At 41.3% G+C, this 71,003-nt stretch overlaps 4 protein-coding genes and 1 long non-coding RNA gene across 12 annotated transcripts in view; 2 read left to right on the forward strand and 3 right to left on the reverse strand.

The window, feature by feature from the left end:
- The first annotated feature begins 29,128 nt into the window (after positions 1-29,128).
- LOC109199774 (uncharacterized) lies at positions 29,129-33,074 on the forward strand. Its single transcript, XM_019355109.2, has 5 exons — positions 29,129-29,184; positions 29,507-29,646; positions 31,362-31,517; positions 31,785-32,100; positions 32,288-33,074. Exons 2-5 carry the CDS (start codon positions 29,602-29,604, stop codon positions 32,371-32,373), a joined length of 603 nt encoding a protein of 200 aa, XP_019210654.1. The 5' UTR covers positions 29,129-29,184; positions 29,507-29,601; the 3' UTR covers positions 32,374-33,074.
- A 2,583-nt stretch (positions 33,075-35,657) lies between these two features.
- On the reverse strand, positions 35,658-44,595 carry LOC102076318 (uncharacterized). Of its 2 annotated transcripts, XM_025904441.1 has the most exons (21): positions 44,025-44,595; positions 41,268-42,560; positions 41,006-41,145; positions 40,666-40,870; positions 40,487-40,588; positions 40,211-40,401; positions 40,014-40,127; positions 39,254-39,902; positions 39,077-39,154; positions 38,695-38,858; positions 38,482-38,601; positions 38,360-38,407; positions 38,196-38,279; positions 38,021-38,086; positions 37,773-37,864; positions 37,211-37,271; positions 37,063-37,113; positions 36,930-36,974; positions 36,781-36,845; positions 36,596-36,704; positions 36,087-36,477 (listed from the first exon to the last, which is right to left on the reverse strand). In XM_025904441.1, exons 1-8 carry the CDS (start codon positions 44,059-44,061, stop codon positions 39,888-39,890), a joined length of 2,097 nt encoding a protein of 698 aa, XP_025760226.1. In that variant the 5' UTR covers positions 44,062-44,595; the 3' UTR covers positions 36,087-36,477; positions 36,596-36,704; positions 36,781-36,845; positions 36,930-36,974; positions 37,063-37,113; positions 37,211-37,271; positions 37,773-37,864; positions 38,021-38,086; positions 38,196-38,279; positions 38,360-38,407; positions 38,482-38,601; positions 38,695-38,858; positions 39,077-39,154; positions 39,254-39,887. The 2 variants fall into 2 exon arrangements, 1 of the variants encoding a protein (XP_025760226.1); XR_003217593.1 differs by lacking the exons at positions 37,773-37,864; positions 40,014-40,127; positions 40,211-40,401; ... (3 more) ...; positions 41,268-42,560; positions 44,025-44,595 and adding an exon at positions 39,987-39,997 and having other exon boundaries at positions 35,658-36,477.
- Positions 44,596-52,462: 7,867 nt separating this feature from the next.
- On the reverse strand, positions 52,463-58,370 carry LOC109199775 (G2/M phase-specific E3 ubiquitin-protein ligase). Of its 7 annotated transcripts, none has more exons than XR_002060073.2 (7): positions 57,691-58,370; positions 56,446-56,546; positions 55,963-56,319; positions 54,299-54,549; positions 53,310-53,438; positions 53,087-53,227; positions 52,463-52,591 (listed from the first exon to the last, which is right to left on the reverse strand). XR_002060073.2 is itself a non-coding variant. In XM_019355110.2 (6 exons), exons 1-5 carry the CDS (start codon positions 57,711-57,713, stop codon positions 53,216-53,218), a joined length of 516 nt encoding a protein of 171 aa, XP_019210655.1. In that variant the 5' UTR covers positions 57,714-58,370; the 3' UTR covers positions 52,463-52,591; positions 53,087-53,215. The 7 variants fall into 7 exon arrangements, 3 of the variants coding, with proteins under 3 accessions (XP_019210655.1, XP_025760227.1, XP_019210656.1); XR_002060071.2 differs by having other exon boundaries at positions 55,963-55,997; positions 56,184-56,546; XR_002060072.2 differs by having other exon boundaries at positions 56,184-56,546.
- A 6,595-nt stretch (positions 58,371-64,965) lies between these two features.
- On the reverse strand, positions 64,966-67,705 carry LOC109199776 (uncharacterized). The gene is made up of 2 exons (XR_002060075.2): positions 66,367-67,705; positions 64,966-66,304 (listed from the first exon to the last, which is right to left on the reverse strand). It is a non-coding gene; the product is annotated as an uncharacterized LOC109199776 (long non-coding RNA).
- Positions 67,706-69,532: 1,827 nt separating this feature from the next.
- The window catches only part of LOC109199768 (uncharacterized), a 3,144-nt gene continuing 1,673 nt past the window's right edge, over positions 69,533-71,003 (forward strand). Inside the window, exon 1 of the mRNA XM_019355097.2 lies at positions 69,533-69,708. Coding sequence (XP_019210642.1) covers positions 69,670-69,708 — 39 coding nt within the window. The 5' untranslated portion in view covers positions 69,533-69,669. The remainder of the gene's footprint in view (positions 69,709-71,003) is intronic.

Raw genomic sequence — 71,003 nt, forward strand, 5'->3', positions numbered from 1 at the left:
GGGTTCTGCGGTTGATTCGTCCGTCCCCACCAATGCAAAAACAAAATCTACGCCCTTGGAATGTATTTTGATTCAAATTCAAATTCAAATTGTATTTGCCACATACACAGTCATACACAGTCATCTGCCCTTTGGTTTCACCTGCACAAGTGCCAAGGTATGTCTCCCCTGCATAATTGGTTTTCCCTTTGTTGGGAGCAGCGCTGGGCTGTTCAAATCACGGACAAACAGTATCCCACATTCATGATTTTTAGTTCACAAACACTTGTAATGACTAACTGCTCCTGACATTTTGGAGATGTTAGCTTGTAAAAAACCATCGTTTTCGGAGATTCGAAACGCTGTTTACATGTGGATGAAACAGCTGCGTTTTCAAAAATACCTGTGTAGGTGCAGAGGTAGTGTAAAAGAGAAGTTACTTTCTTACTACCTGTCATTTATTGTAGATTACCTGTATTTGCTTAATTGTTTACTAAATGTTTGAGATGTGAAATAAACCGCAATGGAGCAAAATATGGGTGTGTGTGGTTGGAGGATGTGTTTGCACATGTGCACACGCGGGAGGGGGGGAGGGGGCAGGCACAACATAGCTATTAATCATAAAATATTATTTGAAAATTCTGAGGACAAAGAACACACAAGCACACAGTGCCTCAGTGATTCACAGAAGTATATCACAGATCACAGAACTACATCAGGGTGTCTCATGCAGCACTTTCAGTGGGGTTGCATAGTTTATTTGACTCCTGATACCTGGCATCTTTTAGCTTTCACCAGCTCATCAATATCAGGCTTCACATCCTGAGCGGCAGCTAACTTCAGGAAGTGATTCAAGTGCCTGTGCGTGAGCCTTGAGCACAGTTTTGTTTTATTTATGCTCATTACAGAGAAAACTTGCTCACAAAGATACATGGTTCCAGTTTTGCAGCGAGGGCTGTCAAGTTGGGGTAACCTGGCAAGAGATTCTGATAGAATGTGTTCAAGCCAGCTGCGGCAAGTTTGCCCTTCAAATCCGAGTCACACTGCAAGTCTATTATTTCAAGTTGGAACCTGACGGGCAGATCAGAGGGATTCACGGTGAACGGTGAGCAAAAAACTTGGAAGTCTTTCTCCCGTCACCAAAAATCTGAAATCGTTGCTCAAACTCTATAACAGTCCCGTTATTTTATCTTTGAACCGCTTCATATCTGCCACACTTTGGATCGTGCACACATTTTTCAGACAGGGGAAGTGAGCTGCATCACCACCAGCGAGCTGCGTCTCCCACAATAACAGCTTCAACTTGAAAGAACGTATGCTGTCATAATACTGCGTGACAACTTTGTTGCGTCCTTGCAGCTGTTTGTTCAGGTTATTCAGGCGCTCTGTAACATCCACCATATATGCAAGGTCCTGTATCCCTTCTGCGGAATGAAATTCTAACACTGGTTTGCCCTTTTCTTCCATAAACTGTTCAATTTCTTCTCGTAAATCAAAGAAACGTCTCAGCACAGCACCTCGGCTCAACCATCTTACCTCAGTGTGGTATGGCAGGCCATAGATGTGGTCTTTCTGAGAAGACTGTCAAACTGACGGTGATTGAGGCTTCTGGATCGGATGAAATTAACAGTTTGGATGACCACCTTCATGACATTATCCATTTTCAGTGACTTACAACACAAAGCCTCCTGGTGCAAAATACAGTGAAAAGTCCTCCATTTGCAGATTGCACTTTATCTCTGAACTTTTTTACAACGCCTGCTTTCTTCCCGATCATTGAGGGCGCACCACCTGCAGCCAGGCTGACAGCACGGGACCAGTCCACTCTGACCCTGTCCAGCGCGCCGATGAGTGTGGTGAAAATATCAGCTGCGGTCGTTGTATCTGTCATCGGTACCAACTCCACAAACTCCTTGGTGACGGTCAATGTGTCATCAACTCCGTGGATGAAAATTGCCAGTTGTGCAACATCTGTAATGTCCGTGCCTTCATCAGTTGCAACTGGAAACGCAATAAATGACTTTACTTTTTGCTTCAACTGGCTGTCCAAATCCGCTGAAAGATCAGAAATCCTGTCGGCAACTGTGTTTCTTGTCAGGCTGATATTTGCAAAGGCCTGGTACTTTTCAGGGCACACAATCTCCGATGCCTTCATCATACATGTTTTTACAAATTCACCCTCACTAAATGGTTTTGATGCTAGTGCAATTTCGTTAGCAATAAGGTAGCTAGCTTTCACTGCAGCGTCACTGATGTCTCGGCTGTGAGTAAACACACTGCTGTTTCTTCAGACCCGCCAACAGTTCATTCACCTTCTCTCTTCTCCGCTGTCCTTGAAAGTTGTCATATTTGTCGGAATGAAGACGGAGGTTATATTCTTTCAGCACTGCAACATGCTGGGAACACACCAAACATACAGCTTTCCATTTCACTTTTGTGAATAATTAGGAGGATGACCATTTTTCTTGGAACACTCTGCACTCTGCATCCACTTTTTTCTTTTTTGACAGAGACATATTGGGGCAATGAGGGTGCCAAAGCACATCAGGTTTAAATTCCGCGGGCAAAACAAATTAGCTCACAATTGCTATTGCGCCATCCAATGGACACAATTGGAACAGCAGTTTCTTTATTGAAAAATTGCTGCTCATTTTTATACTTTACAAAATCATCTCAAGGGCCGGATTAAACCCGATTGCGGGCCTGATCCGTTTTGACACCCCTGTGATAGAGTGACACCCCTGTGATAGAGTGATTTGATTTGATGACCACACAGTGTAGTTGTGCAGTAAACAAATGTCCAGAATGTCCAGTGTGTGTGTAAAAACCATATGTGTGGGTCAGCACTATGTGGTGGTGTGATTGAGAGACCGTATCACCTCCACCACATAGTACTAACCCACACATATGGTTTTTACACACACACACTGTCTCTTAGTGACGCTGAAAAACTAGTTCATGCATTTATTACTTCCAGGCTGGACTACTGTAATTCTTTATTATCAGGATGTACTAAAAACTCACTGAAAAGCCTTCAGTTAATCCAAAATGCTGCAGCAAGAGTACTGACAGGGACTAGAAAGAGAGAGCATATTCTCCTGTTTTGGCTTCCCTTCATTGGCTTCCTGTTAAATCCAAAATTCAAAATCCTGCTCCTCACATACAAGGTCTTAAATAACCAGGCCCCATCTTATCTTAATGACCTTGTGGTACCATATCACCCTATTAGAGCACTTCGCTCTCGCTCTGCAGGCCTACTTGTTGTTCCTAGAGAATTTAAAAATAGAATGGGAGGGAGAGCCTTCAGTTTTCAGGCCCCTGTTCTGTGGAACCAGCTTCCAGTTTGGATTTGGGAGACAGACAGTAGAGCTGGGCGATATATCGAGTTTTTTTAAAATATCGATACATTTTTATACGAGATAATAGATGTGACAATACCCTTTATATCGATATAGTCTATGTTACGTAATAATTATACTTGCGGAGCCACATGTTTGCCTCTCTTTTGTCCACTTTTGTCTCTACGCAACGTTACTCGGCCTCGCCTCTCTCCTTCACTGAACACAACTCCATAGAGCGAGCGAATAGAGACAAGATGGACACGGCAAATCTCCGTTAACGAGTTACTGTGCATCGCCCCGTGTGTGGGGCTTCACGGCGTCAACGTGTTAACAAGCTAACCACGCTAACGAGCTAACCACACTAACTCCATGCAGCCAAGAGGGGCTGCACAGTCTAAAATCCTTTCATTTTCTCAAAAGTTGACAGCGCGCTTTATGTATGAATTCTGGTTGTGCTTGATGGCCGCGAACCGATTTTATGTGGTACATGGCGCTCAGCAATCTGTCAAAAAATGTTTTAGTACGACTTTGCTAAGCTACGGAGCTGCACTGCTTGATGGATTGTCCGAGCATTACGGCTACCAAGGAGCATCGCGGAGTGATACGTACTGTGCTTTAACGTAATATTACCGTACTGTGTGTGTATAAGGACCATAAATGGCACCTGTTAAGAGACGTGGTTACAAAGAGGATTTCAAACTCCAGGCTGTCAGTCAAGCAGTAGAAGTTGGGAACAGAGCAGCTGGGAAATCTGTCTCTGTAATTATGCTCAATGTCTTTAAGTTTACATTTTGACTGCACAATTGTGAGCTTTTTGTTATGCACAAAAACAACATTGTTTTCTTTTATTTATGGAGCATGATTATTTAATAATTATAATAATTATATTATAATTATTTTTAATAAATGCTCATAATTTATTTTTGAGTAATTTTTTCATGTACATCTATTCTGTATGTTAATAAAAGTGCCTGTGTGACATCTGGGACACAGCTTTGACTAAGGACTCTCTTTTTGTTCGTACTTTATGGCTTAAAAAAAATATCGAGATATATATCTTATATCGCCATCCAGGTAAAAAATATCGAGATATGAATTTTGGGTCATATCGCCCAGCCCTAACATACACTATCTCTACTTTCAAGATTAGGCTTAAAACTTTCCTCTTTGCTAAAGTAAATAGTTAGGGCTGGACCAGGTGACCCTGAATCCTCTCTTAGTTGTGCTGCAATAGACGTAGGCTGCCGGGGATTCCCATGATGCATTGAGTTTTTCCTTTCCAGTCACCTTTCTCGATCAGTATGTGTTAATAGGTCTCTCTGCATTGAATCATATCTGTTATTAACCTCTGTCTCTCTTCCACAGCATGTCTTTATCCTTTTTTCCTTCTCTCATCCCAACCGGTCGCAGCAGATGGCCACCCCTCCCTGAGCCTGGTTCTGCCGGAGGTTTCTTCCTGTTAAAAGGGAGTTTTTCCTTCCCACTGTCGCCAAAGTGCTTGCTCACAGTGGGTCATATGATTGTTGGGATTGTCTCTGTACCTATGAAGTGCCTAGAGGCGACTTTTGTTGTGATTTGGTGCTTTATACATAAAATTGAATTAAATTGAAGTCTACACTTCTGCACTAGGTTGAGTTTATCAGTGAGGTCTGGGTTGTTTTCTTTCTCTAAGAGAGAGAGAGATGGTTTTATGCTTGGACATGTCTGCAACGGGCCCTAGTACGTGTTATTTTAATCAGTATTTTATTGGTTGCACTTGTGTTTGCTTTTGTTACAGTGCACTGAGATAAGAAAATCTGAGAGGTGTGATCCACCGACGGTGATATTTTGTGAGTTCATGATTTAAGAATCAGCTCTTTAAACCAGGCCTGAGAGATTGAAATTTAAAGTGCTATGAAATATTCTTACTGGAAACAGTTGCAAAGTGTGTTTCTCCATGATTATAATGGGTTTTGGAGAAATTCACTTATATGGGACACTGATCACATGACATGGTCCTGAGTCTAAAACGATTGCAGCGAGTCAATCCAGTCCAAAATAACAGGGAAGTGTTTTCCTTTAAAATGATGACGTCATCTTGCTGTTAATGGATACTGGAATAGGTTGTGCGTGAGACTCCATTATCAGTAATACCTGGGGCCTGTTCTTCGTACCTCGCTTACTACATCCAAGATCAAATGACACATCCAAGATCAAATCATCCCGCTAACTTTGAGCTCGCTAATCCGGTTCTCCGAACGCACCTGTTGTTGACGATTAGTATAGCTGGATGAAGTAATCTGAGATCACTGGGTGGCTTAAAAGGGGCTACGCATCGATAGTAGAAACATTGATCGGCAACCCTGTGATTGGTCGGCGAAGATGTCGAAGGAGTGCGCTCAGTATTTTACGGCAGCAGACCAAGAACTCTTGATTGAGGGATATCAGGAGTTTCAGAGTTTAATTAAAACGCAGGGGAACACTGCAAAGGCTGCAAAAGCAAGGAGAGAGGGCTGGCAGAAAGTTGCTGACAAATTAAACTCGTAAGTGATCCATGAAATTACATTATATCATGTGATATTAGTTTATTCCACATTATATTATATTACATCATATCCTCTTTCACATTAGAGCCACAACAGGACCCACTAGAACATGGGAAAAAGTAAAAGTGAAATATAAGAATATTCCACAGAATGGTAATATTTATCACTTATATTGCTTTTAGTCTATGACAAGAGACCCTGAAATAATCTGTTTGTTTGTTTATAACAGCAACCAAGAAAAGGGCAGAGCAAATAAAGACAGGTGGTGGTCCTGCACCCCCTCGTCACACCCCTTTTTGTACTGTGACATTTATTGACATTGTGGGTTTTTTGTGTGTAGTTTGACATAACACTCCATCACTTTTACCTGTTCCCATGCAAGGGGTGACTGAAGCATGCACAGTAAGTCGGGAGTAAGTATATACAGTACAGTAAGTATATATATATATATATATGTATACATATATATATATATATATATATATAGAGAGAGAGAGAGAGAGAGAGAGAGAGAGAAAGTAAATAATACCCTCACGGGAGAATCGATATCTCTCTATGAGCACACCGTCGCGCCGAGCTAAAGGATCCCGTCTATCCCGCAATATACGCTAAATTCTGTAAACTCTCCTTATCAATCTTGCACCTTCCTTGCTCGCGTACAAACGGACAGGACATGGCTGCGACAGACTTCCCAAATCCACCTTCGCTTTTTTAGCCGTGGTCTGTCATCTTGATTGCACGTAGTAATTTACTATTACTACTCTAAAATATGAATTACATCTGACATGATCTACTACATGTAATAGAATGATTAATAGTACATTTCCCTTTTTTTCGGGAATGACCTGTATGTATCTGTATGAAATCAATAAAAGAATCAAATACATTATCTTTAGTTACATTGCTAATATTTATTTATGGTAAAACAGTGGCGAAATATCGCTCTTGCTTTCATATAACTGCAGCGGACATACCTGAGAGGCCGCGATCTAATCCTGTTTACATGAAGTAAACCTGCTCCCGAGCAGAAATCGTCAACATTCAAATCCGGCTAACTTACTTAGCGAGGTACGAAGAACAGGCCCCTGGTATGGATGTGTGTGATTGAATGCATGCGACTGGACAATGATGGACTGACGATGTAGACTAAAAGTTTTGACTGACTTGATACTGAGACAAAAACTGCACCGACCTTAGGATTAGTAAATGTCGACAAACAATTCACCCAGCCGGTAAGAAAAGGGTGGATGCATTGTTTTGATTTGTTTTTGCAGGAGCAGGAGGACAAGAGAGACCGGAGGGGGAGACTGTAGCTTCCCATGAGAGTGTGGAACTGCAGACTGAACCCTTTGGCTGCTAATTTTAAGTTACTGATGGTTGCATTAAGAAAATTGTATTTTATTGGCTGTGTTTTGATTAAGGTATCAGATTATATTGTTGGGAATACCAAATGCTACAGTGGAGAAAACGTTTGATATCACTCATGACTGGAATATGTTACTATTAACCATAGCAGGCCACTGTAAAAGTTGATTACATTTTATAGAGGAAAATTACTCTCGCAAAGATAAATAAAAATACACATCTCTTCATAACAAAATGGAGCCCCAAAGAAAAAGGAAAGTTTCTGCTGTGTGGGATCATTTTGATCTTTTAACTGCAAATAGTTTGTCTGTCTTGGTTTCAGTGTTTCAATCTATCAGAATGGGAAAAACAGCAATGTGACTTGCAGTGTAAATTATTTATTTCATGTTCTGCATTTTTATTTTTTTCCTTTGTTGTTATTATTTATTTTATTTTATTTTCAGTTGTTACAGACGGGACAGACATGACGAGGGATAGGAAAGGGAGAAAGAAAGATGAAGGAAAAGAAAAACAGAAGGGAAGAGGGACAGTGAGAAAGGGCTCTTAAAAAGAGAAAGAAGAGAAAAAAAAATCTCCTGGATCACCTGTTTAGAAACAGGTCACCTGAGAAAACAAGCAAAAAAAACAGAGCAACATACTAAAGACAACACCATCACGTTAATCTAGCTAAGTGTAAACAGTAGTAAATACTAAATATTGAATGTTGTTGTGTAGCAAGCAGGACTGACAGCGCACAATGTGCTTGGCAATAGCAGCCAAGAAAGGTGTAGTTTATGTCTATGAACAGTGAACACCCGTGTGCACACCTGTGTGGATCAGTGCGCTTGTATTCAAAAGGTTTCCCCATGTAATGGTCTGCTAAAGGATGTAGAGAGCCATAGCCCCGTCCCCCAGGGCATCAAGCAGGCATGGAGGAGATCCAGGCACCAGACATCCAGAGGCCCCAGAGTACGAGAGCCCAAGGAGGACCACCGGAGGGGCATCGTGCCACCCTCGTGGGAAGAGCTGAGGAGAGCCCCAGATGAGGGGTCACCCAGTAGCCACGGAGCAGAAGCCAGAGGGGGCTGCAGTGGCGTGCAGCCAGCTGTGCCAGAGTGAACCGAGCCGCAGGCCCAGAGGCTGGAGGCCCGAGGGCCCCCTTTGCCCCGGAAGAGGCCTGACCGAGCAACAGGCGCCAGACCCCGCCAAGTAGCCACCGGGAGTGAGCTGGTACATACCTGGGCACCCAGCCCCGGACACTAAGAGTCACCATCGTGCCGACCCCTGAGGGCATCAGTTACCGGCAGGGAGTGTAGTGAGGGGAGATAGGCCTTTGGAGGGCCTGGGAGTTCCCAGAGAGGTGGAGTGTAAGACCCGACCTGACATATAAACACAGACACAAACATGCATTCCCACCCTCATGCACACATATACAAATACTCAGCACTCATCCAACGTAGGGATAGACATACATGGACACTGTACACACAATCACACTCCCCAAACAAACTATACCCCAGGTCCAGGTACCCTCGCCTCTGAAGAGGAAACGGCACCTACACCCAGGAGATGTTACCCTTTCCCCCGGGGTGGAGGCAAGCAGACCACCCCAGGCTCCGCAGCAGCAGGGAGGCCCCGCATCCCAGATCCCAATCGGACGGCCAACACCTCCTCCCAGCCAACCCGCCCCGATGGCCAGCAGAGAACAGGGGTGTGTGAAGACCCCAAACCTCTGCATTTGTTACAATATGTACCTAATCACCAGCAGCTGCCGTTGCTCTCTTGGACCTGTCCCCTTGCTTATCCCTCTCCCCTGGCCAAGGCCCTCACGCCCCATATACCAAGCCTTAAATCAAGTACTAACGTGAACGTCATTTTGGTGTTAGTCAATAAACCTTTGTTAAACCCTTTACTCTGCCTCTGCCTTGGGTTTCCTGCACGTGGGTTTGATTTTTGGTTCTCGGCCTCTGGCCGTTTTGTGACAATAATAATTAAGACCAGGTAAGTACATTTTTTTCCAGATGTATTTTTAACACTATTACACTAGGATGTAGCACTGCAAAGAAGAAGAGTAAAACAATGAAGAAAAAACCATTGTGTTTAGCTTTGATAAATTAAAATGTACTGTTACACTCAGAGGATCAATATGAAATCAAAATATATGCAAATTTTGCATGAAGCACATGACTGATAGTTGTTCTGTCCTGAGCTTTTGTTTCCTATAGCACCCACTTGGTAATTGCAAATGTTCGACGGAGGAATATCACCAAAAGTGGGAAAGGTAAGCCCCAATGGGGGTAATAACACCATAAATGTCACTTATGGTCAAATTCCTAAAATTTGAGACTAAGTATAAAATTCTCAAAAATTTAGAGACTGAGAGGAGTTCTAGATAAACATAATTTGTCAAACCCCACAGGGGTGGAGGGTTTGAATCTATAATACTTTGAAATAACACCCAATAAAATGTTGACCATGTTGATTATGTTTATTCTAGTGTGCAGAGATTTGCTAATCTGACCAGGGAATGTAATAAACAGGAATGTCAGAACAGTAAGCGTTAAAGTCAACTTTGACAGTCCAGACTAGGATGACGTTGGACATCCTCAGGATGGGAAAAAGGGTTGGTGTGACCAAGGTGTGGTTCGGCTTGTTGTATGTATATTTCAAATTGATACAGCTCTGGATGGGTCAGTTACCAGGGCATGGAAGGATGACAGACTATTAAATGAGGAAAAGGAATTTTCTGGGATCTTCATCCTCTGCGTGAGTGGTTGACTAAAGCATGCATTAAAATGAACACTTGATAATTGGCCATATTTACAGCTGTATTGACTTGTTGTGGACGCGGTCTATCTCATGTTTAAGGACTCTAAGTAAAAGATTGAAAACAGTGACTGTTAAGGGAAAATCCCAAACAGAAGTCTGCCAAGGTAAACAGAAACACAGTGAGACAAAATACTTGATCACATGTACATGGGTGAAGTCTCAAGTGAGAGTCACACAGTGTACTTCTTTATTCGTGCATTTATAGTCACTGGTGCCCATACAACAGTGAATACGTCTATTCATAGGAAGAGGAATGTTAGTGCGTAGGGAGTGAAGATAAGAGTGGTTGAGGTGTATGTGGGTGTGTTGTGGGATACAGAAGGATGTGGCCCCTCTTCTTGTTAGGGAGCGTCAGATAAGAGTGTCCAGCTCTCCTCTTCCTGGCAGGAGTGAAATAATAACAGCTTGTTCAGCTGTAAGAACAACAACAACAACAACAAACTTTATTTATATAGCACATTTAAAAACCAGTGGTGTTCCAAAGTGCTTAACATTCAAAAGGGTGAGATGAAATAACAGGGAGAATGAGGACTATTGTAAGGTACCAAAACGAGCTGGCAGGTTGAATGGCATTAAAACACACAAGGCAAAAGAATTGCATATAAAAGCATAAAAGAAAGCAAAACAAAATGTGAAGGATAAAACAGTCAAAATTAAAAATGAATTTAAAATAATTAAGAATAAGCCGAAGATAAGAAAAGCGTTAGGCTGACTATCAAGCAAGGACTAACTGGTAGAAAAGGCGAGGCTAAATAGGTGGGTTTTTAACCGCGATTTAAAGGAATGGATGGAATCAGACTCGCGTATAGCGATGGGGAGGTTATTCCATAAAATGGGTGCAGCCAAGGCAAACGCGCGGTCACCTCTAGTCTTCAACCGGGATCTCGGGAGTACCAAGAGTGACTGGGAAGATGATCTTAACGCTCTAGTAGGGGTGTATGATCTAAGTAGCTCGGTAAGGTAGCTTGGTGCTATATTGTTGGCAATTCGGTAAGTAAGCAGCAAGATTTTGAATTGAATGCGGTACTTAACGGGAAGCCAATGCAGATCAGCAAGGACAGGGGTAATAGAGACACGCCGCCCACTACTAGTAAGGAGACGAGCAGCTGCGTTCTGAACAATTTGAAGTCTATGGAGGAGAGTAGAGTTAAGACCGAAGTAAAGTGAATTGCAATAATCCAACCTAGATGTCACAAAGGCATGGATAAGCTTTCCAAGGTCACTATGTGGAATATAATGTCTGGCCTTGCTAATAAGACGCAATTGATGGAAACAAGATTTAACAACAGAAGACACTTGTTTATTGAACTTAAACGAGCTATCCAAAAATACACCCAGGTCACTAACAGTGTCTGTGAGGAAACTGTTAAAGGAACCGAGGGCGTCACAAAGTTGGCCACGGGGGACTCTACTGTCAAACACAATAATTTCCGTTTTCCTGTCGTTTAGAATAAGAGAGTTACCTGCGAGCCAATTTTTGACCTCACGCATGCACTCGAAGAAGCCATGGAGAGACATAGAGGGATCATCAGTTAGCTCGAAATATATCTGTATATCGTCGGCATAACAGTGATGTGCGATGTTATACTTCTCAAAGATTGTGCCTAAGGGCAGCATATACAATGAGGAGAGCAGGGGGCCAAGGACAGGTCCTTGAGGCACGCCACAGCAGACAGGTGCAGCAGAGGAGAAATAAGGGCCAAAATTAATCGAGAAGGACCTATTAGAGAGGTATGACTTAAACCAATCTAAGGCGGCACCTCCAATGCCAACTGTGTGCTCAAGCCTCGCTAATAGGATGTTATGATCTACCATATCAAAGGCCGAGGATAGATCTAGTAGGACCAAGACTGAAGAGCGTCCGGAGTCGGCAATCAGAAGGAGATCATTGAGGACTCTGAGCAAGGCCGTTTCAGTGCTATACCAGGGTTTGTAAGCAGACTGAAATTTATCATAGATGGCATTCGTATCCAAATATGGCTGGAGTTGTGAAAGAACGATCCTCTCCAGTATTTTAGACAGGAATGGAAGCTTAGAAATCGGCCTATAATTCCCAAGATCGTTATGATCAAGGTTCCTTTTTTTAAGAACGGGCTGGACAACAGCGTGTTTGAAGGCTAAAGGAACAGAGCCCGCAAGTAGTGAAATATTCATTAGAGATAGGATGCTGGGTCCAATTACACTGAAGCAATCCTTAGCTAAACGAGATGGAAGGATATCATAGGCAGGAGAGGTGTTCTTTGATTGGTCAATAAATCGCTTGAGAGTATGGAGAAAGAATTTATAAAACAGTCTTGTAGTGGACAACAGTCTAAGTCATCAAAAGGTCAACATACAGTATTCTATCATATGCAAACTTATATCATTAAAAGCTTATACTGACTACTAAGTACAATTTTCCATTGACAGTGACACTAAGAGAAGAATACGCAGTGCCACACTATCAGATGCCAGTGAAGGTTGGGGCTCAGTGATGAATCAGGTGAGCTGGATTCATGGCTGAATCAAGACATAAATTCTCCTGCTGTGGTCAGTGAGGGGAAAACAGAGTTGCAAATGTGAACTTCATATTAACACACAGGGTTTGTTTCTAGGCAGGTCTGCAGATGCAGGCTCTGGGTGGAGTCAGGAGTTCAACAGATCTAACATGATAATTAAACTGATTTCATTCCCTAACATAGGGCAGCAGGGCTAGATCAACAATACTCGAGAGGAGAATTTCTGATGTTTTCTGAGATATGATGTCACTAACCTTTTCCTTTAATTTCTAGCTCCGCTGAATTGACACATGGCAGTGTGTCAAAAAGGGGGAAGTCGAGTTTTAACATGAAACAATGGTTTCAATGACTTTATTTGTGTGTTTAATAATTTAGGTAGGGTAAAACTTAAGATTATGACCCAGAGGTTCCCAGACTTTTTCGTGAGAACCAGTGAGAAGCATAAATCATCATTTTCACGTTTAAGCATTAATGATTGAAATGAACTGAATAGCGTTTAAAATGCCAGTGTTCATGAGAAGCTGAGTATCACACTGGAGAGGAAACCGTGGGACGGCAGGCTGAATGAAACATGCTTTTGTGAAAAGGAGGGAAAATGTTAGAATTGAAAATGGTTAATTTGTTTTTGATTGCTTTTACTTAAATAAGCGGTTATAATCATTTTCATACACACATTGCAAATAAGAGTTGACACTCAGTCTTCTGAAGGTCATAAGCAGAGGGGTAAATGCACACATGCTTACACATGTAGATATGATTATAATAAATCCCTGGATCAGAGAGTCCTGAACATGATATTCTAAACCAAATTTGAATCACTGGAAGAACAACGGATAACAACATTAGATTATTAAGGCTAGGCAGAGAGGTGTTTTGGTTTTCTACCTTACAGAAGAAGGAACAGACACCAGACGAGGTCACTGAGATACAAGGACCCTTCGCAGCAGAGACAGACACAGAGACTGCCAAGACAGCAACTGGGGTCAAGTGTCATGCCGTTTGGGCTCCGTCCAGTCACCTCAAGAGGATGGATCCCATAAGCACACTAATAACCACGAAGGGGTTGGCGGAAATCCAGGAAAACCAGATCAAGGAGGTTCGAAAAAGAGCAGAAAATCACCCGACTGGAAGAAATTGGTAGCTGCAGCAATAAAATAAAGGTTAAAAGCTCCTTGGACAGAGGTTCTAGTCTGAGTACGTGGGAAAGGTACAAGGTAGCACCAAGATGAGGTTGGGGAAAACTGTAGCACCAAAATAAAACTGTGGGAGAACTGGAGAGTGATGGGAGTGTCATCTGTAACTACTGTTGTTGTTGTAAATATAGTCTTTCTTGGATTTGAATTGCCCAAACACAGAGGTCATCTCACATAAGGTCCATCCGTTAAAGGGGACAAAGGGCCTTAGGGGTGTGAAGAAATGGACCTCGCAAAACTGGATTATAAAGTGTAAGTGATCTCTTTAAAAAGAGATCAAAGGGGGAATTGTGAGATTATTATACGATCTCATGCCACGTTAAACCCCTAATTAAAGACTGTGAAATTATTATGTAGTTTTAGTTTGCATTGTTCTCCTGTCATGTTTTTAGTTTAGAATCTGATGAGCAATATTTTAATTTATTTTTTGATTTGTTGCTTTTCTGTTTTCTACCTGAGGGATTGCCACCTTAACGTGGTTAGGGGGTTTGCGTGCCTTAGTGACCATAAAAGCTAGACCAGCAGAAGCTTAGTTTTCAGGTGGGACACCCAAGTTGGTCAGGTCATAAGGTGGAGGCCTGATAAAGTGCAGTCCACTTACATGACAAAAACAGTTCTCCAGAGTAGGGGTGCCACGATTAGTTGACTAGTCACTATTACGTCGACTATCAAAGTCGTCAATGACTAATTCAATAGTCGGCACGTGATTTGAAGCTTTGTAAGATCTTTAAAGATGCAGGAATAAGTAGTAGGATTTAAGAGTGTAATATCGGACTGAACGGAAAATAGTTACTCATATTTTGTATTTTAAATACGTAACGCCGGTACATGTATTCCATTACTCCCCAACACTGCCCCTAATCCAGAGCACCCCACCCAACCCCCACACTGTTCTTGCTTCCGTTGCCACCAGGTGCCCCCTTTACATTTCTGTCTGCCCCCTCATATATGCCTGTCTACAACCGGCCCAGGTACTGTCACTGGGTTCATATTAAAGGAGTGTTCACAAGAAATCATCAGCATCAAACTGTGACAACAAAAAATGTTCATTAAAGCAACCAAGAACTGCATAAGTTTGATGTGAATCTTTAGTAATGGATGGGGGAAGCTCTGTGACAATTTTATCAACAAATAAGGATTTCATCGTCTTCTGGATGCGATACCTTGGCCTCCAGTAACACTATGAGGAATCTTACAGTCATTTTGACCAGGACTTGTCTTTCAATGGAAATATTAAGCAAATGTTTAAGCCTGCTTTCTTCCATTTCTGCAATATATTTAAAATTAGAAATATCCTGTCTGGGAAGGATGCAATGGCTGTTTTTTGTTTTTTTTTATCCATGTGTGGATGCACCTGCCCACCTCCCAAATTGTACCCAATAGGATTTCCGGCTCTTTTTAGAGAACCGACTCTTTCGGCTCCAAACCGGCTCTTCAGGTTGTTTTGTTGCTTTAATTCATTTATTACTAACAACACTATAAAATTATGCACAAAAGGAATTACTAATGTAAAAAAAGTGGTTTTATTTATATATGTTTATATATAAATATATGCGGTGGCCCATAGAGACAAAGTACGTACAAACTCCAAAACACATTTCTAGCGTTAACTGAAATTCCAAAACAGAGCTACCTAGATCACTTAAATTACACAATTGAAAGTATATGTGTATTGTTTGTGTATTTATACACAAGCACTCATATATATTCAAATAATTTTAAAAAAATGTTCATTTACCTGTTACTACCACACACCAAATCCAGTCGTTGGTACTTGCTGGCTTGTGTAGCCACTAGGTAACAAAAGCTCAACACTGCGCCCTAGCATCCTGGAGCACTTCTGTTGTCTTTTGTTCGTGTTTTAGAGTTTTTACGTGCTTCAGAGTTCATAACTGTTTTGAAGTTTGTATGTGTTTTGTCTCTAGGGGCCACTGTAAATATACTTTTATTTATTCACTCCACATAAAATGTAATAAATAAATAAATACAAAAACCAACTATTCACATTTCAATTTTTAACTATTTAAATTTTCATCTTTTTCCTTTTAAACAAATTTAAAGTGAAACAACACAAAACACTGCAAACCACAACACAATTAAATATAAATTTAAATATGAAAACAAAAAGAAGATGCACATTCTCTGTCATATGGGCCTGCATGAATAAACTTTCTTAATCCTTTATCATCTGCAACTGAAAATAGTTGTGGATGATAACTATACCTTTCTAATGTGATGTTGTTGTCCCTGGCTCTCTTTCTCTCTCTCTCCCTCCCGCTCTGTTCCTGTGCTACTGTGAGTGTAACTACCGCCCCTCCCCCCTCTTCCCAGTGCAAAGCACAAGGCTTGCATGCGGAGTGAAGCGGAAAAAAAGTGCGAGAGAGAGGGTGAGAGGAAAAAAAACAAAAAGCAAAAAACCCCCCACGGCTCGTGATAAGGAGCCGGCGCGCGTCGTTCACGTCAAAGATCAGGCTCTAAGAGCCATTTCGTTCGTGACCGACACATCACGAGTACCCAAACTCTGTACCTCCCTCCATCCAACCACACACTTCTTTGGGTTTGCCATCAGCCCTGCCTGCCTCATGGACTCCGGGACTGTGACCAACCACTGCACATGATCCACCGAGGTATCACTATGAATGACAACACCATCCAGGTAAGGAACAGCATATGCAGTGTGAGGACGCAGCTAGCGCTCCACGAGGTGCTGGAAAATGGTCGGGCTTCAACCAAGGCAAACAGAAGTGTGAGGAATTGATACGAACCATACAGAGTAGAGAAGGACGTTTTTGTCTGTGGACTCTGCACACAAGGGAATCTGCCAGTGGGCGTTGGTTAAATGTAGCATAATAAAAAAAACAAGCAGTGCTTATACAGTCCGGGTCAACACGGGGCATGGGATAAGCATCAAACCATGAGACCTTGTTCACTTTGTGACAATCACCACAGAACCGTATAAAACCCTGCGCTCACTTCTTAATTACCTGGAAGCACTTTAAAGACAACCGGCCCCTCTCAACAGCCAGACAGGCTGCATTTCAAAGTGGTGCTCCGTGAGAGTCGTGCAGACGAGCAGGGGGGAGAACACATCTTCAAACCACTGCTGCAATGCAGGAACATCACCACCACCACAGCACATTTTTGAGAAAAATCGAATATTTTTGTCCTTGAAGATCATTTCAGAGTTTTTAATGAGCTGCAGGAACCCTGTTCAGTGTGAGTGGAGAACAGCCAAGTCTCCTCCTCTGATAAACCTCCACATGTACCACTGAAAACTGTTAAATTACTTTGAATCTGAAATCATGGCTCAAACTACTTGTTGTGAGACCATTTCTTTATTTTTCACACCAAACTGTTTAATAAGACAAACTTTACACAGAGTTCATGAAATATAACTAACACTTTAACATTATCAGGATTTTCATAATGCAAACTTCAAATTAACAAGAAAACAGCTCCAGAACATGTGGATCAAAATAAATTCATTAAAAAACAACATGTGGACTTCAAGAATACAGTAAATACACTAAAGTAAAAGGAGGAGCCAAAAATAGAGGTTTAATAGAATTTGAAACAACTAAAAGTAGTCACCTGTGATCTTTAAAATGGTCTTGATGTGTGCTGCTGTTTTTAACTTTTAACACTTCTTTAAAATGAATACTTGTCATTGTGGTTCTTAAATTTGAGAGTCTTAGTTCAATCTATAGGATCAAGACATTCCTTTGTCTCTGACCACCTCTCCAGCTACTCTGTGCTGGGGGAGGTTTTATTGTAGACACATCTGTTGTGAAGATTCTGTTTGTTGTTTGGTAAGCTTCCTGCCCTTTGTATGGCTTCACTGTGTTGTGCATGGTGAACCAATACAGGAATTGAACCATATATTGGGTTTGGGGGAGATTACCATTTTATGACTAAGGATGTTGTTAGAAACAGTTGGAAGTCACACACAAAGAGAGACACACATTCTCACACACTCACTCAGACACACACACATTCTCACATGCATACACACACACACACACACACACACGTTCTTGCACATGCATATGGGTGCTTACACATACACACTAATAGTGCCTTGTCTTAGAACCATTGGGGGGTTTTACGGTGGGAGGTGCTTGTGTTGTGTTGTATTGTGTAAACTGTAACTGTCATGTCCATAAAAAGGCTATGAGGACAGCTGCTCTTTGAAGGATTTAGGCTTCAAGAGCTGGTTCTTGACCAAAGCTTCCCTCGTTAGAAACGGATGAAGATGATCTCTTATGTTTTGCATTCTTCATGAGGAATAAGTCTCTAAACTAGCCGGGCATGTGGAAACACAGACCCAACATTGATATATATCCATATCTGCAATTTTTGATACAATATCAGTTTGGTAAAAAAGATATTTCTATAACTTTAATAATACAGTAACAAGTACAACTACTAAACACTACTGTGTCCTAAGGGAACAAAGAATAAAATGTAACAGGGATAACATTTTAGAGAATTAAAATCCCTCAAAGGAAAAAACATAAACTTGATATGCATATCTATACATGCAGGTTCCTGAATGTAACATTCAGGATTATTCACTGCAGGTCCAGAAATCAGAGCTACCTCATCAGATCCAAGTGTGACATCAGCTGACACTCTTTACAGGAGATTCCATCTGAACTCTGTGGAGCCTGATCTCAAGGTTTTTAAGTCTGACCCTGAAACCAGAAGAGGATCTTTCTCTCTCTTCAGATTCATTGTGATCCAGTGATTTCAGTCCTGCATGATCAGGCTGATGTTTGCACAGAGCAGATAATGAAGTGAATGTTTTTGCACAGCTGTACACCTTAATTCCTGAGTGGGTAACTAGATGCTTCTGTAAGTTGCTACTTTGAGCAAAGGATTTACCACACAACTCACAGCTGTAAGGTTTAACTCCACTGTGGATGAGTTGGTGTTTTTTTAAACCTCCAGCCCGGGTAAAAGACTTTCCACACAAGTCACAGCTGTAAGGTTTAAATCCACTGTGGATGAGTTGGTGTGTTTTTAAGTCTCCAGCCCGGGTAAAAGACTTTCCACACAAGTCACAGCTGTAAGGTTTAACTCCACTGTGGATGAGTTGGTGTGTTTTTAAGCTGTGAGCCAGGGAAAAAAACTTTCCACACAGGTCACAGCTGTAACGTTTAACTCCACTGTGGATGATTTGGTGTGTTTTTAAGTGTCCAGCCTGGGAAAAAGACTTTCCACACAACTCACAGCTGTAAGGTTTAACTCCACTGTGGATGAGTTGGTGATTTTTTAAGCTGTGAGCCAGGGAAAAAAACTTTCCACACAAGTCACAGCTGTAACGTTTAACTCCACTGTGGATGAGTTGGTGTGTTTTTAAGTTTCCAGCCCAGGCAAAAGACTTTCCACACAAGTCACAGCTGTACGGTTTAACTCCACTGTGGATGAGTTGGTGTTTTTTTAAGTTTCCAGCACAGGCAAAAGACTTTCCACACAAGTCACAGCTGTACGGTTTAACTCCACTGTGGATGAGTTGGTGTGTTTTTAAGCCTCCAGTATGCGTAAAAGACTTTCCACACAAGTCACAGCTGTACGCTTTAAATCCACTGTGGATGAGTTGGTGTTTTTTTAAGTCTCCAGCCTGGGTAAAAGACTTTCCACACAAGTCACAGCTGTAAGGTTTAACTCCACTGTGGATGAGTTGGTGAGTTTTTAAGCCGCCAGCCTGGACAAAAGACTTTCCACACAAGTCACAGCTGTACGCTTTAACTCCACTGTGGATGAGTTGGTGTGTTTTTAAGTCTCCAGCCTGGGTAAAAGACTTTCCACACAAGTCACACCTGTAAGGTTTAACTCCACTGTGGATGAGTTGGTGTGTTTTTAAGGTTTGAGGCAGGGTAAAAGACTTTCCACACAAGTCACAGCTGTAAGGTTTAACTCCACTGTGGATGAGTTGGTGTGTTTTTAAGTGTCCAGCCAGGGTAAAAGACTTTCCACACAAGTCACAGCTGTAAGGTTTAACTCCACTGTGGATGAGTTGGTGTGTTTTTAAGGTTTGAGGCAGGGTAAAAGACTTTCCACACAAGTCACAGCTGTAAGGTTTAACTCCACTGTGGATGAGTTGGTGTGTTTTTAAGCTTTGAGCCTGCGTAAAAGACTTTCCACACAAGTCACAGCTGTAAGGTTTAACTCCACTGTGGATGAGTTGGTGTGTTTTTAAGGTTTGAGCCTGCGTAAAAGACTTTCCACACAAGTCACAGCTGTAAGGTTTAACTCCACTGTGGATGAGTTGGTGTGTTTTTAAGTTCTGAGCCTGGGTAAAAGACTTTCCACACAAGTCACAGCTGTAAGGTTTAACTCCACTGTGGATGAGTTGGTGACCTTTTAGGCCTTCCGCCCGGGTAAAATTCTTCCCACACTCATCACAGCTGAAGATTTTCTCTCCCTTTCTTCTGTGAGGTTTGTCGGCCTCCTGAGAGCGCTGACTTCTCACTCCATGTTGTTCCTGCAGTGACAGACATACAAACAGAGGCAGTGAGTGAAATGCAGTCGTGGAACAAACAGAAACTCCCTCCATCAGTGGAATCAAACATGTCCACAAACATATTGTAGGTGTGTTACCACCACCTTCTAGTGAAATTATCACATTTCAATGATGTGGTACAATGAGAGTTGTAATGAAAAATACATATTGAAGAAATATTGATCAGCTGAGAAAATCTTTTACTTAGGGCTGGGCAATATATCGAGTTTTTTTAAAAAATATCGATATATTTTCATAGGAGACATAAGACGTGACAATATCGTTTATATCGATATAGTATATGTTACGTTATAATTATACTTGTGGAGCCGCAGGTTTGCCTCTCTTTCGTCCACTTTTGTCTCTGCGCAAAGTTACTCTGCCTCGCCTCTCCTTCATTTAACACAACTCCTCCTCCCCCTTAGCTTCACCTGCAGGCTATGACAAGATGAACGTGGCAAATCTCCGTTAGCAAGTTGCTGCGGATCGCCCCGTGCGTGGCACTGGACGACGTCAACATGTTGGCGAGCTAACCGCGCTAACTAGTGTTACGGGTTCGAAATTGAGGATGAGAGTAAAACAATGATGGTCCAGAAGAGGTGGTTCAAACAATTGATTTTAATGAATTCACACAGCGTGGAGAGGTGCAAACTGCAAAGCAGTTGTACATCTCTACCCAAAATACACTCTAGATTGCTTTTATAACATCAGGGTATTGTAACGCCCCTTCTTGCGCTTACAAACACATAATTTGCATGTACAGAACATTCATGTATTTTAAGAATTAAATGCAACATAGAGGTTCCTCCTTGTGGCATACTCTTCCGAATATGGTGATGACCTAAGGCTTTTGAGGTCACCATGGACTGGACATCCTTCCGTCACCTGTAACTAAGCAAACTCAAATACCACAAGAAGCTGAATACATTCAGGCCTTTGCTCAGCTACTATTTTACTATACCAATATACTCAGCATATGAGTTATGATATATATATATTTAACTCAATCATTTTAAAGTAGTTATAACTGCACCTGTAATAAACATGTTAATATTTGATTATGATAACCCCTATCATATAAATTATACCATAATGAAAGCAGCTTCAATAAACACTTTGATGAAATGATAATTAATGCAATGATAAGATGATGGTTATGTAAAATAATCCCTGTAATTCCACACTAGCTAACAACGCTAACGACATGCAGCCCACAGGGGCTACACGGCCTAAAATCCTTTCATTTTCTCAAAAATCGATAGTGCTCCTTATGTATGAATTCTGGTTGTGCTTACTGACCGCGAACCGATTTTGCGTGGTACACGGCGCTCAGCAATCTGTCAAAAAATGTTTTAGTACGACTTTGCTAAGCTACGGGGCTGCACCACTTGATGGATTGTCAGAGCATTACGGCTACCGTAGTCTGGTGCCTCGCGGAGTGATACGTACTGTGCTTCAACGTAATATTAGGGCTGCTCAATTAATCGAATTTTAATCACGATTACGATCTGGGCTTTCTACGATCATTAAAAATGACTGAGCCGATTATTAGCCCCTCCCTCGTGCTTTACTCTCGCGCTGCTCCGTGTGGGAAATCGAGCGCACCTCTCTGCATTTCGAACACGTGTCACAACAATTAAGAGCAGCGGTCTCCAACCTTTTTTGCGCCACGGACCGGTTTATGCCCGACAGTATTTTCATGGACCGGCCTTTAAGGTGTTGCGGATAAATACAACAAAATAAAACTAGTACAGGTACCGAAAAAAAGAAAATTTATTCATAACACACGTGAAAAGACCAAGGGAAACCGAGTAAACGATAAAAACGATAACAAAATAACGCTGAAAACCGATAAAAACCCTGAAAACTATACATTTCACACCTGAGCCTCAACTCTCGCGGCCCGGTACCAAACGACTCACGAACCGGTACCGGTCCGAGGCCCGGGGGTTGGGGACCGAGGGAAGCTCGGAAAGCTAAGCAGAAGTTATTTGGAGAGGAGAGTGACTGCTGTTGGTTGAAAAGAGAGGTAAAAAAAAAAACTTCAGTGGTGTGGAAACATTATTGGTTCGCAGAGTCAGACGTGGATCAAGTAGACATAGTGTGTAAACTTTGCTAGAGTGTCGTAGCTGCACCACAGAGCAACACTGCAAAGTTCACTAAACATAGATGTTTACATTTTTCATTTATTTTTTATATTGCAAACATTTGCACTGTTATCAGTATTTGCACACTATTTTATATTATTTTTTGACAATCTTTAAAGTCATTATTCAATACATTGTTATTGTTAAATAAATATCGTCAAATAATCGAGATCTCAATTTCGGTGAAAATAATCGTGATTATCATTTTTGCCATAATCGAGCAGCCCTACGTAATATTACCGTACTGTGTGTGTATAAGGGCCATAAATGGCACCTGTTAAGAGACGTGGTTACAAAGAGGATTTCAAACTCCAGGCTGTCAGTCAAGCAGTAGAACTTGGGAATAGAGCAGCTGTGAAATCTGTCTCTTTGTTATTATACTCAGCGTCTGTTAGTTTACATTTTGACTGCACAATTGTGAACACTTTGTTATGCACAAAAACAACATTGTTTTCTTTTATTTATGGAGCATGATTATTTAATAAATGCTCATAAAAAAAATCGAGATATATATCGTATATCGCCATCCAGCTAAAAAAATATAGAGATATGAATTTTGGGTCATATCGCCCAGCCCTACTTTTACTCATAAAAAATTGTGAGTTCAACTGATGATATTGTTGTTTCAATGTGTGCTGATAAAAATGATCTTTGTATTTTCTTATAACCTCTGAGTTTTTTGTTTGTGAATGTAAATTGTGTATGTATGGAGGAGCCCAGGATGGAAAAGAAAAAGCTGCTGTTAATAGGTTTTTAAAAACCAACTAGCTGTGCACACAGTTTCAATAACAGTGTAACCTGTGATATTTGTCTTACCTTTTGTGTTGAAGTCATTGTTTCCTCTGTAGTGGCTGAGCTGAGTCCAAATGGCTGAAATTGTTCATCTGCTGCTCCACCAGACTCTTCTCCTCCTGTTACTCAGCTGGGACACAAAAAGTATATATATGTATATTATTCCTGATAAAATATATATATTGTCAGAAGAAAATTATGTTTTGATCAGTTACATGAAATGTATCAGTGAAGCACATGTTTATGTGACTTTTGACATGTCTCTTGTCTGTGATAAACAACTGGCAGCTTCCTCTTTTTTGTTCTAGAACATACAGATTTAGAAAAGGGGAACCTCAGCTCTGAGAATAACTCTGTGACCTTTGTACAGCACTACACACACACACATACGCAAGCTTGTATAAATAAAGAACGCAGACAGTGATTAGGTGCAGATATACACTCCATAAAGCACCCCTCCATTAGCCAAACCCATCTATTTTCTGATTGGATAGTTAAATTTGTGATTGACATGACATTGGCCAATCAGATGAAAAGTAGGGTCTAAATTCGTACTTGTAATTTGCAGAGTTTCACACGTATTTTTTGGCTAAGTCCACACACAAATCTTTTTTACGCACACACAAATTCTTTACACAAATAAATCCTGATATAGAAGTACAAAACTGATTAACAAGTACAAAATATTTATGACCACAATTTGAGCCCATAATTGTGGGATATATGGGACCACGAAGCGTGCACCGGACCACGGTTGATATTTGGGGAAATCGACGGCGCATTTGGAGTACACTTCGGATTGGGACAGTCATCATCGCATGGCAGTGACGTAATCGCACTCAAAACGCGTACTTCAAGCGTGCAGTCTCTAAATTGGGACACAGCCATAATCTGTGCGTGGACAGAAGAAGTGTCAGACAGACTCAGACAATTGACTGATTAACATGTGTTATATTTTGTGAACGGTTCATAAAAAGGCATTCCCTGTGAGTATACACTATCGTTTGGCACTTTATGTTAATTAATAGCAGTTACGTATATGCAGTATTACGCAGGCTAATTTATGGTTTTAGGCGGTTATTGGCTGTTAGCATTAGCACTTGTTTATGCAGTTCGTCACGTGATTACTAACATAATTACTGATGTCACGAGAGGGGCCGTGGCCAGGATTTTCGGTTGAGGTGCCGTGTTTCTGGGCCAAACAAAGCGCAAGCAAAAGAGGACCAAAAGCACACGGATAACACCCGCTATGATTCGTGCTTGCTGTGCGGTCGGTTGTAATGTTAGATCGCACGGCCGGCAAGGGAATAAGGTTGAAAATGGTTTATCTTTTCATTCTTTCCCCACTTGGACGCAACATAAGGCAGCTCATGTATCGGATGTTACCAAAAGAAGGCGTCTAGTCTGGATAGCAGCTGTGAGACGAGCTGATATCCAGTTCTCTTCCATCTCCAAATATGTGTTGGTGTGCTCCAGACATTTTCATTCCAGTAAGTTATAGATATGTTTATATCACTCTTTATCCGGTCTTTAAGTCTGACGTCACTAGCCGTGTCTGGGTTCAAACTCCGCTGCAGGTCCATGAATCACACGATCACCGTGGCATCACTGATAGTTGAAAAACTAACTAAAGTCTTTCATCCGTAATAAAATGATCAGCGTTCTGCTCTAGCATGTGTAACAATTGAGTTTATCATCCAGGCATCCATGAAAACGAAACGGAATTCATGACATTTAACAGAGTTGGAAATTAGCAGGAAGTTAGCTCGCTAGCTTCCATCTAAATACAATATAGCATGTCCTGACTGAGGGATGTTGGAAACAAATTCATATGTACAGCTCTGCTATCACTTCCAACATTTTGGTCCTCTTTCGCTAGCGCTTTGTTTGGCCCAGAAACAAGACGCCTCAACCAAAAATCCTGGACACGCTCCCTCTCGTGACATCACGCACCAAAAGCCCTATTAGGCTAATCGTTGTGTCACTTCAGACAATCCCTTTCCATCAAGGATTTTTAATTTTTGGGACAAAAAATTGGCCCGGGCATTCTGACTAGAGACTGGCCCACCATTATAGATGGGTCGGTCATAAAGCCTCTGAATGAAAAGAAACGCTGTTGTGACCGTGATGTACACTGTTCTGATGGTATATACGCATAAATAGATATTTTAAATGAGAATAAGAAAGAAAAGTATTTTTTTGTGCCCCCCTCTCCCTGTTAATGCCCTACCTGGCCGCCTGGCAAAACTTTGCTAGATCTGCCCCTGCTCAGTTACCAGCTGTCAGCTACATTAAAAAAAAAAGAAAAGGATCCTGGTGTTATTTGTCTCTCAGAAACAGTTCATAACTTCCCTTCAACTCATTCACGTCACCTAAAAGGTAAACCTGTTTCTCCATCACCTGTTCAGCTCTGATGATTCAGTAAGGACATCTCCTGGTTTCATCTTCATGTTTTCCTCTCAGCAGATAACCAAACCGATATCATGACCAGCAGCTTTACAGCTGTGGCTCCAGCAAACATCAGCTGATACTAGAAATTAATATTAAATAAATTCTAACAACAGCTGATCAAGCTTAAACGTGCTGCTGTTGTTTAGCGCGACATCCGCTGGTTTCCTCTTCTGGGGCAAAGTGGGCGATAAACAAACAAGAGAGAAAAGCCGATCAGCTGATCACTGATCAGTTTCATGATTGAAGTAGAAACAGGAGAAGGAGGGGGAGAGAATGAGAGGAGAAGAGGCAGTTGTGCAGTAAAGACATAGAAAAACTCCAGCTTTCTCTTCTTCATTGTAGCTGAAGTCCGGGACAAATCGCGTCCCTTTTCAGCTCAATACGAAACGGGTAATGTTTTCTCTGAATACGAGACGATTCCCTTTTTGGGGGATGGTTGGCAACTATAATAATTAACCTCATCAGTAAAATCATAGCACCCACCCACGTGTATAGAAACTCCGTCATGCTAGCTAGTACACAGTACGAAAAAGTCAGCATAACAAAAATAAACTCCACCTAAACTTGGTTTATATCTGACCCAGATAGACTGCAGGTCATGACTTCTTACCTGAAACTGAGTTCACCTGACACTCAGAATCCTCGGGTCTCTCCTCCTGCCTCCCCTTTCTCTCATCCACCTGCTGGCCTCCACCACTTGCTAATGTTACTGAATCTGTGGAAGCTCCACGATAGCCACCACACGAAGTAAAGAATAACGAGCCTATCTAAATCCCAGTAACGAGTAACGCGTTCCTGATTTTGTCATAATAACTAGTTACCGTGCTCGTTACCACAATAATAACGTAGTTACTGTAACATGTTACCTAATAACGAGTTAGTCCCAATGCTGGTCATGTGATACATTTATATTGCCCATGTCATTCATTCCTATTTGGGCTGTATTTACTGATATATGTAATTTCTTAATGTTCTGTTTGTTTTATCAGGGGAGAAGAATGATGTGGATGAGGCCTTGGTCAACATGATGATAGAAGATTCCCAGCCCTTCACTATTGTTGAGGACCGTGAGTTTAGAAAGCGTGTTAAAGCTTTGAACACTAACTATGTTTTCCCCACAAGGCAGGTGTGCATCTTAAAATATGAAGCATGTTTCCATTTTGCCCATATTTCCATATTAAGAGTTGCACTTTCTTTTGTTTAGGATTTGAAAGCTATGGTGGTCCAAAGATACAAAGAGTCCAAACAAACAGAAAAACTGACTGTGGCAGTTAGTTTGACAACTGATATGTGGACCTCCATTAACACAGAGGCTTACCTTGCTGTCACCTGCCATTTCATCGATTCTAACACTGCATTGCATTCTGTAGTGCTCGGAGTTTTACCATTTTATTGTATTTAGTTACTTTCATTCGGTTTTTCTTGCAACCGCTGCTTCGCCTGTGCCCTGTGAAAAGGTATTTTCAAAAGCAGGGGAAATCCTCTCAAAAAAGAGGAACCGTCTTAATCCCAGCACTGTGGAAAAGCTGCTATTTTTCAATAAAAAAATGAAAACTTCTCCCTAGTGTCATAGGCACTGTTATAAAGTCACAAGCACATTCACATCACAACTCCCTCCCTATTTGTTTCCATGTACATTCCTGTGTTAAGCTGCCAATCTGTTATACACAAACATTAACATAATATTAAATATAACTACTATTTAGAGTTTAGTTATTGATGTAATGAAAAAAGTAATTTCTTTACTCAACTTGAAGCTCCACACGCTAGTTTGTGTCATTCTCCAGATGTACATAAGCACGATTACACAGTTTTACAATCATTCCAAAACTCTGTCCTGAAAGTTTCCACTTTCTTTTTTGTATCAGACATACTGAGACAATATTCGGGATAAATAACCATGAAAACAGCTCCAGAGAAAATACCAAACTATACCCAATTTACAGTACTATACTTTGAATAGTCTCATCTTTGAGCTTAGAATAAAGGGCAACTATAACAGGTGAGAGGGATATTTCACTGGATTCTGACTCTGGGTGACCCCCACTCCTTACCCTTTCACCCACAGCCAAGATTACTGAACAGTTTCTGAGAAAATTAATCCTAAACTTTATACAAATAACCGTACTCTACTCTTAATATTCACATCTTTGAGCTCAAGGAAAACTATAGGAGGTGACAGATATTTCACTGGTTTCTGACTCTGGGCCATCCCCACTCTTTACCCTGTGACGCACAGACAAAATTAATGTACAGTTTTTAGAGAAAATTAATACTAAATATTAGGGGTGCAACGATACTCGTATCAATATTGAACCGCTTGGTTCAGGTTTCGCTGAACCGGAGGCTGGCGCGCCAGCGGGACCTGCCAAGCTGGAGACGGAGGTTAAGGTGCACGGGGGTCCTGCCACGCCTGAGGGCGGCATGCTGTCCACGGCCGGCACGCAGGCCCAGCTGCCTGTGAGCCCCAGCTCACTTCCCCGCCTGCTGCGCCGCTGCTGCTTGCCATATGGGTGGCCATCAGGCCAGCTCCGGGGCTTCCGCTGGAGGCGCGAGCGACCGCCAGAGTGGACACTTCCCCATCGCTGGGCTGGGGCATGGTGCGCCGATGGGTCCGTGCCGATTCCCGCGCCTGCTTGCAGGGTGAAGTGAAGCGGACGAGGGGGTATGTGGCAGGGCGTGTTCTGCGATGCCGCTGCAGATTTGGTGGGGGTGATGTGTACGGCTGTCAGCGGGAGAGCTGCAGCGTTTTCCTTCATTTCTGCGTTTACGTGTGGACGGGATTATTTTTTAAAACGAAAACGGAAAATCTCCGTTTTCAAAAATACCCGTGTACGTGTGGACGTAGCCTTAACCGCAGTCAGCTACCGCCAGATTATAATGTTGCAAGCAATCACAAACTCTACAGTCTGTCTAACTCCAATGAATACCAATCAATCTATTGTTCGCAACAGAGATAAACTCAACATAAACTGAACCCACATTAAAGTTAGCTTGGTGCTTACCTTTAGATGAGCCCACAAACCGAGAGAAACTCCGTGATGAAGCTGGAAGTCTTTCTAAACACAGGAAACAGATCAGGGAGCAGAGACCCACGTGGTTCACGCTGATCTCAGCTAGGATCCAGGAGACAAGGGTGTGCAGATCGATGCAGATATCGATCCAAACGTTGGTAGTGCTATATGTTCCTGTAAGTTTACTACATTAGTCCCGTTTTATGAAAAGCAGCTCTCTCTATGCTCGCCTCATCTACTGCACACACACACACCTTGCTCCGCCCCCTTTCCCGGCCTCTGCTGTGATTTGTTGCTGTGCGGTCACGTGACTCAGCTGCATATTGAAACCACGTGGGGTGTTATTTCAAAATTAGGGCCTATAGGGCTTTGGAGCGTGATGTCACTGGCGGTGGGCCACGCCCTCTTTCCGCCATGACAGTAGGCTAGACAGGATACAGCTTCAGCCATGTATCCGATATTACTAAACAAAGACGTCAGGCTTGCATTGCAGCGGTGAGACGAGCGGATCGAGTTCTGTGCAATCCCCAGCTTTTTGTTGGTTTGGTCTCCACATTTTCTTTCCGGTGAGTTCTAAATTAATTCATATCACTATTAAAAGGCTTTTAGTGTTTTTTCATTGCGCTGAGGTCATAGATAATGAGATAAAACATGCTAATGTGTGATGCTGCAGAACCACCTCATGTCATCATGTCGACTGAGTAGCTTATGATTTAGCATTATTGCAGGCAAACCAGCATATGAAATGGATGTAACAAATCCAGACTGGGCACCGACACTGCACATGGGCCTCTAAAAACATACTAAATTGCTCTCATTGTACACTAATCCGCACATAACTTCCAGATGAATCACACACCTGTCATGTGCACTAATTTTATCTTGCAGGCTTTTGTTATGCAGCTGCAGAGTCTGAAGGTGTGCCGCGTGCAGAAGTGATCGATGAAGATCTGACAGAAGACCAACAACAAAATCACCATGTCATGGAGGCTGTGGACCGCATTTGTGTTGGACAAGTGGAGGTTGAGGTACCAGCTGTAAATGTGGACAGTGGCGATCGGACAGACAGCATCACGGAAGCTAAAGGGCAGACGAAGTATTGTGTGTGCAATGAACAGGGCAGAGCAGAAATAAACACAACACTGCTTGATAAGATTAAGGTTTGCTGTGTTTTGGTGAATATGTGCCCCAGTGTGGTTGTCAAACCAGCGCCAAATGAAACTTGCTCTTGTTGAGTATTCATAAATTGAATATGTTGTGTTGCATGTGTAGTTCATTGTAAACAACTGTACTTTGTGTGAAGTAGTTTCAATAAAACAGAAAAGAATAGTATATTTGTTTGTTTTTTTTATTCTTGATCTGTTCACATGTACTTAGCAAGTACATAAAAATGAAATGCAAACTATTTACATGGCAACACACAGCTGGCATCAATCTTGAACCACAAAATGAAACATTACAGGCTATTTAGAGCAGCATGTTGTTTGGAGAAGTATTTCCCAACAAGTTCAGGAAGACACGCTTTAAGAAAGAAGTCTTGTGCTTATGTCTGTGAAGGTTCTCAGTCATCCAGGTCATCATAGTCAAAGGAGTTTGCAAAGAAAAGCGTCTGGACTTCTTTAAGTTGCTTGAAGACGTTTCACCTCTCATCCGAGAAGCTTCTTCAGTTCTAAGGTCAAATGGCCGAGAGTCCCAGATTTAAACCCAGTGGGAGTATCCCCCAAAGAGGGACAAAGGACCCCCTGGTGATCCTCTAATCACATGAGCCAAGGTGTGAAAGCGGGTGTGGGACCTAATCAGCCTGGGTTTCGGGTGAGCTCATTGTGAAACCTGGCCCCACCTTGTCATGTGAATTCCTGAGGTCAGATGGCCCAGGATGTGAGTGGGCGTTAAGGCGTCTGGGGAGGGAACTCAAAACTGGATTATAGATGGCAGACAGTTGGTGTCGTAAACCACCGCCTCTGTTCAAAGATGGTCGCTCACAGTGGACATAGATGGCCTCTTTCACTCCTCTTTCAAACCATCTGTCCTCTCTGTCCAAAATGTGAACATTGGCATCCTCGAAAGAGTGACCTTTATCCTTAAGATGCAGATGAACTGCTGAGTCTTGTCCTGTGGAGGTGGCTCTTCTATGTTGTGCCATGCGCTTGTGAAGTGGCTGTTTGGTCTCTCCAATGTAGAGGTCTGGGCATTCCTCGCTGCACTGTACAGCATACACCACGTTGTTCAGTCTGTGTTTTGGAGTTTTGTCTTTCGGGTGAACCAGTTTCTGTCTGAGTGTGTTGCTGGGTCTGAAGTACACTGGGATGTCGTGCTTGGAGAAAACTCTCCTGAGTTTCTCTGATACACCGGCAAGTCTTGTGCTTGCTTTAAACATGGTTCCCAGAAATCCACATCAGGGAAGATGAGTATTACAGCATGGTCTCTCTGTGTCCACACAACGAGGTCACAGTGGTTGGAGTGCAGTTTCATTCAGTCGTTGTCAGTGCAGTACCTGAAACACACAAAAACCACTTTTAATAAAAGGTCTGTAATGAACCAAGGCTAATATAGATGGGTTGGCTGTACGTGCAAATCAAAAACTGTAACAAGTTGTTTAGAAAGTTATCAAGTTCAAACCGACTTACCTTTGTCTTAATGACATATTATTTTGTTTTATTGAGTTTTACGCAGTTTGACATTTCATTGTTCCTTCAATGCACTTCATATGATATCAGTAATTCCATAAATTTTCTTCTTTCAGGTGGCTTTAGGAAGACACGTTTTCCAAAACCTTCAAAATAGGCTGGTGCAGTTCTACCAACAACAGCCCTTGGACCTTGATCATATTGACTTCCTCTGCGTGAACGCATCAACTCTAGTCTGTTCTCTTTCTGCTCATATTAATGTTCCATCACTGGTAGGTAGGTTTATTTGATTTAGTTTTAGTTACCTTTAAAAATTGTTTCAATATATGCCATTCTTATGTATCTTGTAATGTTAATTTTACAGTGTAGTAATTATGCTATACAAATACACCTGTCATCCATTGCGTTGTCAAATCCAAGATGAAATTTTGTTCTGTGTTTCAATATAAAGATTAGGGATAAGAATAATGTTACTAAGATGGTAAAACTGAATTCTAGGATTTCATCCAACTAAATATTTTAATGCAACCATTTTTTAGGTAGTTGAAGCTCTTCACCACCTCATCTGCCTCATCCATTCCAATATGGATACAAGAAGGTCTGCCATTGTTGTTGACAGCTCAGCTGGTGAACGGGGGAGGGCAAAGCTCTATGTTTCCAAAGACCACCTCAAAGATCTAAAAAAGATGGACCTCTCCATTCCTTGTATCTCCAAGCTTTTGGGCATATCGCAGAAAACAGTCCGACGAAGAATGGAAGAGTGGGGCCTCTTAATAACGGCAACCTACAGCTCACTATCAGATGATGAACTTGACAACTTAATTGCAGCCATAAAACAGGAATCGAAATATCTGGGTTAGTTATTCATATGAAAAATAATGCTTGTAATAAGATTCTATTTTATTTTTCTTGCTAGCAACCTTTCATATTTACATGAATAACACTAGCTGAATGTCATGATTAGTTAGTAGTTTGATTTACTGTACTATACGTGCCTTCCAATGTGCTGTTGTAATTGTTTCACTATGGAATGTCTTTTTAGGCTACAGAATGGTTAAAGGATGCCTCAGGGCACTTGGTCCACAGGGTGCAGTGGAACAGAGTATGGGATTACATGCGTTGTGTTGACAGTGCTGGAATCCTTGAAAGGATGGCAAATCTTGGATGTGTTGTGTAACGGCCCTAGCTGGGCCTCCTGATACTGCCCTTGTGTGGGCGTGGTGTTTTTCTCCGCCTCCTCCTCTCTTGCTCCACCCCTCTGTCTCTCTCTCGCTTCTTCTCTCTCCTCAGGACACAGCTGCTGCTCATTGGCCTCATTTACCACCTGGGCCCAGTCATCAATCACCTCTCTGAGGTTATATAAGCTGGGGATGGACTGAATGTGGGAGGGTGGCTTTCTCTGGTGTCTCTGCGGTGCGTGTTATGTGTGTGATTGTCCTGCCTACGGTGTGGAGTGGTAGGAGCAGTGGGAGAGGTTTCTGGTGGTTTTCCTCTGTGCTGGTCAGTGTGTGTTTCCAGCCTAGGTGTGGAAAAGGCCTGCTGTGTAGTGATGGGCAGATGAAGCTTCATGAAGCACTGAAGCTTTTCATCCAATTGGTTCACCCCAACGCAAAGCTTCTTGAAGCTTCATTTGCTCTAGTAGGACATCTACTGGACGTAAAAATATTAGTTGGCATTAATTTGAAGAGTGTGGCATTTTGCACACAGCCTGTAAATGTCAGCAACAAAAGGAGTGTGTAAAAAATGTATATTGTAGTTATGACAGTATACTGAGTATATTTATACTGGCAGTATGGAATATGATTATTTGGAAATGCTTAAAATGGAAATGATCATTTACTGTGAGGTGAGGTGTGGTTGGGGTATGGACAGTGGTTGTGCTTTATTAACGTTGAGGTATGGACAGCTACACACTGAGGATTTGAGCCCCAGTCCTGCCTGTTCACATTTTATTCTGTAAAAACTAAATTTTCACTGCTTTTATGACCTTTTTAGTGCTAGGATTTACTGATTTAACAGATCTTTTAAATCCTGTCCTCCACAATGCTAAATGGCTGGGAGTCCTCAATCACCATGCTAACCAGGTCTTCATCTATTTGAGATTGTTTTTATTGTCTTTCCTCAGGAGAACAAAGCACAAATATAAATATCACACACATAACTTACGTAATTTATTACACTTGTATAATATTGTTATATCATTTACTAACATGACTGCATGCTATATTATCATGGCATTTGATGGCTCACCTGGTCTTGCTCCACAGTCGGTGTTCCCCTTATTCTCATGCAAAGCTCTGTAGTGCCTAAGCATGGATGAGGTGTTGTTGTTATATCCCAGCTCCCTGGCACATAGCAAACACTTCACCTTGTACAAAGGTAAAGACAGCTTAACATAAATTGTATTGCACCATCAGTATTATGAAATTTACAGAAATTTACATACCTTGTTGGGAGGAATAAGATCAAAATGTTCCCACACAGGGGAGGACATCCTCCTCTTCTTAGCTGGCTCCATTCTCTCCTGACTTTCTCTCCTCACTCTCCTAAACCTCCAAACTCTCTCCAAACTCTCACTAACCGCAACTCTCCATCAAACACCCACATTTTGAATGAAGTCTGAGGGGTTTATATCGCTGTCATAGCTCACCCGAGCACCTGGCTGCAGCCACTGTGGAGCTCCACAGTAACCGGATACACGTGACCTCCACACTAACCGGAAACACGTAACTTCAGTTAAATCGACTTTGACAGCGAAAACTAAATTGCGTTTTTGTTACTATTGATGCTGCTGAGAAATAAAAATGGTTTTAAGTGGGGGGTTTTAACACTCTGGGTTTGTTCAAAAAAATTCACCATCCCCTAAATTGTTCGTGGCCAAAAGTGCTATAACGTGGCGCACCTTCCGCGACACTCGCTGTTTCACTGATTTTATTTTATTTTTTACAGTACATCGTGTTGTGCGTTCTGATTGCTGTAGACCATTGTCAATCAATCTAGTCCAGTGTCTCCTGTACAGTAGCGGCCCCTAATAGGCCCACGGACCAGTACCGGTCCGTGCGTCCTTTGGTACCGTTCCGCGAGAGTTGAGGCTCCGGTGTGAAATGTATGGTTGTAGTTGTGTGTCTTATTTTGAAATAACTATTTACGCGTTACCATAGCGACCAGAGAGCATTAAGAAGCAGAGAGGAGGATGTCACTGTGTTGTTGGCGCACAGCTCAAGTCACCTTTATTATTATATTTACAAAATACCACAGTTTCTTTTTTATTCTTTTGTTGTATTTATCCGCGACACCTTAAAGGTCGTTTCCTGAAAATATTGTCTGACATTAAACTGGTCCGTGGTGCAAAAAAGGTTGGGGAGCGCTGCTGTACAGTACAGAATGCGTTTAGCTTGTCGAATTTACATAAATCTTCTAGCAGTGTAACCCTGAAGTGCTGTACTGTATGTTTGTAGGTTTTCTCCCAAACAAACACAACAATGCCGACGATACATTTTGCACCGCCAAAGGCGGTTTCATTCCATAATACTGGACTTATGTTTCTACGAAGGTTTGAACTATAAGAGTGTTTGAACAAAAGAGAAAAGTGTGAAAATGTTCATGCCTGTCTGAGAAAAGTGTATAAAGCATGTAGTGAGGGGTTTTACAGTCTTAACATCTATAATTGTAAAAAATAAAGTGATTTCACCTACCGCGGGTTATTTTTAGAACGTAAGACCAGCGATAAACGAGGGACTGCTGTATTATTAATAGTAGAGTCTGGGACATTTAATTGATTAACATCAACACTGATTATTATGCACTGTTATTTTTGTTCAAGGAGAGCAAAAAATATAAAACTTTCTCTCAGTTTGTTCGTTGCCAAAAATGGCCACTTTTTGTGTATGTTCACAAAATGCTATAAAATGTATATTTCTTCAAACATTTATCTACTTTTACCGACGTGACTCTTTAAAAATCCTTTTCATCAAAATCAAAATTGTATTTAAATTTTTTACTCTTTATAGCCAGTTAGGTTATATATTACCATTAACTTTTCAGATAAAACAGTGATAAAGTCCTAATGTTTTCATGAAACTTCCTTTTTTTTCCCCCCATCTGAGCATCGGGGAAAAGGCTGTCTTGCAATTGTTGAGGTCACTAGTGTGTGCCCCATTTCTTCCAGGATCACTCTCTTTATAGGTTTTAGTGGACTCCTAGTACTGTGAAGTGGTTTCATGGGACAAAGGCTTTGTATTCCAAGATCTGGGAGACTGTAGAAATGAGCAGTGATGCCCTTCCTACCATCTTTCCAGAAAAATAAGTGATCTGGAAGCTGTTAGGCTTACTTACAGCAGCAGCACTTTCTGCACCTGCATAAACTCCAGGACACATTTACTAACAGTGTGTGTTGCTGTATGTGCTGCAGCTTTGAATTTTTTAATAATATATATTTTGTTAATATTTTGGCTATGGTGTCTTGTACAAGAGTAAAAGTGTTTTTAGCATGTGCTTCAAAGCTAAGTTTGACTGGGAAACTCAAAGCTCAATAGTCTGTATCAACAGAAATTCACTGCAGCCTATGTAATATTTGATGCGTCATAATTTATTCTACTCTATCTTGCAAATACATATTTGTGTGGCAATGTCATGCACAACACACACAACTATTAGATCCTTAAGATCAAACCCGTGTCATTCTTTTGGTCCACTGCAGTGCAGCAGTCAAAAAAAAAGAATAAGTGAAGTGGCCACAAATGGCCAGGATAGAGCCCAGAGTGCTTATGCTGTTACATTTACATTTAATGCTGTTACACTGTAATCCTTTATTAAAAGTATGGACATAGAATCAAGTGAACAACATTTTGAAATAAGTTTAATTGGAATTTTGTACTATGCAAAAACAAAACAAAAACAACAACAACGACATATTAAAGAAAGAAACAAATATAACAAACAGCCAGTGCCTTTATTTGTCCATTACATGTCAAACATAGCACTGACCCTTAGTCCCTGCTCATCAGCACATGCTTTCAAAAAGAGCTCCATGTCCTCTGCAAACTGAAAAACAAAGAGGAACAAGTCCCTTGCTCCAGTGTCTTCTTCCTCTGACATGTCTCTTAAGACCCTCTGCTGGTCCCCTTGATTTAAGGACAGATATTTTGGCATTGTTACGTGTCCACGGAAAAGTGCCTTATTTTGGACAACCCACTGCACAGCAGGACGCAGATCTTCAACAACTGCTGGCTTCTGTGTCGGGCAAATGGGGATAAAAACATAGCTATTTCTCTGTTGCAGAACAGTTTTTAACAGTTATTCAAATGTCACTAACCATGTAATTACACTACTGTTTAAAGTGAATACTGACCTGACTGACTTCCTGGAACTTGTGCTTTTTCAGTCTGAAAATGGGCACGTGTTGTCCTTCAAGCACAGCTTTGGCTTCCTCTCTCCAGTGTGCAAATAGCTTGCCAGAGCTTAACAGAAAATTTTGATATTGTTAAAGTGTGTAAACTTTGACACAACATAGAACAGAAGTCAAAATATAAATACCTTCTGAGATCAAAGTTCTCCATCAACAGCAAGCACCACCATTTACGCAAGTAGGGCATGTCTGACTGTAAAATATTAATATGAAACATATTTAACAACTTTCAAAAGATTCAAGACTCCATTGCTGTGAAAGTAAATAGGATACTTACTATAGTATAGTCAAATGGTGCATCCAGTGCCACGTACAGAGCAGACTATTTGGAAGAAAAAATAAAAATGTCATTTTTTTAGAAGCTTAAATTAGCTTCTGTATGAATCTCAAGAAGAGAAGAGAAAAATTACCATCAGCATGAAGATCCCACAGTCAACTCCATAGTCTTGGCTTGAAAAACCCTGTATTACATTGAAAATAAAGGCTCGTTAATAAAATCCCTTAAAAGAAGACTAGTGTAATTCATATTATTCACCATACACTTAAACTAGCACATACCTTCAAGTCAAAGCTCTTTTTTTCTGACCACTGCCCGGGAATGAGCTTCACTGCAAGATTCCTTTTTTTCAAGACAGTTACATTCACAAGTTAACAGACATCATCATGATGGGTGTGAAATGTTTATTGCTAATAGCACCAACTGTAACTACAGGCCTTAGGAACGCGACCTCAACAAAACAGCATAACAAAATGAAAAAGTACAGTCACATGCTCACAGTTGGTCAAAATTAAGCATTTTCAGCTTTAATTTCAGGTTGGCATATTTTACAAACTAATATTTAATGGTGTTTTATGTTAAACTAGAACATTTGAAGACCCTATTTATGTCTGAAACTCATCTAAAGACAGCATCACTGACTTGATCAGAATGTGAAGATGAGAAATAGAATAAAATGTTGAAGCATCATGCTGATATAGTTTATAAAAAAAGCATGTGAGTGTACTGTATGTGTGAACACTCAAGATCAGCAGAACATGATCTGGGATGCACTTAACCTGGAACACTGAACAGGTTCCTGAAAACTCTGGAACAAACCAAACATGCTTATAAAAATGTGACCTCAAAAGTGAAACATATTGTTGGCCACCAAATCCTGCCTTTGTGTATAATGGGTCAAGAAAGAGGATTTCTCTTTTAGGTGGCTTCAGTACCTAAAAGACAGTTAGCCATGACTTCAAACCTGAAAACAATGTCATTGCAAGCGATCACAATCAAAGACTTTTGAAACTGTGTCATAAAAGCTTGAATACATCTCAGACACATAGCAAAATTCTAACAGTTTGTATGTGTCAAAAAACAAGACTTACACACAACTGGAAATGACCAGGTGTCTAGAGAGGGAGAACTATGATGTCCATCCTCTGAGCATCAGTCTGAAACACAATTTTATTTTTAAGTATTCTGTATATGAACTCTCACCAAAGTTATAAAAAAAAATCATTTTGATTACTTGCTTGTTTCTTTAAAGGGCGGTACACTTACAGGAAAGGACTGCAATGGATCACAGCCATAGGGTGCAAGCCAAGTCCGGGTGACATACAGATTTTCTATGTAAATGCTTATCCCCTAGAATGTAAAAACAGCACATTTAAAACAACAACTCTTTAAATTAAAGCTTGACGATCCTCGTATACAACATACAGTACCTTTGACTGAACAATTTTAGTGATAAGCTCAAAACAGCCATTTCCAATCTGAAACAGAAAAAATCATCAAAAAAAGGAATGTACACTTTATTATTTCATATTCATAGAAACAAAATAATTACAGTCGATTCCATTTGTTTGTTTAAACCCAGTGTCCAAAAATCTGCCCGCGTGATGCATCCAGAAGACGTTTCAACAATCAGCTCATCTTTGGGTCTGCTGATGTCCAGAACATAGTTGAGCTAAAAAAACAGAGAGGTGTCATAGACTGTGGATGACAAAATCAGATAAGCACTAAAAGTTGCACTTTGCGACATCTGAAAACTTTAACATACAAGCTGTTGTTGGCCAGGGTGCGGTACAAAACACCATGATGAACGGCTGGCCAAAATGTTCTCAGGCTTTGTCAGAGCTTCGCACGGTGGTCCACACAGGTCAGGAAAAGTTGCATCTGTTGACCTTCTATTGGCTTTCTTGTTGTCAACTCTTACCTGAGGTTCTATAGGGATTTTAACAGGTTTCAGACAGAACACTACATAGAATGCATATTAAATGCATACAAATGCAAGAAAAATAAGCACTATTTATAGAAGGAAATTCATTTGAAACAGCATGTAACAAGTTCGTTTATGAGCCCTCAACTACAACAAGATAATGAATGCAAGATTATTATTTCACCTATATATGACAATCACCATTCAAAATAAGAAATTTTACCAGTGTCACCAGACATTGAAGGTGCTGGGTTCAACACCGTTTCTGTGGTTTCTCTGGGTTTATTGCACACCTGTGGGGCTAGGTACACAAAGAAAACAATATAAACACACAGATAGGAACAAATCTAACATGTGAACAATGGTAGCGTTCTGGTCATGAGACAATGCATGTACTTACCTACGACAGCTTGACCCAGTGCCGACAATGAGATATTGATCTTTCCAAGTCGACCATGTCTTAGCTGCCTCTCCAGAAGTTTCTTGTTGGTGACAGTGTTATAATGATGAGTTATATTTCTCATCAGAAACACGTGTGGATGGACTCATATTACTTAAAAAGTAATTGCTTTTCCTCATGTTTGCAAAGAACTGTTCAACAACTTGACTGTTCAGCCAGCCTTTCAGCTCTGGGACAAGTTGAATTCTGCGTAATATGTCCTTGGGATCTTTTGTATTTCCCTCGTGAAATCTGTCATACAGGACATAATGGTCAGATGATCCAGTGACAGGATGAGGATTTTCATTTACACTATCCATCCTTTCATGTAGCCATGGAAGATTCACTTTCAGGCTTCCATCCTGTGCAGCCATGACATTTTCCTCAGTGGGCTCAGCCAGTCGACCTTCATGTGGATGAAATGGCAGTTTATCAGGAACCCGCAAATTGGTGTGTGCCACCAAACCCCTCGCAAAATCGTAAACACAGACGTTTGGCATGTGCTTCCAGGACAGGAGAAGGTCAGCAAAATCCCGGGGACTTTCAGCACGAAGATTAAATTTAACACTGTATACAATGCCATGTGGACATAGTATTACAGACCATCCTCCTGCAAGCAAAGATTTAAAAAGTTGTTTGTGATTGTAATTACATATTTTAATGCTACTTCTAATAATCGCTAAGTGATGCTTACCAGAGGCCCCCATATGCTTTGAAAGACCTTATCATATGTCTGCCTGCTCTTCATCTTCTCCCTCAGTCTGGTGATGAGATCAAAGCGGGAGCCTTTGGAGTCGATGTTGCATGCTTTACACAATTTTCTTACCACTCCAACCTGACAGTAATTAGGGAAAAATGTAAATGGAACAACCCAAGAACTTTATGTCACATATTCTGAAAACATAAAAGCAATGTTACCTTTTGTTTGGCGAGTTCATCCAACAGACGGTCTTCTGTGACACTGCTAAGCTTTGCTTCATGTGAAGAGCTTGTTCCTACTTTTTGAAACTCTGTGTTAAGCACAATGTCACTTGTTCGAGTTTCACTCCCGATCCATGGTGCCCAGTGCGTGTAACTTGGTGGAACTGAAAATGGATTCTTCACGCCGCCTACAGAAAATGGCATGTTTTTATTTACAATCTAAATTACTTTAAAACACTGAATGACTTTCAATAAGTTTTTGCCATCACTCACTTGGAAAAAACCCACGGCTTATCATTTCCAGGTGAATAGAGTTCCAAAAACCTTCAATGTCATGTTCACCATTGAAGTCTTCCGGGGCTTTGAGGTCACTCACTATAATAAATTGACTCATAAGAACATGCACATAATGTACACAATGAACTATAAACACAAATGTACATTAAACTTACCTGCTAACTTGAACACCCCTTTTCTGTGTAAGTCCATAACTACCACAGGGGGATGAAACCCACAGTTTATGCAGGAGTACATGTAGTCTGTGTCAGTCAAAGCCTCAAAATGGCAATAAGCATGAAAAATGGTATCCCTAGAAGGAAACTTCACTCTTCTTAAGCCCTCCAATGAGTCAATGACCCTTGAAGCGGATACATGGTTCTGTAATATGATAATAGGGTGAAGAAGACTATGATTACACAGATATTTAAATTTGGGCACCAACATATCATAATGACACAAACACATTTTTAAAGCAATCTTCAGATGAGTATATTTTATTTTTGTGATCCTCACCTGCAGATTTTCTCTCAAAAAAAGGCAGAGTTCAAGACACAAAACAACGTGGTTGTCAAAGTTGTGAAGCCCATCTGTCCACTCCTGGTATCTGTAGACCATGTGGCACCGAGGACACGATCTATGGTGTGTTGAAACATCTGTTAAAGACAAATCACATTAATGTCAAAACATTAGTATAGGAACAATTATAACTAATTATTTCACACTGATGTTTAATCTTATTCAAACTTTATTTGAATAAGAAAAAATTAAAACTTACTCTCAATCACTCCCATCATGCTGACAATCCTCGCTTTATTGGTAACTAGAACAGCCTCATCAAGTTTTGGGTGCTCTGGGCAAACCTGGCACAACGTTTCACATGGAAAGAGCTGTTTCTGATGATCCATTTTCTGTGAGATGACATTTTCTGGAAGAGATCCAGGAATTTTTTTCTCTTTAAACATATAGCGGATACTCCTTTCGATAGCAGCATTGTCCTCAAAGGAAGAACTCTCCTGAGTCATCTGTGATGGGGTGCCTGATGATAGTGGTACAGTTGATTTGAAGATGTCTCTCTGTGTCTGGAAGAGATGCCATTTAGCTATGTTTTTATGAGGACATGATATTCGTGGCTTTGCACAAGCACAATGCAAGGTGTTCCTCAGAGCATTGTAAGTCACAAATATTCTGCCAAGACGGCAGAAACTGTGTATTTCCGGCTCAAATACAGACAAACAGATCTGTGTTGAGGATCCACCAAAATCCACCCTCACACAAAGTGGAGCATGTGCCATCTGGGCAGCTTTCTGTCTCTTTATGCATGTAGCAGCTTTGGCCTCTCCAAAAAATTTAAGGTCCACCATTTCCATCACGATGTGCTCTTGAAGAAAAACCTCCTTTACAGTTTCTCGGCAGTAATCTAGTGAGCGAAGGTGCTCACATAAACTGAAGCCTAGTCCGCTCCGCTGGGCCAGCAACTGGTATTGCTGACATTCCTCCAGCTCACATCTGATATTGTGAGACATCCCCCATGTTTTCCTCTGAACGTGAACTGGCACAGAAAACCCATGGCCAGTTCTCTGCACAGCAAATAACCCTGTAGTTTCATCTACACAAACACACTGCAGATGACTGGCCAGGGAAACATCTATTGATCGGTTGGAGTGCTTCCTCATCATGTGAGCCTTGTAGTTTTTGGTACGAAGAGTAAGGCCACAGTGAGGGCATGTCATTTTCATGGACTTTCCATCAGCTGCAGTTTTATTGAACACAGAGGGTAGAGCATAGGAATGTTCTAACAAAGATTCAGAAAATGGTTCAGATACCGAAGACAAAACCTTGGGGGGGAGATGGGGCTCCTCAAAGAGTACTGCCGGAAGAATAGGGGTCTCCTCGGAGAGTTCAGCGGGGAGCAGTCCTGATAATGGTGGCTGACTTGGCATTGAAGAATGCTGACAAGACAATAAATGCCTTGCCATATCCCCACGCCGTATGATTGTAATCTTACAGACAGGGCAGTGAAAGTGTCCTGTTGTCCTACAAGGCAGCCTGCACCGGCATATCATTTTATCTGTAAGAGATAAAAAACAAACAAACAAACAGACGTAATTTAAATGTAGTTGTATAGAATGCAATCAATTTATCTAACAATCAGATTGTACATGTTAACAAAAACATCCAAGCCATGCTCAATAATGAAAGCAAAATGGTATGGATCACAAAAGTTATGTCAAGAAAAGTGGTGAAAAGTAAATAAAAATATATTTTATAATATAATATATATATATATATTTTATAAAAACACTATTTTTGTTGCAGACGAATGCACTGAACTGTACAATGTCAACAGCAACTTTTAAGCCAACAAAGATACTGCAGAAGTCCTTAAAAAAGTGCATATTTATAACTATAAAGTATATTTAATACAAAGATACCATTGAAATGCAAAGCATTTTTTATATGCACACTTAGATGCTCCTCAATCTTTGCCCTGACGGTAGGGCTGAAAGTGGGGCACAGAGGGCAGTGAAAGTCCTCTGCAACACGTGTTGCATTCCTGCAATTCTGGCTTTAAGCCCGAATTCCAGATTGATATGTGCATCTAAAACAGACAGAAAAACAGATTAACACCATATACACATTTAAGTTCAGGTTTTAGCAGAAATAACAATTTACAGTTGGCATGTAATAGATTTGGGAAGAAAATTCTTGAAAAACCCCCCCAAATATTTTACAAGACACTTTAATTTGTGAGATATGTTTCTATTGACATATAACAGTCAATTGAACAGGGGCTAACTAAAATCTGGGCAATAAAAAAAGCTGTACAGAATAGAATAACGAATAGAAGTATTGATAAATATATAAATCTGTTTGTGACGTAATTTACGGTGTTGACGCTAACCAAAGGTGTCACAAGTACACACGTTCCTTACTACAGTTTAGATACCTCTGTTTAAAAATAATCAAATACAATTAGAAGCATTGACTCGACTTTTTAGTCAAGTGGAAGTAAGAAGTACAGGGTCTAAAATATAATTTATGTACAAAATTCTGAAGTAATCTTGCGTCCAAAGCACGCGTGCGGGGGCTGATTTACAAATGTACGGATTACAAAGTACAGACACGCATGCTAAAATGTGAGAAGTAGAAGTATAAAGAAGTATACAGTAGGCACAAAAAAGTACAGCAGTAAAGATACCAGAAAATTCTACTTAAGTACAGTATTGAAGTATTCGTTATTTTGCATCTCTGACGCCAACAATAAATCATACTTTAATGCAAAATGTGGTTTTTTCTTCTTCTCGCCCACAGAAGCCGTTAATCCAGCTCTCTTACTTAAACCAGGCCCAGGAAAAAGCATATTTGTGTGTTTCTCTGCCATGGAGCACGATGAAAAAAAAAATTAAAATAAGAATGAATGTTGTTGTAACGCAAAAAAAGTGGCAACATGATCATTGTAAGAAAACTAGACGATTCCTAGAATTATGAAATCACTAACGGCAAATTTATTTAAGAAAGACTCTGTCCCAACCTTTGCGATCAACTTGCAAGACTTCCACGGTATCCATGCGTGTTTATGGCTACTGTGGAGGTCACGTGCTTCCGGCTACTGTGGAGGTCACGTGTATCCGGTTACTGTGGAGCTCCACAGTTCGAACCACTTCCTGAACCAGTCACGTGGTACAGCGGGCAGCGAGGCTTCGGACGTCATCATTTTCAGCTCCTCCCATAAACGAAGCAAGCCTCGATACGCGCATCGCGGAAACGCCCCCTCCATTACTCGACACAAGCTTCGAAGCCTCGATACAGAACGTCCCATCACTACTGCTGTGTATGTGTGACCAGCCCCACCGTGCGTGGCTCTTTGTGAGTAGCTCTTAACCGAGTAGTGGTTTTGCTTAGGTGACGGCGGCCTCCATTACTTTGTTTGGCCTGCCTGGTTATCGTTAATAGCAGCGTTGCTGTCTTTTTCTGTTGAAGCCTTATAGTTGTTTTCTTTGTTGAAGTGGTCACCATTCTCTTTGTGTTGATCTGTTTGAGTTATCATTAAAGCAGCGGTGTTGTCTCTTTCTGTTGTTACTATTTATATGATTATTGCGTTAATTGATTATAATAAAGATTTATTTTGTGTTGAATACCTCTGCCTGGCGTTCTTTTCATTTCAACCCAGATCCAACTGTTACTGTCCCCCCCACCCTCTTCGCCTAGCTTTCATGTGGGAACGTAACAAAGTGGGGGCTCGTCCGGGATCGGAATGAAAGGAGTTGAGCTAATTACGATTGTGAACAGGTGTTTGTGTGTTGTGTGAGGGTCATTTGACTAGCTGCTGCTCTCCCTGGCTAGAACAGGGGAGTGTCTAGCTGAGCGTTTGCTCTTCCTTCGGACACTCGTTTTTTGTTTTGCCTTTTTTATTTTCGGAGCAAACCCGGGTGGGGATTGATTCTCTGTTGGGGGTAGGCTTTTCGGTGCCTTCGGCACTTGATGATTTGCCTTTAAAGTGGCCTCGAGCCTGGTACACTTCAGAAGCTAGGTGAGGCTAGAGTCTGAGTAGGCAGGACTGGGGAGAGAGTTGGTAGTATTTTAGTTAATGGTTGACTTGACACAACACGTTTTGTTTGCCTGTTTTTTTTTGGTTTTTTTTTGGTTGTGTAGTGAAGGTGTTGTTTGGCCCTTGGGTGGTTAATTTATGTGTTTCGGGCCGATTTGAGTTTTCATGGCCGCTTTTGATATATCTGGGTTTACGGCAAAGCCGTCGCTTGCCGTGCTGGATGTTTGTAGGAAGAGGGATCTGCAGGAGGTGGCAACATATTACGGGATCAGTGTCTCCACTGGTCTACGCAAAACAGAGCTGAAGGCTGCTCTGGTGTCCGGGTTGTTGGAGAAGGGGGTGGTTGTAATGCAAGAACCCCCGAGCACACCCGGTCCGGCTGGACCAAGTGCAGCGCCTCATGTTCCAAGCCAGGTCGTAGAACCGTCATTGTCTACACCCGTGGGCCAGGGGCTGCCCGAGGGCGGGCCAATGACGCTGCCCCGTTTTGATCCGCTCTCCACCCAGTCATCAGAGGGTTCTAAGCAGGATGCTAGGCTCAAAGTCCGTCTGGCTCGTCTCCAGCTGGAAAAGGAGGAGCGTGAGAGAGAGTTCCACCTGAAAAGGGAAATAGAGCTTAGGCGTTTGGACCAGGAACTGTCCTTCTGACAACTGTTACTGTCCCCCCCACCCTCTTCACCTAGCTTTCATGTGGGGACGTAACAGTTGTCAGAAGGACAGTTCCTGGTCCTCTGTCACTGCTCCAAATTGACACCAACCATAAGTTAATTAGGTAACTTAAACATAACTCAAAAGTCATAGGGCACATTTGGGTCCATTACTATTTAACTCATTCATGCATATACAAACACTGTATTTTACATTATGCCATTACTTTACCGCCAAGTTAGCAGAGATAGAGAGAGAGAGAGAGAGAGAGAGATGTGTATGTGTATGTGTATATATACACATGTATACAGTGGCTTGCAAAAGTATTCGGCCCCCTTGAACTTTTCCACATTTTGTCACATTACAGCCACAAACATGAATCAATTTTATTGGAATTCCAGGTGAAAGACCAATACAAAGTGGTGTACACGTGAGAAGTGGAACGACAATCATACATGATTCCAAACATTTTTTACAAATAAATAACTGCAAAGTGGGGTGTGCGTAATTATTCAGCCCCCTGAGTCAATACTTTGTAGAACCACCTTTTGCTGCAATTACAGCTGCCAGTCTTTTAGGGTATGTCTCTACCAGCTTTGCACATCTACAGACTGAAATCCTTGCCCATTCTTCTTTGCAAAACAGCTCCACAACTGCCCTGTGACAGCCTCAGAGGTTGTCTAAGAGAATGTTGGGAGCAACAACACCATGAAGTCCAAAGAACACACCAGACAGGTCAGGGATAAAGTTATTGAGAAATTTAAAGCAGGCTTAGGCTACAAAAACATTTCCCAAGCCTTGAACATCCCACGGAGCAATGTTCAAGCCATCATTCAGAAATGGAAGGAGTATGGCACAACTGTAAACCTACCAAGACAAGGCCGTCCACCTAAACTCACAGGCCGAACAAGGAGAGCGCTGATCAGAAATGCAGCCAAGAGGCCCATGGTGACTCTGGACGAGCTGCAGAGATCTACAGCTCAGGTGGGGGAATCTGTCCACAGGACAACTATTAGTTGTGCACTGCACAAAGTTGGCCTTTATGGAAGAGTGGCAAGAAGAAAGCCATTGTTAACAGAAAACCATAAGAAGTCCCGTTTGCAGTTTGCCACAAGCCATGTGGGGGACACAGCAAACATGTGGAAGAAGGTGCTCTGGTCAGATGAGACCAAAATTGAACTTTTTGGCCAAAATGCAAAACGCTATGTGTGGCGGAAAACTAACACTGCACATCACTCTGAACACACCATCCTCACTGTCAAATATGGTGGTGGCAGCATCATGCTCTGGGGGTGCTTCTCTTCAGCAGGGACAGGGAAGCTGGTCAGAGTTGATGGGAAGATGGATGGAGCCAAATACAGGGCAATCTTGGAAGAAAACCTCTTGGAGTCTGCAAAAGACTTGAGACTGGGGCGGAGGTTCACCTTCCAGCAGGACAACGACCCTAAACATAAAGCCAGGGCAACAATGGAATGGTTTAAAACAAAACATATCCATGTGTTAGAATGGCCCAGTCAAAGTCCAGATCTAAATCCAATCGAGAATCTGTGGCAAGATCTGAAAACTGCTGTTCACAAACACTGTCCATCTAATCTGACTGAGCTGGAGCTGTTTTGCAAAGAAGAATGGGCAAGGATTTCAGTCTGTAGATGTGCAAAGCTGGTAGAGACATACCCTAAAAGACTGGCAGCTGTAACTGCAGCAAAAGGTGGTTCTACAAAGTATTGACTCAGGGGGCTGAATAATTACGCACACTCCACTTTTCAGTTATTTATTTGTAAAAAATGTTTGGAATCATGTATGATTGTCGTTCCACTTCTCACGTGTACACCACTTTGTATTGGTCTTTCACCTGGAATTCCAATAAAACTGATTCATGTTTGTGGCTGTAATGTGACAAAATGTGGAAAAGTTCAAGGGGGCCGAATACTTTTGCAAGCCACTGTATATGTGTGTATGAATATGACAGAGAGAGAGATCTCTAAATTCTAACAGATTAAGAGAAGTTCACCAGCCTTTGCATGCTTTTAGAAATGTGTGATCCACTTTCAAATTTGACAAGTCCTAACTTGTAATGTTTCATATTTGATTATTGGTGAAAAATGCAATTAATTAATTATACTCAGTGGCTGAAGTCTTAGGGGTTGTGTCTTTGTCTCTTTACAGATATGGACTTGTGATGTTTGGTGGTGTTGATGGCTTCTCAAGGAAGGTTTGCATTCTTCACTAAAATAGCAGAAAATGTGATGCTAGTGTTGCCCCCCTGGTGTGACAGGTGCCTGGGAGGGGTGCAATCCTAGATCCCGCAGCTGTATATTGAAATAAAGAGGCACAGATCATTAACTTGTTTACAATTCAACTGCAGGATTTATTCTGCACATCAACAGGGGAACAAGTCATTAATCGCCTCTGATAAGAACCAGCAATTCTTTGTAACGTGTGGCATAACAGCTGTCAGCGCATTGTCAAAAGTACAGGAATAACCTTGGCGAATATACATTAACCATCATACATATAGATAACATTGGCTCGCAGTGACCAGGTTGCCTCAGCCTTTGTTCCGGTTACACATACATATCACTTGCATCAAGAAATACAATGTACTGTAACTCACAGCCCATGAATAGCAAATAACTATTCATATACAGCACATGAGTGGCTATGCAAGGATCAATTACAGCTTTTGCATCCTGTCTTACTTCAACAAGACATATAGAGAACACACAACTGAGAACGTGCATTAGCATCGCTACGGTACTTGAAACTCATTTTCCCCGCTAGTTAGTCCCTTAGCCTAGCATAATCACGTTCACATCACGATCTCATTCAAAACACAACAGTACTTAACTTATAACGGTATACTTTCATTCACGAGTTCACAACAGTCTTATTGCTTCTACTGTGTTACCTATTAGTCATTTTGAGGACTAGTAACCCACCTGTATATTGAAATAAAGAGGCACAGATCATTAACTTGTTTACAATTCAACTGCAGGATTTATTCTGCAGATTTGCCTCCCAGGGGGGTTTACGCTTCTCCTGGCCGCTATGCGCCACCTAGTGGTATTTTTAAGTAATGCCATGGAAGATGTAAAGTATAATTAGAAAATACTGAATCAACACTGAAAGATATAACAAAGACCAAAATATAACTGGGGTGTTCCCTTTTTTTCTTTGTTTGAAGACATAAACTGAACTAACATCCCCATAAGTCTTTTTATCTCTTAACTTTTTAACTATTGGTGTAATCCAGATTTACCAGCCACACATTTCAACTTAAACACATATGTTAACCTATTACACTAGTACTAGTACTTCCATAATGTCTCTTTATTTTCAGATCTTGTACTTGAAAGCAGCTAACAACAACAAGGCTTCTACAGCACTGACATTCTTCCTTGAGGCTGTACAGAAGCATGGATTTCCATCGAGGTATAATGCAAAGATTTGCTGTTCACATTAGAGCATAGAGGCTTAAATCAGTCTCACTTCAATTTTGAATACACATTCGTGCCTTACACACATGCTTGCTGTCTGGAAATGATTGAATTTTCCTATCATTTGTATTCTATTTGCAGAGAAATACTACAACAATGATAATACTAATAATAATACTAATAATACGTTTTACAACACCTTAAGGTTACCTTACAATAGCAACAATACAATATATTGAAACATTGCAAATAAAATTTAGACATAAGTTAAAGAAGAAAAAAGCAAGCATGACAGTATAAAAGCTGAGCAAGTTAAAATGGACTAACACAGAATCAGGTGTATGCAATTCTGAATAGATGGGTTTTGAGACGTGACTTAAAAGTGGTGAAAAAGTTTGTGGTCCGGAGATCTGGCTGAGGTACATCCAAAGTCTTGGAGCAGAACAACTAACGGCTCTGAGTCCCGTTGTAGTTAGACAAGCATGTGGAACAGACAGAAGGGAAGCTGATGAAGAGTGAAGTGTATGAGGGGGCGAGTACAAATGTAGAAGATCAGATGAATATGAACGAATATGTCAAATCAGCGTCAGCTGTTTCCCATGTGTTTTCATTTCCTCTAATCACACTTGTGTGTATTTAGTCTGTGTGTTTCTGTTCATTCTTTGTCATGTTGTATGTTGTCGTTTGTGCCATGTTTCCATGCGTCTCTGCTTCTACGCTCCAGGTTTTAGGTATCTTTGTATCCACGGCGAGTTTCATGTTTTGATTTTTATGTTTATCTTTAGTCTGCCCAGTTTAGCTTCATCTCTGCCTTTTGCTTTGTATAGTTTTTACCAGCCTTAAGAAACGGCTTGCTTTCTGTTAACATTCAAGTTTTGTTCCACATTCCATTTTTGTCTGCACTTGGGTCGACTATTCATACTTCACACAGTCAGCTGCTCAGCCAGACTGTGACAGAACACTTTGCAAGTTAACATTACTAGTTGTGCATTGTACTTTTCGGGAAAATATTTACAAATATAGCTCTGCATAAGAGCTCAAAGAGCCCTAAAAATATTATACAGTTGAATGTAAAACATTGCTAAAATGTGATACTCTGTAATTTCTGTGTCCTTTGTTTTTCATATTTTTAGAGTGAGGGGAGACCAAAGAGTTGAGAATGTTGACATTGCTCGATACGTGTTTGAAGTTCGGGGCTGTGGTAGAGGAAGCTTTATGTCTGGCAAAAGCGTGCATAACCAAAGGTATTCCTAATTTATAACAAAAACATATTTTTGATTGCCAGGTGTAGTATTCTGGCGTTAATTATTGAATGTCACTGTATAGTGATTTTTTTTTTTTTTTTTAATGTTTGTTTGTCTGTTTTTTTTTTTAAAGGATAGAGCGCCTGTGGCGCGACGTTTGGAATGTTGTCACCAACATCTACCACGATCTTCTTCACAGACTTGAGGAAGACAGAGTCTTGGATCCAACAAACTGTACTGACCTTTTTTGTGCACAGTATGTGTTTTTGCCATGAATCCAAGCAGATTTGGAGACGTTTATTGAAGGCTGGAACAATCACACTCTTAGGACAGAGCGGAACTACACTCCAAACCAACTATGGGAGATTGGAAAGACTCAGAATCCAATCGATCCTCCTGAAAGTATTGTTGTATGATTATACATCTCTAAATTATTCACATCGCTTTTTTGAAGACAAAAATATATGTATATCATTGACAAAATTAATAAAGCATGTATTTTAAAGACTTCCTGAATTGATGGCGTCTAATTTCAGGCAGAGTATCCAGATGTGGACATTGCAGACTTGGACCAAACTGGTATTTACCTTCCAGAACTTGTGTCTCCACTTGACAATGAGGATTTGGAAAGAGTGAGACACCTTTTCAATACCATGAACCCTCTATGTCCTATGGGGCTGACATTTACAGTTCCCTTGTCCAGTATGTGGAAGGCGTTCTTGAGAACAGGCAGGATTTATAGCTTTATCTAGAATGATGGTTGAAAATAAGCTGCCCTAACAGATGTTTACATTATGTTGAATTATCAGTTTTTTTTATCCAAGGACAGTTGGTAAAAGTCTGCATCAATATTTATTTTCAGTTTTTAATGTTATTGCATTTTGTGTTTGATGAGTTTAGTTATATTTTCCTGATAACCCGTCAGTTAATGCAAAGGTAACATGATAAATGCTTTCTGTTCTCATGTAAATCCTTTGTTTAATAATAGCTTCAATAAAATTTTGTTTTGGTGCCATCATGCCTATTCTTGCTGATTTCTATTTTTATTTAATTGTAAAGGCAATATTCAATTGATCTACTGTATTTACAGTCTGACGAGAATTCTTTTTCTTAACTTTGATGGAGTGGCGACCAGTCTAGAATGTAACTTGTATTTAAGTCCAATAACTGCTGCTTCAAATCCATGTCCTTGACAACTTCTGGATTTTAATTTGGGGTGTTCAAGCATATTTCCTTTGATTTACAAAATGATTTCAAACAACCTCAAAAATAATCAGGAAAATTATCATCCAATTTTCATAGCTCAAAACTTGACTTTATTGAAAACAGCTTGAAAGTTACAAAAACTCTCATGACTGTAGAACTGTAATGTTTTGATGTGTGTTAGCTGTCCTGCATGCGGTAATTAAATAGCTTGACCACAGCTGACAGTGTGGCAGATTTTTATTAACATTATATTCAACAGCATTGGACTGTGTGTAACATTTAATACAGCTTTAGTATTAATCTACTTTTTTACACCTCTTGTAATCCATGAAACTGCTTCAAACAAAGAGATGATGTGAATCGGATGCATGACAATGACTTCAAGTTAACAAAACAACCCTAAATAACACAATCATTAGTTCCTTAACTTCAAATATAAATGTTAATGGTGGGAACTGTAACTTTAATTTTTATATTTAAACTCGCATAACAATATTCCCAAAAAATCAATAAGCCTACGTAAACAGTGAAACTTTTGGCTATGTAAAACATTTTTCAAGCATGGTAAAGTTTATTCGACATCCAGTGTCTACAAATTGCTTTTAAATAAGGCCGAAACCTGTGGCACAAGTTGCAATGCAATCATCAACATGTTTGGAAAAGACATTGTACTCGTGGAAGTGCCCAGGGACACGCAACATTCCAAAACATGTACAGGATATGAGGTAGTCTGCTTTGACCACTTCAACCTTCATGGTACCAGTCGGAATTTCCCACCCGACCCAAAACCTCATCAGCTGGCTGAGCTGGAATGGAGTGGCTGTAAAAATAATCAATGCATTAGAAATCAAATTAGATTCAAATTTTGAATCGCAATGCAATTACACTTGCCTGTTTCAATGTAGGTCTTCAGAAATCCCACTGTTTGCATTTGGATGCTTAGTGGGTAAGGTGGATCATCATCGTCTTCATCATCGCCCTCATCTCCTGGCCAAACAATGTGGCTAAGAACAGCCTAAAATGAGATTTCAGAGACACACTTGAGAATGCAACTGCCTTAAAAACTGTTTTTTTACATATTAAATTTGTGAAGGGACTTTTTTCCGACACTTGGCATTTATATATGATGTATTCTATGGGGTGCTCATGATGGCACTGGATTACCTGGCAGCCTTTAAAAGAATTTCCCTCAGGATGAATAAAGTATTATCAATCAATCATTTTGTCTCACCTAAAGTATAATGGTAGAAGGACTGATTCTTACTTTTCTACTCTCCCAGACCCTTCAGTTTTTTCTACAACAATTATCATTCTCACAATCACATTCTTATTTTCAGTACTTCCTACCAAAAATTCATACAGAGCGGAGAGCCAGGGATCTTAACAAACTGCTGATCAGTATATGACCTACTCTACCTCCTGAGCTACAGCCTCCCCTAAAAGCAGCATTAACTGTCATGCCATCTCGCCTTGTCACTGTAGTCGGCATCTTATAAATGCATTGAAATACCTGTGCAGTAAGAATGCTGTCTTCATGCTGGGGAAAGACCACTGAGGCTGTGTCAGGTCTTTGTTGAAGCATAGTCAACAATCCGGTGTCCTTCAGACCTTTTCTGATGTGTTTTGTCTGCCTTTTAGTTCAGCCTATCACCTAAAACAATAATTAAAAATAACCACATGACATTTGCTTAGGTGATGACAATCTAAAAACAATTTTTAAAGGGCAATCTTACTGCATGATGGAGAAGCTGTTGGAACAGCCATCTGCAGTTTTCTGCACTGACGGGTGGCAAGTCCCAGGAAATGGCCAAATTGTTAATGTCATCCTTCTGCTGCTCAGTGAGGTGTTTGTTACCGTCAAGCTTATAGAGGAGAAAAATTCAAATTTTAGTATGTTGCAAATGTATTGCCTGAAAAATCTGCATTTTCTTGCAGATATAAAAATGAGTTAATTTAAATTATGATTTCACTAATGCTGGGCTCACACTGTGCGATTTTTGGCCCATTTTGAGCCGATTTTTGAGTCGTGCGACTGATTTGGTGATCGGCCCAATTTTGGCCTTCATCGTGCGTCTTGCATCGTGTAGTGTACGTGGGATAACGAGAAGCGATTAGCACCTCACAACCAGCTCCCGATCATCAATCGCTTGGTCGTGAGGATTTCAAACATGTTTGAAATCCTCGCGACCGTCATGAGGGTGTCACCGCAGCTTCTCACACTGCGCACGCGAAAACACAAATGTCAGTGAAAAAGACGCCGCAGCAAGGCAGTGCAGCGTGTGATCTGGACACAAGCGATGGAGACACAACTTGTAGAACTTTGGAAAGCTCATCCGAGTCTTTTCGATGTGGACTCACGACCACAACAACCGTGAAAATAGTTGGATCTACACTGCTGCTCAATCACAGCTGCCTGATCAATGTTTTCATTAGTAATTTAGCAAAGTTGATGGTGGTGGTGTGTGTGTCTGTGTGAGTGAAATACAGAGAGGGAGAGCGAGCGACAGAATTTCTGTTATAACCTTCATTTTATGGATGCACAGTGTGAGCACTCAGGTCACATCAGAGCATCGGGCCGTATAGTGTGAGACCCTGCATCGTGACCTATGAACTTCTAACCCCTGCGAGTCAATCGTGCAGTTTGAGCAGGAGCTGAATCGCGCGACTGAAAAAATCGCACAGTGTCTGCCCAGCATTGGGCTTGAAGTAAATTAGTATTCACCCTGTAAATTGTAGAACGAATATCTAGATCTGGCACATCATCGAGCTGGACAGTGACAGTGTCTCTATCAGCATGGACCAACATGTGAATAATAGCCTTGCTGAGGCCATGCAATCGTGGCCCATCGTTCAAAAATGAATGCCCAATCATTCTGCCTGCTACCACAAAGTCACTGTCTGCCAAAATCTGAGAAGTAGAAGGCACTAGATGGTTCTGTTGTCCCTCAAAGAGAAGGGTCATGTTGGCTGCACCTGGAGAAGAACAGTACAAGCAAAATAACTATTGACATAAGTAGTTGATTAACGAAGTTGTCAAACATGATGCAAATACTTCAATGGTATCTTTTTTTTTTTTAATTTCTGGAGTAAATTTTTCGATGGATTTGTTTAAAAACTCATCTCACATTAATTAAGAAAAGGATATAGAAGCATACCGCTATGGGTGTTAAAGCCATGTTGCAACTTTAGCATTGCCATGCAGAAAAAATGTCTCTGGACGAGGGTTTTAATAGTTTTGCAATTTTCATTAGTTTTTATTTTTATTTCGTTTTGACTTCAGATTTTCAATTTTATATTAGTTTTAATTAGTTTTTACCAATTGTTTGCTAGTTTAGTTTAGTTTTTATTTTTTGGAAAATCCTTAGTTTCAGTTTAGTTTTGATTAGTTTCAGTTATAGTTTTAGTTGTGTTTGCAATAAAGTGTAACAAAATCCCAGTTTCATTATATCAGGCATTCTCTTCTGCTTATCCTTGGGTATGTTGCTATTCCAGCTACCATACCCTGCACCCTGCACAGGTCGCCTGTCTGTCACAGGGCTAACATGCAGAGACAGACAACTCACATTCCCACCTATGGGTTCTTTAAACAAATAAATAAATAAATAAATTAATAAATAAATAAATTAGGGGAGATGAACAACCGTTGATACCAGGCAACTATAAAACGTATATCTTGGCCACAACGAGACTATTAACTCTTGCAGCACCGGGTGTTCGTAATTTTGGTTCAAGTGAATTGATAAGCTTTTTGAAGGCAATTGACTCACACAGTTATGTAGATATCCCAGTCCTGTTGTCTCGGGATGCATCACGCTGCCTTGCCTGGGGTTAGCTTCTGTTTCTGGGGATGAGGGTTGGGCGTGCTCCCTTACCTTCTCAAGGTAAGCTAGCTTAGCCTTCTTGTGTGAGCTTTTCAAGTGCACTTTAAGGTTTGTGGGATTTTTTTCCCTTTAGAAATGTCCCTCATAATTTGTCTCGTTCCTCTACAAGACACTTGCTTTATTCAAAACATATTCAAAGTAATCCCAAATTGGACTCTGGCGCTTTTTCCAGACTTTTCCTGACATGATTCTGCGCGTGGACGGAGCAGCAACACAGACGACTCGACTAACGTACTGCCACCTGCTGGCATAATGAGACACAGCAAGAAAAAAACCTGGAAACTAAACTTCTTTTTCACCCTTGACTATTGTATGACACGCACACATAAACAAAAACTAAACATATTTTTGCTATAAATTCAGTTAATTTTAGTTAGTTTTGTGAACACTCATTACAGTTTTAGTTAGTTTTCCTTTTTTCGTTTTTATTTTTATTTCCGTTAACGAAAATGTTTTTTCACTTCTAGTTTTCGTTATTTCGTTAGTTTTAGTTAACGATAATAACCTTGCTCTGGACCCCAGTGCCAACAGCTATGTCACCTATTTTAAAATTGGGAAAAAGAAAAAACAACAACAACACAAGTAAAGTTACAAACTGCTTTACAGCACCCTTTAATGGAAAATTCTCATTTACCAAGTTGGAATGTTAACTTGGTAAATGAGTTAACATTTCAGTTAGTTTCTTTAAAGAAACTAACTGAATCTATGCATCAACATAAGCATTACCTTGTAAAGAACAATGAAAAGGTCCTGCCCAATCAATCTGTGGTCTTTTGTAGAAAGCAATGATCTCTCGGCTCTGGGATGTTTGATCTTGTCGAATGCCAATGATAGCTGTGATTATGGGGTTCTCCTCCTTTTCCTTTAAGAGATGCCTTTTAAACAAAACTGCAGCATCTTGCGGATCACTAGCCTTTCCCCACTGTTCTACTAAAAGATAAAGTACATTGTATGCAAAAATAACTCTGACATTTGGTATGAAAAGTACCTTCCTTATTGTTGGCTGGGATGTCAGTGTTCATCTCAGCAGCAAAATTGGGAAGTGTGTCTCTGACTTCATGTGCTGTGTGATGCAGGTCATCCACTTCACTTTACCCAAAGTGGTGCAAAAGAAAAAAAAAAGATCAGTGTTTAAATATATATAGACTGATCTATCTATCTAGATAGATAGCCAAACCCATCTGTTCTCTGATTGGACTGTTTAATTTGTGATTGACATGACATTAACCAATCAGCTAAAAGGAAGAAAAATAGGGTCAAAATTCGTACTTGTAACTTGCATGGGGTTTTTGGCTAAGTCCACACACAAATCTTTTTTACGGACGCACACACACACACACACACACACACATGTCTGGTTTGCTATCCTGGTGGGGACATCCCATTGACATAATGGTTTCCCTAGCCCCTTACCCTAACCCTAACCATTAAAAATGAATGCCTAACCCTAACCCTTACCCTAAACCTAACCATAACCTAATTGTAACCCTGACACTAAAACCCCATTTTCAGTGTGAAAATTGCTTTCAACCCCGAGGGGACCTGGATTTTGGTCCCCACGGTGCAGAAAGTCCCCACCAGTATAGTAAATGTCAGATTTTGGTCCCCACCAGGATAGTACGAACCCGTACACACACATTCTCACATGCATACACACACACACACGTTCTTGCACATGCATATGGGTGCTTACACATACACACTAATAGTGCCTTGTCTTAGAACCATTGGGGGGTTTTACGGTGGGAGGTGCTTGTGTTGTGTTGTATTGTGTAAACTGTAACTGTCATGTCCATAAAAAGGCTATGAGGACAGCTGCTCTTTGAAGGATTTAGGCTTCAAGAGCTGGTTCTTGACCAAAGCTTCCCTCGTTAGAAACGGATGAAGATGATCTCTTATGTTTTGCATTCTTCATGAGGAATAAGTCTCTAAACTAGCGGGGCATGTGGAAACACAGACCCAACATTGATATATATCCATATCTGTAATTTTGATACAATATCAGTTTGGTAAAAAATATATTTCTATAACTTTAATAATACAGTAACAAGTACAACTACTAAACACTACTGTATCCTAAGGGAACAAAGAATAAAATGTAACAGGGATAACATTTTAGAGAATTAAATTCCCTCAAAGGAAAAAAAATAAACTTGATATGCATATCTATACATGCAGGTTCCTGAATGTAACATTCAGGATTATTCACTGCAGGTCCAGAAATCAGAGCTACCTCATCAGATCCAAGTGTGACATCAGCTGACACTCTTTACAGGAGATTCCATCTGAACTCTGTGGAGCCTGATCTCAAGGTTTTTAAGTCTGACCCTGAAACCAGAAGAGGATCTTTCTCTCTCTTCAGATTCATTGTGATCCAGTGATTTCAGTCCTGCATGATCAGGCTGATGTTTGCACAGAGCAGATAATGAAGTGAATGTTTTTGCACAGCTGTACACCTTAATTCCAGAGTGGGTAACTAGATGCTTCTGTAAGTTGCTACTTTGAGCAAAGGATTTACCACACAACTCACAGATGTAAGGTTTAACTCCACTGTGGATGATTTGGTGTGTTTTTAAGTCTCCAGCCCGGGTAAAAGACTTTCCACACAAGTCACAGATGTAAGGTTTAACTCCACTGTGGATGAGTTGGTGTTTTTTTAAACCTCCAGCCTGGGTAAAAGACTTTCCACACAAGTCACAGATGTAAGGTTTAACTCCACTGTGGATGAGTTGGTGTGTTTTTAAGTTTTGAGCCCGCTTAAAAGACTTTCCGCACAACTCACAGATGTAAGGTTTAAATCCACTGTGGATGCGTTGGTGTTTTTTTAAACCTCCAGCCTGGGTAAAAGACTTTCCACACAAGTCACAGCTGTAAGGTTTAAATCCACTGTGGATGAGTTGGTGTGTTTTTAAGCCTCCAGCCTGGGTAAAAGACTTTCCACACAAGTCACAGCTGTATGATTTAACTCCACTGTGCATGAGTTGGTGTGTTTTTAAGTGTCCAGCCAGGGTAAAAGACTTTCCACACAAGTCACACCTGTAAGGTTTAACTCCACTGTGGATGAGTTGGTGTGTTTTTAAGTGTCCAGCCTGGGAAAAAGACTTTCCACACAAGTCACAGCTGTAAGGTTTAACTCCAATGTGGATGAGTTGGTGTCTTTTTAAGTGTCCAGCCCGGGTAAAAGACTTTCCACACAAGTCACAGCTGTAAGGTTTAACTCCACTGTGGATGAGTTGGTGTGTTTTTAACTCTCCAGCCAGGGTAAAAGACTTTCCACACAAGTCACAGCTGTAAGGTTTAACTCCACTGTGGATGAGTTGGTGAGTTTTTAAGCTGCCAGCCTGGACAAAAGACTTTCCACAGAAGTCACAGCTGTACGCTTTAAATCCACTGTGGATGAGTTGGTGTGTTTTTAAACCTCCAGCCTGGGCAAAAGACTTTCCACACAAGTCACAGCTGTAAGGTTTAACTCCACTGTGGATGAGTTGGTGTGTTTTTAAGGTTTGAGGCAGGGTAAAAGACTTTCCACACAAGTCACAGCTGTAAGGTTTAACTCCACTGTGGATGATTTGGTGTGTTATTAAGTCTCCAGCCCATGCAAAAGACTTTCCACACAAGTCACAGGTGTAAGGTTTAAATCCACTATGGATGAGTTGGTGTTTTTTTAAGTTTCCAGCCCGGGTAAAAGACTTTCCACACAAGTCGCAGCTGTACGGTTTAACTTCACTGTGGATGAGTTGGTGTGTTTTTAAGTGTCCAGCCTGGGTAAAAGACTTTCCACACAAGTCACAGCTGTAAGGTTTAACTCCACTGTGGATGAGTTGGTGTCTTTTTAAGCCTCCAGCCTGGGTAAAATTCTTCCCACACTCATCACAGCTGAAGATTTTCTCTCCCTTTCTTCTGTGAGGTTTGTCGGCCTCCTGAAAGCGCTGACTTCTCACTCCATGTTGGACCTGCAGTGACAGAGATACAAACAGAGGCAGTGAGTGAAATGCAGTCGTGGAACAAACTGAAACTCCCTCCATCAGTGGAATCAAACATGTCCACTAACATATTGTAGGTGTGTTACCGCCACCTTCTAGTGAAATTATCACATTTCAATGATGTGCTACAATGAGAGTTGTAATGAAAAATACATATTGAAGAAATATTGATCAGCTGAGAAAGTCTTTTACTTAGGGCTGGGCAATATATCGAGTTTTTTTTTTAAATATCGATATATTTTCATAGGAGACATAAGACGTGACAATATCGTTTATATCGATATAGTATATGTTACGTTATAATTATACTTGTGGAGCCGCAGGTTTGCCTCTCTTTCGTCCACTTTTGTCTCTGCGCAAAGTTACTCTGCCTCGCCTCTCCTTCATTTAACACAACTCCTCCTCCCCCTTAGCTTCACCTGCAGGCAATGACAAGATGAACGTGGCAAATCTCCGTTAGCGAGTTGCTGCGGATCGCCCCGTGCGTGGCACTGGACGACGTCAACATGTTGGCGAGCTAACCACGCTAACTAGCTAACAACGCTAATGACATGCAGCCCACAGGGGCTACACGGCCTAAAATCCTTTCATTTTCTCAAAAATCGACAGTGCTCCTTATGTATGAATTCTGGTTGTGCTTACTGACCGCGAACCGATTTTGCTTGGTACACGGCGCTCAGCAATCTGTCAAAAAATGTTTTAGTACGACTTTGCTAAGCTACGGGGCTGCACCACTTGATGGATTGTCGGAGCATTACGGCTACCGTAGTCTGGTGCCTCGCGGAGTGATACGTACTGTGCTTCAACGTAATATTAGGGCTGCTCAATTAATTGAATTTTAATCACGATTACGATCTGGGCTTTCAACGATCATTAAAAATGACTGAGCCGATTATTAGCCCCTCCCTCGTGCTTTACTCTCGCGCTGCTCCGTGTGGGAAATCGAGCGCACCTCTCTGCATTTCGAACACGTGTCACAACAATTAAGAGCAGCGGTCTCCAACCTTTTTTGCGCCACGGACCGGTTTATGCCCGACAGTATTTTCATGGACTGGCCTTGAAGGTGTTGCGGATAAATACAACAAAATAAAACTAGTACAGGTACCGAAAAAAAGAAAATTTATTCATAACACACGTGAAAAGACCAAGGGAAACCGAGTAAACGATAAAAACGATAACAAAATAACGCTGAAAACCGATAAAAACCCTGAAAACTATACATTTCACACCTGAGCTTCAACTCTCGCGGCCCGGTACCAAACGACTCACGAACCGGTACCGGTCCGAGGCCCGGGGGTTGGGGACCGAGGGAAGCTCGGAAAGCTAAGCAGAAGTTATTTGGAGAGGAGAGTGACTGCTGTTGGTTGAAAAGAGAGGTAAAAAAAAAACTTCAGTGATGTGGAAACATTATTGGTTCGCAGAGTCAGACGTGGATCAAGTAGACATAGTGTGTAAACTTTGCTAGAGTGTCGTAGCTGCACCACAGAGCAACACTGCAAAGTTCACTAAACATAGATGTTTACATTTTTCATTTATTTTTTATATTGCAAACATTTGCACTGTTATCAGTATTTGCACACTATTTTATATTATTTTTTGACAATCTTTAAAGTCATTATTCAATACATTGTTATTGTTAAATAAATATCGTCAAATAATCGAGATCTCAATTTCAGTGAAAATAATCGTGATTATCATTTTTGCCATAATCGAGCAGCCCTACGTAATATTACCGTACTGTGTGTGTATAAGGGCCATAAATGGCACCTGTTAAGAGACGTGGTTACAAAGAGGATTTCAAACTCCAGGCTGTCAGTCAAGCAGTAGAACTTGGGAATAGAGCAGCTGTGAAATCTGTCTCTTTGTTATTATACTCAGCGTCTGTTAGTTTACATTTTGACTGCACAATTGTGAACACTTTGTTATGCACAAAAACAACATTGTTTTCTTTTATTTATGGAGCATGATTATTTAATAAATGCTCATAAAAAAAATCGAGATATATATCATATATCGCCATCCAGCTAAAAAAATATAGAGATATGAATTTTGGGTCATATCGCCCAGCCCTTCTTTTACTCATAAAAAATTGTGAGTTCAACTGATGATATTGTTGTTTCAATGTGTGCTGATAAAAATGATCTTTGTATTTTCTTATAACCTCTGAGTTTTTTGTTTGTGAATGTAAATTGTGTATGTATGGAGGAGCCCAGGATGGAAAAGAAAAAGCTGCTGTTAATAGGTTTTTAAAAACCAACTAGCTGTGCACACAGTTTCAATAACAGTGTAACTGTGATATTTGTCTTACCTTTTGTGTTGAAATCATTGTTTCCTCTGTAGTGGCTGAGCTGAGTCCAAATGGCTGAAATTGTTCATCTGCTGCTCCAGACTCTTCTCCTCCTGTTACTCAGCTGGGACACAAAAAGTATATATATGTATATTATTCCTGATAAAATATATATATTGTCAGAAGAAAATTATGTTTTGATCAGTTACATGAAATGTATCAGTGAAGCACATGTTTATGTGACTTTTGACATGTCTCTTGTCTGTGATAAACAACTGGCAGCTTCCTCTTTTTTGTTCTAGAACATACAGATTTAGAAAAGGGGAACCTCAGCTCTGAGAATAACTCTGTGACCTTTGTACAGCACTACACACACACACATACGCAAGCTTGTATAAATAATGAACGCAGACAGTGATTAGGTGCAGATATACACTCCATAAAGCACCCCTCCATTAGCCAAACCCATCTATTTTCTGATTGGATAGTTAAATTTGTGATTGACATAACATTGGCCAATCAGATGAAAAGTAGGGTCAAAATTCGTACTTGTAATTTGCAGAGTTTCACACGTATTTTTTGGCTAAGTCCACACACAAATCTTTTTTACGCACACACAAATTCTTTACACAAATAAATCCTGATATAGAAGTACAAAACTGATTAACAAGTACAAAATATTTATGACCACAATTTGAGCCCATAATTGTGGGATATATGGGACCACGAAGCGTGCACCGTACCACGGTTGATATTTGGGGAAATCGACGGCGCATTTGGAGTACACTTCGGATTGGGACAGCCATCATCGCATGGCAGTGACATAATCGCACTCAAAACGCGTACTTCAAGCGTGCAGTCTCTAAATTGGGACACAGCCATAATCTGTGCGTGGACAGAAGAAGTGTCAGACAGACTCAGACAATTGACTGATTAACATGTGTTCTATTTTGTGAACGGTTCATAAAAAGGCATTCCCTGTGAGTATACACTATCGTTTGGCACTTTATGTTAATTAATAGCAGTTACGTATATGCAGTATTACGCAGGCTAATTTATGGTTTTAGGCGGTTATTGGCTGTTAGCATTAGCACTTGTTTATGCAGTTCGTCACGTGATTACTAACATAATTACTGATGTCACGAGAGGGGCCGTGGCCAGGATTTTCGGTTGAGGTGCCGTGTTTCTGGGCCAAACAAAGCGCAAGCAAAAGAGGACCAAAAGCACACGGATAACACCCGCTATGATTCGTGCTTGCTGTGCGGTCGGTTGTAATGTTAGATCGCACGGCCGGCAAGGGAATAAGGTTGAAAATGGTTTATCTTTTCATTCTCTCCCCACTTGGACGCAACATGAGGCAGCTCATGTATCGGATGTTACCAAAAGAAGGCGTCTAGTCTGGATAGCAGCTGTGAGACGAGCTGATATCCAGTTCTCTTCCATCTCCAAATATCTGTTGGTGTGCTCCAGACATTTTCATTCCAGTAAGTTATAGATATGTTCATATCACTCTTTATCCGGTCTTTAAGTCTGAGGTCACTAGCCGTGTCTGGGTTCAAACTCCGCTGCAGGTCCATGAATCCCACGATCACCGTGGCATCACTGAGAGTTGAAAAACTAACTAAAGTCTTTCATCCGTAATAAAATGATCAGCGTTCTGCTCTAGCATGTGTAACAATTGAGTTTATCATCCAGGCATCCATGAAAACGAAACGGAATTCATGACATTTAACAGAGTTGGAAATTAGCAGGAAGTTAGCTCGCTAGCTTCCATCTAAATACAATATAGCATGTCCTGACTGAGGGATGTTGGAAACAAATTCATATGTACAGCTCTGCTATCACTTCCAACATTTTGGTCCTCTTTCGCTAGCGCTTTGTTTGGCCCAGAAACAAGACGCCTCAACCAAAAATCCTGGACACGCTCCCTCTCGTGACATCACGCACCAAAAGCCCTATTAGGCTAATCGTTGTGTCACTTCAGACAATCCCTTTCCATCAAGGATTTTTAATTTTTGGGACAAAAAATTGGCCCGGGCATTTTGACTAGAGACTGGCCCACCATTATAGATGGGTCGGTCATAAAGCCTCTGAATGAAAAGAATCGCTGTTGTGACCGTGATGTACACTGTTCTGATGGTATATACGCATAAATAGATATTTTAAATGAGAATAAGAAAGAAAAGTATTTTTTTGTGCCCCCCTCTCCCTGTTAATGCCCTACCTGGCCGCCTGGCAAAACTTTGCTAGATCTGCCCCTGCTCAGTTACCAGCTGTCAGCTACATTAAAAAAAAAAAGAAAAGGATCCTGGTGTTATTTGTCTCTCAGAAACAGTTCATAACTTCCCTTCAACTCATTCACGTCACCTAAAAGGTAAACCTGTTTCTCCATCACCTGTTCAGCTCTGATGATTCAGTAAGGACATCTCCTGGTTTCATCTTCATGTTTTCCTCTCAGCAGATAACCAAACCGATATCATGACCAGCAGCTTTACAGCTGTGGCTCCAGCAAACATCAGCTGATACTAGAAATTAATATTAAATAAATTCTAACAACAGCTGATCAAGCTTAAACGTGCTGCTGTTGTTTAGCGCGACATCCGCTGGTTTCCTCTTCTGGGGCAAAGTGGGCGATAAACAAACAAGAGAGAAAAGCCGATCAGCTGATCACTGATCAGTTTCATGATTGAAGTAGAAACAGGAGAAGGAGGGGGAGAGAATGAGAGGAGAAGAGGCAGTTGTGCAGTAAAGACATAGAAAAACTCCAGCTTTCTCTTCTTCATTGTAGCTGAAGTCCGGGACAAATCGCGTCCCTTTTCAGCTCAATACGAAACGGGTAATGTTTTCTCTGAATACGAGACGATTCCCTTTTTGGGGGATGGTTGGCAACTCTAATAATTAACCTTATCAGTAAAATCATAGCACCCACCCACGTGTATAGAAACTCCGTCATGCTAGCTAGTACACAGTACGAAAAAGTCAGCATAACAAAAATAAACTCCACCTAAACTTGGTTTATATCTGACCCAGATAGACTGCAGGTCATAACTTCTTACCTGAAGTTCAGTTCACCTGACACTCAGAATCCTCGGGTCTCTCCTCCTGCCTCCCCTTTCTCTCATCCACCTGCTGGCCTCCACCACTTGCTAATGTTACTGAATCTGTGGAAGCTCCGCGATAGCCACCACACGAAGTAAAGAATAACGAGCTTATCTAAATCCCAGTAACGAGTAACGCGTTCCTGATTTTGTCATAATAACTAGTTACCGTGCTCGTTACCACAATAATAACGTAGTTACTGTAACATGTTACCTAATAACGAGTTAGTCCCAATGCTGGTCATGTGATACATTTATATTGCCCATGTCATTCATTCCTATTTGGGCTGTATTTACTGATATATGTAATTTCTTAATGTTCTGTTTGTTTTATCAGGGGAGAAGAATGATGTGGATGAGTCCTTGGCCAACATGGTGATAGAAGATTCCCAGCCCTTCACTATTGTTGAGGACCGTGAGTTTAGAAAGCGTGTTAAAGCTTTGAACACTAACTATGTTTTCCCCACAAGGCAGGTGTGTATCTTAAAATATGAAGCCTGTTTCCATTTTGCCCATATTTCCATATTAAGAGTTGCACTTTCTTTTGTTTAGGATTTGAAAGCTATGGTGGTCCAAAGATACAAAGAGTCCAAACAAACAGAAAAACTGACTGTGGCAAAGACTTCTGCAGTTAGTTTGACATCTGATATGTGGACCTCCATTAACACAGAGCCTTACCTTGCTGTCACCTACCATTTCATCGATTCTAACACTGCATTGCATTCTGCAGTGTTAGGAGCCTCATCTTTAGCAGCTTCTTCATCAGAAGCTTTTCAGCCTGTGACTCGAGGTATATGAGCACATTTTGATTTATTATGAGGCGATCGTGGCTCAAGAGTTGGCAGTTCGTCTTGTAATCTGAAGGTTGCTGGTTCGAGCCCCGGCTTGGACAGTCTTGGTCATTGTGTCCTTGGGCAAAACACCGCCAGTGTCTGGCAGCCTCTCCTCTGTCAGTGCGCCCCAGGCCATGTTTTACCATTTTATTGTATTTAGTTACTTTCATTCGGTTTTTCTTGCAACCGCTGCTTCGCCTGTGCCCTGTGAAAAGGTATTTTCAAAAGCAGGGGAAATCCTCTCAAAAAAGAGGAACCGTCTTAATCCCAGCACTGTGAAAAAGCTGCTATTTTTCAATAAAAAAATGAAAACTTCTCCCTAGTGTCATAGGCACTGTTATAAAGTCACAAGCACATTCACATCACAACTCCCTCCCTATTTGTTTCCATGTACATTCCTGTGTTAAGCTGCCAATCTGTTATACACAAACATTAACATAATATTAAATATAACTACTATTTAGAGTTTAGTTATTGATGTAATGACAAAAGTAATTTAGTTATTCAACTTGAAGCTCCACACGCTAGTTTGTGTCATTCTCCAGATGTACATAAGCACGATTACACAGTTATACAATCATTCCAAAACTCTGTCCTGAAAGTTTCCACTTTCTTTTTTGTATCAGACATACTCGTAACATGCTACCTTTGTTAATAAGAGCAAGAAGCATACTCTGATGGGAAGAATTACGTGCCAAAACATGCTACCTTTGTTAATAAGAGCAAGAAGCATACACTGACGGGAAGAATTACGTGCCAAACCATGCTACCTTTGTGAATGTGACCTACAAGCACACTTTAATGGGTAAAAAGAAGTGTCAAACCGTACTGGCTTTATGAATATCAGCTACAAACATACTCTGATGGGCAAAGTTAAGTGGCAAACCGTCATACCTACTTAAATTTGTACTGGAATTATTGTGTGGCAGCAGAAATGTGCATAAATTACGTACAGTAGGACATTTTGCCAAAGTAGGGCAGTTTGTCATAAGGCAGCGTAAAATTATCCTACTGGTAGGACGGTTTGCCAAAGTAGGACGTTTTGTCAGAGGACACCGTAAAATTTTCCTACAGGTAGGACGTTTTGCCAAAGTAGGATGTTTTGTCAGAACACCGGCACGCAGGCCCAGCTGCCTGTGAGCCCCAGCTCACTTCCCCGCCTGCTGCGCCGCTGCTGCTTGCCATATGGGTGGCCATCAGGCCAGCTCCGGGGCTTCCGCTGGAGGCGCGAGCGACCGCCAGAGTGGACACTTCCCCATCGCTGGGCTGGGGCATGGTGCGCCGATGGGTCCGTGCCGATTCCCGCGCCTGCTTGCAGGGTGAAGTGAAGCGGACGAGGGGGTATGTGGCAGGGCGTGTTCTGCGATGCCGCTGCAGATTTGGTGGTGGTGATGTGTACGGCTGTCAGCGGGAGAGCTGCAGCGTTTTCCTTCATTTCTGCGTTTACGTGTGGACGGGATTATTTTTTAAAACGAAAACGGAAAATCTCCGTTTTCAAAAATACCCGTGTACGTGTGGACGTAGCCTTAACCGCAGTCAGCTACCGCCAGATTATAATGTTGCAAGCAATCACAAACTCTACAGTCTGTCTAACTCCAATGAATACCAATCAATCTATAGTTCGCAACAGAGATAAACTCAACATAAACTGAACCCACATTAAAGTTAGCTCGGTGCTTACCTTTACATGAGCCCACAAACCGAGAGAAACTCCGTGATGAAGCTGGAAGTCTTTCTAAACACAGGAAACAGATCAGGGAGCAGAGACCCACGTGGTTCACGCTGATCTCAGCTACGATCCAGGAGACAAGGGTGTGCAGATCGATGCAGATATCGATCCAAACGTTGGTAGTGGTATATGTTCCTGTAAGTTTACTACATTAGTCCCGTTTTATGAAAAGCAGCTCTCTCTATGCTCGCCTCATCTACTGCACACACACACACACACCTTGCTCCGCCCCCTTTCCCGGCCTCTGCTGTGATTTGTTGCTGTGCGGTCACGTGACTCAGCTGCATAATGAAACCACGTGGGGTGTTATTTCAAAATTAGGGCCTATAGGGCTTTGGAGCGTGATGTCACTGGCGGTGGGCCACGCCCTCTTTCCGCCATGACAGTAGGACAGACAGGATACAGCTTCAGCTATGGTTCATACGTGTTGTCTTGGCAGTTGCAACGTTAGATCACACGATCGTGAAAGCAAGAAGCTGGATAATGGGCTCTCTTTTCATAATTTTCCATCCTGGAGGCAACGTGAGGGATCCCATGTATCCGATATTACTAAACAAAGACGTCAGGCTTGCATTGCAGCGGTGAGACGAGCGGATCGAGTTCTGTGCAATAATAATAATAATAATGCATTGGATTTATATAGCGCTTTTCAAGGCACCCAAAGCGCTTTACAATGACATTATTCATTCACGCTCACATTCACACACTGGTGGAGGCAAGCTACGGTTGTAGCCACAGCTGCCCTGGGGCAGACTGACAGAAGCGAGGCTGCCATATCGCGCCATCGGCCCCTCTGGCCAACACCAGTAGGCGGTAGGGTAAAGTGTCTTGCCCAAGGACACAACAACCAGGACAGAGAGGCCGGGGATCGAACCGGCGACCTTCCGGTTACAGGTGCCCTTGTTGGTTTGCTCTCCGCATCTTCTTTCCGGTGAGTTCTAAATTAATTCATATCACTATTAAAAGGCTTTTAGTGTTTTTTCAATGCGCTGAGGTCATAGATAATGAGATAATGAGATCATCTGGACGACCAACTGCTCCAAGCTGGTCAAGAAGGCTCACCAGCGCCTCTTCTTCTTGAGGACTCTGAGGAAGAACCACCTGTCCTCAGACATCCTGGTGAACTTCTATCGCTGCACCATCGAGAGCATCCTGACCAACTGTATAACAGTCTGGTACGGGAACTGCTCTGCCTCGGACCGGAAGGCGTTGCAGAGGGTCGTGAAAACTGCCCAGCGCATCGCCGGAGCACCACTTCCTGCCATAAAGGACATCTACAGGAAGCGGTGTCTGAAAAGGGCTGGGAAAATCATCAGAGACCCCAGTCACCCATCACATAGACTCTTCACCCTCCTGCCCTCTGGGAGGCGCTACAGGAGCCTCCGGACTAAGACCACCAGGTACCGGAACAGCTTCTTCCCCACAGCTGTCAGACTCCTGAACTCTGCCTCCTGACATCTGACCCATGTTAAACTCATGGACTGAACATACACACACCCACAACCACTAGCACTTTACCACTACTGTATAGTTCTGTGTAGATAATCATTCTGTACATACGATAATTTTTAATCCCACAACTGTTTATAACTTACATAGTTCACATTCTGTATAACTGTATATCTCAGATTTCTGTATAGTTTTTATTTCATATTTATATCCTGTTCATAGCCTGTACATAGCTTGTACTCACTACAGCCTGTACATACTTATAGTTATAGAATATTCATAACATACTTCACACTGTGTACATTATAACATACATAATAGACCCATTTCTGTAATATACTTACACATCTCTATTATTGCTAATTTATATTGTAATATATCTATATCACAACTAAAGCACTTTCTGGATGGATGCAAACTGCATTTCGTTGCCCTGTACCTGTGACATGTGCAATGACAATAAAGTTGAATTCTATTCTATTCTATTCTATTCTATTCTATAAAACATGCTAATGTGTGATGCTGCAGAACCACCTCATGTCATCATGTCGACTGAGTAGCTTATGATTTAGCATTATTGCAGGCAAACCAGCATATGAAATGGATGTAACAAATCCAGACTGGGCACCGACACTGCACATGGGCCTCTAAAAACATACTAAATTGCTATCATTGTACACTAATCCGCACATAACTTCCAGATGAATCACACACCTGTCATGTGCACTAATTTTATCTTGCAGGCTTTTGTTATGCAGCTGCAGAGTCTGAAGGTGTGCCGCGTGCAGAAGTGATCGATGAAGATCTGACAGAAGACCAACAACAAAATCACCATGTCATGGAGGCTGTGGACCGCATTTGTGTTGGACAAGGTGAGGTTGAGGTACCAGCTGTAAATGTGGACAGTGGCGATCGGACAGACAGCATCACGGAAGCTAAAGGGCAGACGAAGTATTGTGTGTGCAATGAACAGGGCAGAGCAGAAATAAACACAACACTGCTTGATAAGATTGTTAAGGTTTGCTGTGTTTTGCTGAATATGTGCCCCAGTGTGGTTGTCAAACCAGCACCAAATGAAACTTGCTCTTGTTGAGTATTCATAAATTGAATATGTTGTGTTGCATGTGTAGTTCATTGTAAACAACTGTACTTTGTGTGAAGTAGTTTCAATAAAACAGAAAAGAATAGTATATTTGTTTGTTTGTTTTATTCTTGATCTGTTCACATGTACTTAGCAAGTACATAAAAATGAAATGCAAACTATTTACATGGCAACACACAGCTGGCATCAATCTTGAACCACAAAATGAAACATTACAGGCTATTTAGAGCAGCATGTTGTTTGGAGAAGTATTTCCCAACAAGTTCAGGAAGACACGCTTTAAGAAAGAAGTCTTGTGCTTATGTCTGTGAAGGTTCTCAGTCATCCAGGTCATCATAGTCAAAGGAGTTAGCAAAGAAAAGCGTCTGGACTTCTTTAAGTTGCTTGAAGACGTTTCACCTCTCATCCGAGAAGCTTCTTCAGTTCTAAGGTCAAATGGCCGAGAGTCCCAGATTTAAACCCAGTGGGAGTATCCCCCCAAAGAGGGACAAAGGACCCCCTGGTGATCCTCTAATCACATGAGCCAAGGTGTGAAAGCGGGTGTGGGACCTAATCAGCCTGGGTTTCGGGTGAGCTCATTGTGAAACCTGGCCCCACCTTGTCATGTGAATTCCTGAGGTCAGATGGCCCAGGATGTGAGTGGGCATTAAGGCGTCTGGGGAGGGAACTCAAAACTGGATTATAGATGGCAGACAGTTGTGTCGTAAACCACCGCCTCTGTTCAAAGATGGTCGCTCACAGTGGACATAGATGGCCTCTTTCACTCCTCTTTCAAACCATCTGTCCTCTCTGTCCAAAATGTGAACATTGGCATCCTCGAAAGAGTGACCTTTATCCTTAAGATGCAGATGAACTGCTGAGTCTTGTCCTGTGGAGGTGGCTCTTCTATGTTGTGCCATGCGCTTGTGAAGTGGCTGTTTGGTCTCTCCAATGTAGAGGTCTGGGCATTCCTCGCTGCACTGTACAGCATACACCATGTTGTTAAGTCTGTGTTTTGGAGTTTTGTCTTTCGGGTGAACCAGTTTCTGTCTGAGTGTGTTGCTGGGTCTGAAGTACACTGGGATA

Source organism: Oreochromis niloticus, unplaced genomic scaffold, assembly GCF_001858045.2.
Source record: "Oreochromis niloticus isolate F11D_XX unplaced genomic scaffold, O_niloticus_UMD_NMBU tig00001668_pilon, whole genome shotgun sequence".
In the NCBI taxonomy this organism is placed as follows: Eukaryota; Metazoa; Chordata; class Actinopteri; order Cichliformes; family Cichlidae; genus Oreochromis; species Oreochromis niloticus.

Bases quoted from the DNA above. Each gene is read 5' to 3' on its own strand.
- LOC109199774 (XM_019355109.2), top strand. From the start codon at position 29,602: ATGGAGGCTGTGGACCGCATTTGTGTTGGACAAGTGGAGGTTGAG. The intron at 29,647-31,361 runs GTACCAGCTGTA...TTCTTCTTTCAG, and splicing joins TTGGACAAGTGGAGGTTGAG to GTGGCTTTAGGAAGACACGT. The intron at 31,518-31,784 runs GTAGGTAGGTTT...ACCATTTTTTAG, and splicing joins ATATTAATGTTCCATCACTG to GTAGTTGAAGCTCTTCACCA.
- LOC102076318 (XM_025904441.1), bottom strand. From the start codon at position 44,061: ATGGATACCGTGGAAGTCTTGCAAGTTGATCGCAAAG. The intron at 41,146-41,267 runs GTAAGTTTTAAT...TGTCTTTAACAG, and splicing joins CATGATGGGAGTGATTGAGA to ATGTTTCAACACACCATAGA. The intron at 40,402-40,486 runs GTGAGTGATGGC...CATTTTCTGTAG, and splicing joins AAGCCGTGGGTTTTTTCCAA to GCGGCGTGAAGAATCCATTT.
- LOC109199775 (XM_019355110.2), bottom strand. From the start codon at position 57,713: ATGTCACACTTGGATCTGATGAG. The intron at 56,547-57,690 runs GTAGCTCTGATT...CTTTGGGTAAAG, and splicing joins TCACACTTGGATCTGATGAG to TGAAGTGGATGACCTGCATC. The intron at 54,550-56,445 runs GTACTTTTCATA...GTTCTTCTCCAG, and splicing joins CCCAGCCAACAATAAGGAAG to GTGCAGCCAACATGACCCTT.